The sequence below is a fragment of the Setaria italica genome, chromosome VI (genome assembly GCF_000263155.2).
Source record: "Setaria italica strain Yugu1 chromosome VI, Setaria_italica_v2.0, whole genome shotgun sequence".
Taxonomy (NCBI): domain Eukaryota; kingdom Viridiplantae; phylum Streptophyta; class Magnoliopsida; order Poales; family Poaceae; genus Setaria; species Setaria italica.
In genome coordinates, this window is record NC_028455.1 from 12,670,421 (window position 1) to 12,742,290 (window position 71,870).

At 48.4% G+C, this 71,870-nt stretch overlaps 2 protein-coding genes and 1 long non-coding RNA gene across 3 annotated transcripts in view; all 3 read left to right on the plus strand.

Moving 5' to 3' along the window:
• The first annotated feature begins 7,501 nt into the window (after positions 1–7,501).
• On the plus strand, positions 7,502–10,917 carry LOC101772471 (putative receptor-like protein kinase At1g80870). Its single transcript, XM_004973082.3, has 2 exons — positions 7,502–9,505; positions 9,912–10,917. The coding sequence occupies exon 1, from the start codon at positions 7,587–7,589 to the stop codon at positions 9,501–9,503; it is 1,917 nt and encodes a 638-aa protein (XP_004973139.1). The 5' UTR covers positions 7,502–7,586; the 3' UTR covers positions 9,504–9,505; positions 9,912–10,917.
• Positions 10,918–12,911: 1,994 nt separating this feature from the next.
• On the plus strand, positions 12,912–14,112 carry LOC105914635. Its single transcript, XR_001164304.2, has 2 exons — positions 12,912–13,715; positions 13,830–14,112. It is a non-coding gene; the product is annotated as an uncharacterized LOC105914635 (long non-coding RNA).
• A 56,744-nt stretch (positions 14,113–70,856) lies between these two features.
• The window catches only part of LOC101773422, a 1,367-nt gene continuing 353 nt past the window's right edge, over positions 70,857–71,870 (plus strand). Inside the window, exons 1-3 of the mRNA XM_004974509.2 lie at positions 70,857–70,986; positions 71,227–71,590; positions 71,702–71,806. Coding sequence (XP_004974566.1) covers positions 71,269–71,590; positions 71,702–71,806 — 427 coding nt within the window. The 5' untranslated portion in view covers positions 70,857–70,986; positions 71,227–71,268. The remainder of the gene's footprint in view (positions 70,987–71,226; positions 71,591–71,701; positions 71,807–71,870) is intronic.

Sequence of the window (71,870 nt, forward strand, 5' to 3'; positions counted from 1 at the left end):
CGCGGCCCCTAGCAAATGTTTCCCAAGAGGGACATGGTTTCCCCTGGATAGTGCTTCAGCTAAGGCCTGGGTATTGGTTGTCGGGCCGGCGGCTCTTCCGCAAAAGAAGTGCTTTTCTAGCCACATCATCAGGAAAGCTGTGTGCCCCCTATTCTCAACAGTCCCGGTCCTCTTATTACTTCTGATGAAACCCTTCCACCCGCCGATTCCCCTTGTGTCCAGCCGATGTGACGTTGTGGTTAAAAGGTGATAGGGTGTGTCCGGGGAGGATATGTCGAGGCCGGTCAACAGGACCACATCGGCCAGTGTTGGGGTCATAGGACCGTGCCCAAATAAGAAGGCATTAAGTGCATCAGACCAAAAATAAGAAGCCACCATTACTAACGGCTCATTTTTCTCCATCTGGGATAAGGAAAGGTTGATGCACTGGCCGATTTTGAGCTCTTCCCATGAGACGCTCTTTGATGCGGCCACCCGTTGGTACCACTCCCTCCAACCGGGGGTTTCATTCGGCCAGGATCTAAAAGTGCCCAGCCAGTGATCTAAATTCATATCAGACAGTTTGAAGGGTATCCGGTCAGTTTCCAAATTTATGAGATCTATTGGGTCTGGGTTTCCCATGGGTCCGAGACAAACAAGGCCAGGATTTTCCGTAAGGTGAATGGTAATTCGATGCCTAACTGCCTAAAAAAGGAAAGGGGAGTGTAGAAAAGTAAGAAATAGATCTAAGGTAAATATGTTGCCGATAGAAGAAGGATTCGGTATTTACCTCTGGGATGAAGTTCTGGGTGATCGGCGTCGTCGCCGGTGCAGATGCGGACGATGGGGCCGCGATGGGGATCGCCATTGGGATCTCCGATGAAGCTCCTTCTTCTGAGGAAGGAGCAACCGCTGTCGCTACAACCGCCGGAGGTGCTACTTTCGGGACATCGCGCGCGGGAGAGCTGCCGGATGGAGCCGCCATTGGAAGGGAAGAGGAAAAAGTAGCAGGAAGTGGAGCTAGGAAGCTTTGGCGGCAAGGGAAAGATGCTGAAGGAGGAAGAAGGCGCGCGCGCTGGGAAAAGAGACGTGAGCTTGAAGATGAGGTGCGGGTGAAGCGCTATTTAAAGGATGCCTGAAGGGGGGTAAAAATGGAATTTTCACCGCGCCGGCGCTTCGAGTTTTTCGGGAGTAGTGGCTGTCGTGGGCGCCCGTTTCGAAAAATTGCAATGATCAGCTGGAAGACCGCGAAACGGAAGGATATTTTCACTGCGGCCGTTTCGGAGGGGAAGTTATAAAGAATTTCGAAGTAAAAGACTATGTTTTACTCCGAAACTGGGGGGCATGTGTTGACGCCAGATTTCGTCACTAGTAGAATCGGTGCTAAGAAGAGGAGGAATCGGAGAAGCACAGTTGGGAATCGGCCAAATGGTGCTACAGTGTGAGATTGGCCGGTGACTTCTGTCTCGCTTCGGGTCGAATATACCAGAGTCCCAATCGGTAATCTTTTGCCGATGAGGAATCGGCTGATTAGGAGGATGGGCTAATTGGGCCTGTATGGGCTTGGAATAGAAGGATGAGCTGGAAGTCAGCCCACGAAGCGTGGAGTAACTAACCTAGCACGAATCGTGCTTGTAGATATTCGTTTTCTGTTTGAATTAGGGATAGAATTCTAGTCGGTTAAGAAGATATCTGTACGGGGCTATAAATAGCTACCTTTGTAAATCTGTAATGATGAACCAATCAATACAACAAGCTACTTTTTCTTCGTACTTACTTTCAAGCAGGCGACTTCGCCATTACTTTTCTCTTCTCACGAGTTCGTGCGGGTTGGCAGGGCTGCATCATCTTGATCTCCGGCCGATTCTGTAAGTTCCGTTTATCGAGTAATATCTAAGCTTTAACTTCGGGCGTATCGCTGTTGTTTCGTTTAGATTTATTCACTAGTTATCGATATTTGCTAGATCCATAGGTTTTACCTGTTTTTCTAGTCTTTATCACCAGTTATCCAGCTAGGAATCGGTAGTTTCGGCTCTTTCTATATTCTGCTATTAAATTCATCTATTGCCGATTAGATCTGTTCCTATTGTTGTTATCATAGCTTTGTATCGATTACTTTAGTAATTCCCTGTCTACAAGGCTACAGAGATCAGGCTGTCTTATAGCCGATTTCATTACTATAGTAAATCGGCCGATTCGCTGATAAACTCTCTCGAGATCGGAAACTTAGCTGATCGAGATTTCTGGACCTGACACGTATTCTTCCTTGCCAATCAAAAGGTCAGATTGGCTGGCACGCCGCGCGAACTGCACCAGGGCATTCACCCGAACAAGAGCTAAGCAGATTCTCCCGGGTCGTGTGTCGGTCGCTGGGATTCGGTTGACCGATTTCTAGCGCCAACAACAGCAGAACTTTTGAGGAGCATATTGCACATATCAGAATGGTGTTTGACCTATTACCCAAGGAGCAGTGGAAGATCAAACTATCTAAATGCTCTTTTGCCTAGTGCCAAATCAATTACTTGGGTCACATTATAAGTGAAGAAGGGGTAGCCACTGATCCTCAGAAGGTGTTAGTTGTCTCCAACTGGTGAACACCAACTTCTACTAAGGAACTTAGGAGTTTTCTGGGACTAGCTGGGTATTACAAGAAATTTGTGAGGTACTTTGGGGTGATCAGCAAGCCCCTGACTGACTTTCTGAAGAAGAGCTCCCTATTTATCTAGACAGTTGATCATGACAAGTCATTTGCTGCCCTTAAGCAAGCCCTGTGCCATTCACCAGTGCTAGCACTGCCTGATTTTGCTAAGCCTTTTGCTATTGAAACTAATGCAAGTGGAGTGGGTGTCGGTGTAGTTTTGATACAGGAGGGCCATCCATTAGCTTTCATTAGTAAAGCATTGGGTCCAAGATCTAGAGGATTGTCAGCTTATGAAAAGGAGTATTTAGCCATTCTAATGGTTGTTCGGCAGTGGAGATCCAACATGGAGAGTTCACTATTTTCACTAACCAACAAAGCTTGGTGCAACTTACAGAACAACGTCTCCACACTCAGTGGCAACAAAAGGTATTCTTTAAGTTGTTGGGATTATAATATCACATCATTTATAAGAAGGGTTATGACAATAGGGTGGCTGACACTCTCTCTCGCAAGCCGTCCTTTGATGCTCATTGTGCTGCAGTCACATCTGCTACTCCACAATGGCTGTTAGAATTGTTAGCTGGCTATGAGTTGGATGTTTCATCTTCTTCTATTTTGTCTAAATTGGCAATTGATCATGCTATTGTACCAAACTTTACTCTCCAGAATGGTCTGCTCTGCTATAGGAATAGGATTTGGATTGGTGCTAATCCATCCTTGCAGTCTAAGCTATTGAGGGCCTATCGTGATAGCCCGGTTGGAGGACATTCAGGGATTTTTGTTACTTATAGACGTATGAAACAGTTATTTTCATGGAGGGGCATGAAAACGGTAGTGCAACAGTTTGTGAAGTCCTGTGAAATCTGTCGGCGTGCTAAGCTGGATAGGAGCAGGCTACCAGGCTTCTACAACCTCTGCCAGTTCCTAATTCAGCTTGGCAGGTGATATCCCTTGACTTTGTAGAGGCTATACAGCTACACAAGAACATTGAGGCTTACATCAACGATGTGGTTGTCAAGACAAAGGACAAGGAAAGCTTCATAGCCGACCTCGAGGAGACCTTCAATAGCCTCTAGGCTTACTGACAAGTGGGCCCGCTTGACTAGGACGTGCGGGACAAGGACATGAAGTTACTTAAAGTACACGTCAAGGCAACAAGACAGACCAAATCTGCTCGAATATTGCAGAATGTGTATTGTAGTCCAACTCAGATTGCCTTCCATGTAACAACCAACTAAGTTAGATTCAAACCGACTTGTAACCCTAGGTCGTCAGCCTATATAAGGCGGCCAAGGGAGCCTCCCGAGGGCATCTAATCTCATACCAGCAATACAATCCAAACATATAGGACGTATAGTATTACTCTTTGGAGGCCCGAACCTTTCTAAAACCCTCATGTCCTCTTTGTCTTCTCGCGATCACCTTCGAGTTCTTAGTTTTGCAATTTCCCTCACCTACAAATCAACCACTTGGGTAACCCCCTAGTGGACTGCTTGGCTACTAAATCCAATAGGCTTGCCTACATGTGGGAATTTCAATTGTGTGCTAGTGGTGGTAGATTATTTCACCAAGTATGCTCACTTTATCCCTCTTCACCACCCATTTACTACTTCAGTGGTAGCTAAGAGTTTCATGAGCAATGTGTATAGACTATATGGTATGCCTGCGGTGATGGTCTCTAATAGAGATAAGGTTTTCACTAGCAATCTCTGGAAGGAGTTATTCTCTCTAGCAGGTGTGGAACTGCATATGAGTTCAAGTTACCATCCACAGTCTGATGGCCAGACAGAGGCTGAATCAAACCATGTTGGAGCCTATTGGTCTAGTTGGCTTTCTCTAGCAGAGTACTGGTACAATACTAGTCATCATTCAGCTATTGGAAGATCTCCCTTTGAAGCATTATATGGTTATGGCCCTTGACATTTTGGCATTACAACATCAAATTTGGTGGAAGCTCCTAAATTGTCAGTTTGGCTATAGGATAGGTCTGTCATGGATGATCTGATCCACCAACACTTGAACCGCTCTAGACAACATATGAAGAAGCAAGCTGATGCCAAGCGTTCTGAGCGGGTGTTCTAGGTGGGTGACGTGGTGTTCTTAAAGTTACAGCCATATGTGCAGTCTTCATTAGCTCCTCGTTCCAATCAGAAGCTCTCGTTCAAATATTTTTGTCCCTACCCGGTGTTGGAGCCTATTGGTCAAGTTGCTTACCGGCTACACCCGACCCAATTTGGTTAGCCCATTGTGGCCCATGAGCGCAGGTGCGCATGTTTAGTACCATCTTACTAGGTGACCAAGAGTGGAGCCAACTTATAAGCCTGTATAAACCAACCATAGCACCTTCAGATTAACCCTTTTACACGAAGTGATGATGAAAGTGTAAGTAGGGTGCTATGTGTATACGTGCTCGCCCCTCGGAAGGGCTGGGCGGTGCGACTTTCAAGGACGGGGTGTTACAAATGGTATTAGAGCCAACCCTCGCGGTTGCGCGTACGGGTCATTGTACGAGCATATGGCGCATGGCGCGTGTGGGCTCTGGATGGAACACACGGCATAGCATATGGCACCGACACTAGACGTATGGTCATGCGCTAACATTTGCCCAAGTGTGGGTGAGTTGGACCGACGAGAACGTTGGGGTTTTTTTTGGGGGGGTGTATATGAGACCCGTCCCAATTTGGTTGGCCCAGTGTGGCCCATGAGCACAGATGCGCATGTTTAGTACCACCTTGCTAGTTGAGTAAGGGTGGAGCCAACTTATAAGCCTTTGTCAACCAGCCATAGCACCTTCGGATTAATCCTTTTACACGAAGCGAGGATGAAAGTGTAAGCAGGGTGCTATGTGTACGCATGCCCGCCCCTCGGAAGGGCTGCACGGTACGGCTTTCGAGGACGGGGTGTTACAAGCTACCACCTTCTTCTTCCATCCACACGTTATTCCATGTTTCACAACTGAAGAAAGCTATCCTGAACACCAACTAGGTGCCGCCGATTCTCCCTGATGATATCTCTTCTTCGCGTGCTGGAGCAATTGCTACAGACAAGATTGGTGGATTGGGGATCTCATTCTGTACATCAATTGCTCGTCAAATGGTCTGGCTGGTCCGAAGATTTGGCAACCTGGGAAGATATGGAAGACCTGAAGCGAAGATTTCCGAGGGCTCCCGCTTGGGGTCAAGCAGCGTTTCAAGAAGAGGAGGATGTTAGCACCGTTGCTCCAGAAGATTTCCAAGGAGGGCCAGATGTTGGTGGTCGGCCCAGAAAGCCCAATCCGCACATATCTGGTTCGGAATGGGTGAATGTGCTCAATTGCATGAGTCAGGTGCAGTGTAATAGGCTTAGCTATATAGGGAGAGAATAGGAGAGGACAGATTATTGATGGCAATCAACTTCTTCCCCAAACAATCATTCCTCTGCCTTCCTCCCTGCTCTTGCTCCCTTTCTTGCTCTAATTCTTCCGATTTCTCCATCCCTTGCTGTGCTAAAAAAAATCCCATTTTGTTTTGCGCGACTGCATCCGCCACCTAAAGAGGAGCTCGGCCAAAGATACCCAAACCCGAAAAAATTAACAGGCTCGAATTAATTTTTTTTTATTATTTAAAAAACAACAAACATATGATCCAGCTTCAAAAATTTGTCCAATGCTTGTCCATGAACATATCTCGGAGCAAAAATTATGTTCGAAATAAATCTTACCGCACGATGTGCAAAATGCTAAGAGCCTGTTTGGTAGCTTAAGAGCTTTCCAGTTATAATTTCTTATGTAGAAGTATACGGATGACTTTTTGCCCCTAGAAAATGTTTGTTTGGGTAAAATGCTTCCAACCTCTCAACACGAACTCCCTCCCCCAGGAACTCACGTGACGCAGCCATGCGCTAACTCCTCCAAGAAGTTATGCAGCAAGATAAGACAATTTCAGTGTTGTCGTAGACTTGAACGACCACATCATGCTCAATGATCAGTTTGGGGGAAGCTTGGATGAAGGCAAACAAGCGTGAGCTCAGATCACATCTCAAAATTGTTTGATTAGGACATCAAATTTTCGATCTAAGCATCAAATTGGATCACAAAACTAGGAATTTCATATCAGCGCTCAAGCTAGAGCTCCAACGAGCCATACCAGAAAAGATCAATTTGCAAGTGGCAATGGAAGCAGAGATCGTTGCCGATAAACTCGTCAGGGCTTGCGAGATTCGTTTGTGCCGATGCGAGAGCGCCAACGGCGACGAGACGACCGAGACGGATGGGCGCAGGTCGCGCAGAAGTGCTTGCCTGAGAGGAAAGAGCATGGTAACGGAGGAGGACAACGGTGTGGGGGAGAAGGCAGCGGCAGCTCTGAGGATTTCATGAGCAGGGCTGTGACTAGCGATTGGCGAGCTCGAGCCCAATAGCTGTTGGGGAAAAAAATTGTGCCCTCTCGAAGGTGTTTATCTTTTCTGGCTAAACAAGGTCTAAATTTAGTGAACAGACCGGTTAACCAAACGCTATTTTTCAATCCGACTCCTGTAATTTTTCAGGTCTGTATTTTAGAATTTTGAGCTTAAAACAGTTATCCAAACATGCCCAAGTCTAAGACAAAACAGAGGAAGAGGAACGCTGAGAGTGGTTTGGCCGTAGGATGCGGATTCAACGGACCTCCTCGGCGATCGTCGACCCTGCCTCTCAGGCGGTTGTTTGATTAGCCGCTCCCGTTTCTTATTGTCAGACGGCTAAATGACGTACAGACACGAAAGATATCCGGGCTGTTCGCTTCAGCTTATTTAGTCGGCTTATCAGTCATCAAACAGTATTTTTCTCTCGCAATAAATCAACCGTTTCAGCTTTTCAACCGGCTTATAAGCTGAAACGAAGTATAAGCCGTTGCTAGACCAGTTCAATACATGCGACACCCATCAGTTCCTCTCACACGACACCACGCCGCGGCAGCCGCCCCGCGCGTCCACGCCACCTCCGTCCACTGCCATGCCTTCCCGCCTTCTCCTCCAGCAGCCACTCCCGCCGCCCGCGCCGCCGCCGCCTCCGCTTCCCGCCACGAACCACCACCTCCGCCGCGCCCTCCTCGCCGCTATCGCCGCCTCCGCCGCGGTCGCGGCGGCACTGCTGCTCCTGCTCGCCCTCGTCCTCCTCCTCCGGCGCCGGCGCCGGCGGCACCCCACGCTCCCCTTCTCCCCGCCGCCGGACCCGGCGCGCCCGCTCCGCCGCTACTCCCGCCGCGCTCTGCGCCGCGCCACGGGCGGGTTCCCCCCGTCCCGCCTCCTCGGCCGCGGCGCCGCCTCGCCGGTCTACCTCGCCACCTTCCCCGACGCCTCGCTCGCCGCCGTCAAGACCTGCGCGTCGCCGCACGAGCTCCACCTCCTCGCGTCGCTCCCGGACTCACCACGCCTCGTCTCGCTACTTGGCTACTCCCCCGGCTCAGGCTCCGGCTCCGGCGCCGGCGGCGCCGCGGCCGCCGAACGCCCGCTCCTCCTCGTCTTCGAGTACATGCCCCAGGGCTCCCTCCAGGGCGCGCTCTTCGGAGGCGGCGGCGACGCTGCCACCCGCGACGCGCAGTTCCTGGATTGGCCCAAGCGGCTCGCCGTCATCCGCGACGTGGCGCGCGCGCTCGCCTTCCTCCACGCCGAGTGCCAGCCGCCCGTCGTGCACGGCGACCTCAAGCCCAGCAACGTCCTCCTCGACGCTGATTTCCGCGCCAAGCTCGCCGACTTCGGCCTCGCGCGCTTCAAGACTCCCGACGCCGTCGCCGCTTCCGGCGCCGCCGGGGACGATTTCATGAGCCAGGAGCTCGGCGAGGCCGGCGACCACCTCTCCACCACCGCCTCCGCTGCCGGCGGTGCCAGAACGGATACCAAGGACGAGTCTGGCCCGGCTGGCGCCTGGGGAAAGGAGTGGTGGTGGAAGCAGGACGGCAGCGGCGAGCTTGACTCGAGGGATTACGTCGCCGAGTGGATTGGCAGCCAAATCTGCCCGGAGAGGAACCCGGATTGGGCCGACGAGAACGACGGCGACGCCAACGATCACAAGAACTCGCCCTCCGGCACGGACGAACAAGCCGTGTCAGCCTCGCCGGAGGACAAGAAGAACGCCGACGGCAACGGCAATGTCGTCGACGGCTCTAAGAAGGAGGCGACCAAGATGAGGGAGTGGTGGAAAGAGGAGTTCTTCGAGGAGATGAGCAAGAAGGGGCCCAGCTTCGACAAGCGCCGCGGCGGCGGCAAGCCGTGGCTCCGTTCGATCAGCATGAACACCGGCCACGGCCACGGCAACGGCGACAGCAATGTCGAGCCGAGCGCTCTGGACCTCAGCTTCCGTAGAGGCCGGAAGCGGAGCCGGCGGCGCGGCCGGTCAGTGGGCAGCGACATCCACAGCGGCTGCGGCGGGGACTTCCTCAGCCGGGAGCTGAGCAGCACGACGAGCATGCGCGGCACGGTGTGCTACGTCGCGCCGGAGTGCGGCGGCGGGCCGTGCGAGCACGGCAGCGAGCTGCTGGAAAAGGCCGACGTGTACAGCTTCGGCGTGCTCGTGCTGGTGATCCTGTCCGGCCGGCGGCCGCTGCACATCCTGTCGTCGCCGATGAAGCTGGAGAAGGCCAACCTGGTGAGCTGGTGCCGGCAGCTGGCGCGCGCCGGGAACGTGCTCGAGCTCATGGACGAGAGGCTGGACGGCGGATACGACAAGGACCAGGCCGCGCAGTGCGTGCAGCTCGCGCTGCTCTGCCTGCAGCGGCAGCCGGAGCTCCGGCCGGACAGCACTGACATTGTCAAGATCCTGGACGGCGAGATGGAGCTGCCGCCGGCGCCGGTGGAGTTCTCGCCGTCGCCCCGCGTGCGGCCGTTCCCGCGGTCGTCGCGCCGCGCGCCGCAGCCAGATGCTGCCGAGTGATGGTACCTCTGCTCCTTTGCGGATTTGCTTTTTCGTGATCAGCGAAAAATTGATAGAGAAATTCATGGTGCCGTGTTGATTGTTTTGTGTATATAGGAATTAGGAGCCATTCATCTTCCCCTAATCTAACACTGAATTCATTCTATGCCAATCCAAAAATTGATCTTGCATCTTGCAGAAATCAACATAATCCTCTAGGACCCAATTGTTTCATATCTTTGCCAAGACTTGGAACTTGTAGTGTCATGTTGATGACTTACTCCTGATTTTATAACAACGAATTCTTGTCTGTTGCTTGCGACATTTGGGAACAATTGGCAACAATATTTTAGCATTGCATTGATCTGGCACCTTTTTTCTTTTGAATGATGAGTGTTCTTTCATTTAAGAATAGTGGTTAAAATACAGATGAATCCTTAGAGAAACCAAAGGGCCAATGAAAGATGAACGATCATATCTTTCAAATGTACAAGAAGATAACCATGGCGGGGAGCAATGAAGTCAATCAGATACTTGAAGTATGTGCAGTGCAGCCAATAAGACGGAGCATTAAGTTACTTTCAGTGATGTTTGCTGATACCACAGAAATAGCAGCACATTGCGTAGCACTTGCGTAATCTGTCAGTACACCACAAAATTGGTCAAATATGATGCGTCTCTATCAATCTTTGGCAGAATATGATGTCCAGCACCAAGGTCAACTGTACATAATTGGATACAGAATAGAGTTCATCGGTTCGAAAAAATGAACACAAAAAATTGTGTTTGAGCTCAGTTCAACGAGTTTTCAACTGCCATGATCATTTCTGAACAACCACAGAGGAGGTTTTGCATCCGCTAAATTACTTTTGGTCATTTTTCTCCATGAATCAACCCCTTTGCTGCATCAAATGGATGTTTCTTTACAGCCTGACTCTTCAACAGTCATGGTGAGTTCATACAATAATTTTCAAAAGTATCAAAAGGACGAGTTCGTTAAAGAAGTTTCAGCACGCCACGGCGCCAGGCCCATAGTGCTAGTGCCCCACCACCATGGGTTGCTTGCTCCCCGGTGGAGTCAAACATTTTCACCAACCACGGCTGCATGGTTGGTTGGTGTTACCCCTTTTTCATGAGGCCACCAGGAGTATATCCACCAGGCACTACCACTGCACATGTGAAATACTATTCCACATGAAGTTAGTTGAACGAATCTCCTGCTCGGTACCAACTCTGATACTCTGGACTCCTGAAAACCTGAACATAGCAAAGAACCTTCCACATGGCTGGAATTTCTTCAGGGAAACTAAAACTCCTAACCTTTACTCTTGTTCCATTTTCCACAGATCTTTTATCAGAGATTTTATGTTGCGTAAAACTATATGATATTCTTTTCCAATCCATCAAACCCCATCGCTGCGAAGAAAATTCATTTATACACATATAGCCACCCCCTGCCTTTCGGGCTTCAATGCTTCATAGTTCATACTTGACACTCCATAGCTTCCACAAAGGCTAGTGGGGTGGTCCAAAACTCACAAAGTGCAACTGAGCCCTCCCAGGCCACCAAGATGACACCCAATTAGCAGCATGAACAATAGTTTAGTTTACTGTTGGAAATGTTGCTGCTGATTGGTGTGGCGACTTGTGGGTTTTGCACTCAAAGTGCTGTGCTGTGGCTGTGGCACACTGCCCTACCCATGATATGGCTTTGCTCTGTCCCACATGGCTTTCCAGCTCCCAGTGCTGTCCCTCTTCATTAGTTTATGGTTAGTGTTTTGTTTGATTGGGATTCAGGGTCGTGACATGTCTCTGCAATGGACAATTTGTGTGGATCGTGTATCTGCTGATGATCTTTCAGTTTGGTGAGGCAGCAAATCCTTTTGTTGGTTGTCATTTTGTTTTAGTGCGTGGTTGCTTTGCGTGAGATACTTGTCAGTTCTAGAAGTGAATTGACCCTCCTGATTTTTCACCACGAAATGAAAAAAAAACACCCATGGAGCATCAATAGAGTCTCACTTTTCTTCGGAAGAAAAAGAGCAAATCAAGCTCGCAAACTTGTGGTCTTTTCGTATGCATAGAGTATTATTTTGATTTCGTCGGCTCGAATTTGAGTGATTTTTTTCCCTGATAGAATAGAAAACTAACCAATGCCTTTTGATCAGTCTCGTCCTTTCAGAAAGACAGAAAGCTAAGGTTCAGGAATGCCGTGTACTGGTCAATGCTTCTAGGACAGTGTGAATCGACGGTAAGCCGGTCAAATTTTGTTAAAAGAGAAAGGCTCTAGAGGCAGAGCATATGTTCAGTCTAGGGGCGTGATGCACCTGGTTGACCTTTAAAGACTGTGAAAAGTACAATTTTGCAGTGAATTTTTGTTTCCCTAGCCATGAAAAGAAGGGAAAGCGCTTCATGGTCCCTAATCGACCGAGCCAGAGGATGTCTCAACTTTGAACCCGTGTGTCTGCATTTTATCAAAGGGAGAGCTTTTGCGGCGATCAGTTGTATAATTAGGGTACCCTTTCTAATGATGAAAAGTTCTGTTTGTTTATCTCTTGATCTTTTTGTATAAATATATGCATTCTTTTTCACCCTACAGTATAGCATTAACATATACTGTGTCCTACACAAAGAAAAAAAAAAGATGAGACTATTACTTAGAGAGCTAGTTAATTTTGTATTTAATAAAAATGACGCCGGATAAAAGGGAACTCAAGCATGAACTGTATACTTGTGCCTTACCAACTGAACTATCGTACCGTCCCTGACATTAAACTGCATATAGGTAAATGCCAGAGCTACGTTCTTGGGCTCTAAAGTCTGCAGCCCCGTACACGAGTCATCCTTTTCATGTCATTATTTAACCTAACCGTCTTAGTTCCATCACAAACACCATCCATGAGTTTTGTTGGTCCCTTTCAAGAGGGCGTTGTCTCTTGAGAGTTGAGAATGATATCCTTCGTCCTTATCCAGTGCATTGATTTGACTTCTGTTTTCTTTAAGAAACAATATATAGTAGCTGCATCCAGGCTGCTTCTACGTGTCACATCGATCATCTCTTCGCTGCATCTGGAAGAATTAGGATGATTAGGAAGCAACATTTCAAAACTATTGTTTGCATTAAAATTGGAACACATGGTGGCCCAGCGTGAATGGCAATGTATCACGCAGGGCATTAGACATCAAAGACATGATCTGCAAGAGTATGTGCACCACGCGCCCAGTTCTCAAACGATTGAGCTCACTGGATCACAAGTATTCTAAATGTAGATATAACTAGAAAAGTTAAAACCACCTACGGATGGAGTACTTGTGTGCCTTAATGTTAAAGGCATTTCTGAATGACGAAGGGCACGTATTAGGCCACGTCGCCTGATTTAGTGATTTTAATGTCCGTCGGATCTCAGCAAGCGTACACTTTTAGCCGTTGATCTCGAGCCTTGTTTCTCGACGTTTCGCGACGGCGGCGCAGCGGCCGACTGCTTGCCTCCCACCTCGCGCAGCCTCTGCTGCTCACATGCTCCTCCTCCCGTTGGTGTTGCCATATCCCTTGCCCCGGCCGCCGCCTCGCGCTCCACCTCTGGCTGCGTCTGTCTGCTCCTCCTCTAGCGGCCCACCTCCGCCTGCCCCCGTCACCAGAGTTCGAGGAGAGCCCGCGCTTCTCCCGCGTTGTCCGTTCTCTTACACAACGGCGCGCACGGCTTGAGCGGTGGCGGAGCGCGGTCCCCCTCCTCATGTGGTCGTCGGGTGACATGGTGGCGGCCGAGCTTCCCCAGGCACGGCGGGTGAGGCCTCACCACGATGTCCCTCCCTGGGTAGATCCAGCCTCCTTCATCGGAGCTCGTTCATGATGGTGATGGCGTAGACACGCGCACCGCTATTGGCCTTTGCGGCTTTGCGTGGTTTCAACAGGTGGTGGACGGAGCTCCTCCTCGCGTCCGCTTGAGTGTTTGCATCGATTTTCATCTATTTTGTGCACAAAAAATTGGTTTGTCCCTATGCCTGTGAGTTTTGTTTCTAGCCAGATAAGCACCAGCACAGCATGTCGTCGCCATCCGCGTCGCACCGGTTGCAGCCATGGCGCACCTCGGTGGTGCAGCTTTTGGCCAGGTCACGGTGGGTGCTTCAAACCAGCTGGCGAGCCATGTCCGTGCAGGTAACCTGTATGATGAAATGCTACTGAAGAGTGCAAATGCAGCAGCTCTGTGGAGAGCACAGAGCACTAGAGCAGACAGTGTATGTCCAGTGTCCTAAAAAATTTCGATCTCAAATCAGTCAGTGTGATTTTTCCAATCTCAGCTCCCAATCTCTAATTCTTTGCTCCCGATGTCTGCTTGTTGTGATCCAAAGCTTCAATGCAGTGCTGCTGTACAGGGTATGGTTTTCGCTTGTTGCAGTGCTGCGGCTGGAGTTCCTTCAGCCTTCATCGTCGACCTCATCGTGATTTTTTCCATTCAGATTGATCCACCTCTAGAAAATTGACAAGATTCTATATTCCAACAATATGAGTTGTGAATTTGTGATCCTTTGTAACTTCTGATCAAATTTCTCATCAGTTACAGATAAACGGCTCATGTTTCCGGGGCATGTTTATTATTATATATCATTATGCAAAATGTCATTCTCCATATAATTATGCCCTCTCATATTAGCTCTCAGTGGTGCGACAAATACATATATAGTATTCTCGGGGAAAAACATGTATATGAATGTTTTTATGTTCTTTCAGGACTTAACTAACAGAAGAGTACATTCGAGAAGTTTAACCAAAAAAGGATTCTTGCTAGGAATACCTTTCTTTTGTAACTACTAAGGCAATAGATCTTTTGTTTCCTTATTTGTAGTTAATTTTAAATACTATTGTGAGTTAAAGGTTGTGCCTTACATATTTATACTTTAGTTTTAAGTTTAGAGAAATTGTTGCATACTTGGAGAGATTCTTGAGGTTTTCCTGTTTTTTTATATATGGGACCTTTAGATGCGAAGCACCATCATTGTATTTTTAGACTAAAAAGTTGGCAACTTCATGATGCCATGTCTCATGTGCATTACAGTGTAGCAGAATAGATGTTGCTGCCAGGCGGTGTTAATCAATGTTTTTGGCAAAAACATTCAAGCTCAGTTAGGCCTTGTTTAGTTACTAAAGTTGGGAGGTGCCAAATTACTGTTACAGCACTGTAGCACAATGTAGCGTTTCGTTTGTATTTGTGAATTATTGTCCAAACATTGACTAATTAGGCTCAAAAGATTTGAGGCTCAAAAGATTCGTCTCGCAAAGTACAACAAAACTGTGCAATTAGTTTTTAATTTCGTCTACATTTAGTACTCCATGCATGCACCGCAAGTTTGATGTGATGGGGAATTTTCTTTTTACATAGTGCCAAAGTTAGGAGTTGGGGGTGCAAGGGCTTACTTTCATCTGCTCATGCTTGTGTGAAGCTTTGAACTCGGTTCATGCATCCGTATGCAGGTCAGACCGTAAGAGGCAGGAGAGAGAAACTGACTACCCTAGATGTTATAGACAATTATTGTCCAATCCGAATGACAGGACCATTAGGGGCAGGAGTACAAGTCCATGCTGTATGTTGGGGCAGTCATGTGTTTAGCTTTAGGAGTGTTTGGACATGAGGTGTTAAATTTTAACAGTGTCATATCGGATGTTCGGATGCTAATTAGGAGAACTAAATATGAGCTAATTATAAAATTAATTGCAGAACCCTATGCTAATTCGCGAGATGAATCTATTAAGTCTAATTAATCCATCATTAGCAAATGGTTACTGTAGCACCACATTATCAAATTATGGACTAATTAGGCTTAATAGATTCGTCTCGTGAATTACACTCCATCTGTGCAATTAGTTTTGTAATTAGCCTATGTTTAATACTTCTAATTAGCATCCAAATATCCGATGTGACGGGTGTTAAACTTTAACACCTTGTTGCCAAACAGGCCCTTAGTTCATCGTAATTTAAATCGCAAACTGAACCTAATTTTTACAGTCATGTTTAAATGAATTGCTACCACTTACGTTAGTAATCACTTTTTATAGTTTTATGATCACAATAGAGATGAATCACTACCACATGATTGGTTAATTCTGTTATTCTGGAATGGGGATGATTTGATTAGTTCACTAAAAACAATTCTTTTTCTTTAAGTTCAACCATTTTCTTACTCCGTGTGACCTCTGTTTTGCTTGACAGCAACACATATTCCAATAATTAATTGTGAGTAATCATTAATCAAGGATGCTTGTAAACATAATGCTATTTTTCATTGGTAAATTTTTATTGATAGTTCTAAAGCTTTTTTTTAAAAAAAATATACATGTAAGTTACCAGTGTGCAATTCATTTCTGTCTTGGTGTCCCCAACTTCCTTAGTTCTGATCTCCTTACAAGTCCTGCTGTTTTAATTTCATCACAGTAAAACTAGCAGTTTGTTCTACCTGCCGTTTTCTCAAAATACATACCAGTAAACAATGTGCAGTTCCTTTTGCGTTATTGTTCACCACTTGCTTAGTTCTGGCCTTCTTATAACGGACCATTTTTTTAGTTTCATCAAAGAAAACCAGCAGTTCTTTGGACTTTACCTTGCTCATTCATCATTTTGATAATTATATCGAAGGCGGAAATCGCGAAGCTGATTCTACAATCGCCCTGAACTTTCCTTCCCTCCGGTCGACGCCACTTCCTTCTCCTGTTCTTCTCCACATGGCGGGCCCCGCTATAACAGAAATAATTATCACCGTTTCAACTCAGCGCTCCATTCATCCTTTCCTTCTCTCTCCTTACCTTTTCCTCTCCTCTCGGTGCCGTCGCCAGCTACTTTCGATCCCGAGCAACGGCAGCAGCGGAGCGCGAGCCGGCGGTGGGGCCGGCGTCCCTGGCTCCGACGACGGCGGGCGAGGGGCGGCGCCGGGGCTGCTCGGTGGCCGGCGGGGTGCGGCGGCGCGGGGCAGCGGGGAGCCTCCTCCGCGGTGAGCGGCGGCGCGCGGTCCCGGGGGCGAGCTCTCCCGCCGGGGAGCGGCGGCGCCAGGGCGGGGTGCGCGGCGACACCGGGCAGCGGGGAGCCTCCTCGGCGGGAGCTCTCCCACCGAGGACGGCGGCGCGCGGGCATTCTCGACAAGGTCCCCCGCCGGGAGTGCCGAGGCGAGCTTGCCTGCCGGCGGCGGCGGCGCTAGGCTATTTTGTTTCTTTTTCTTGTTTTCCAATTTTTTTCTAAAATTTTCTTCTATATATTTTTCTCGAATCTTTTGCTCACAAATTTTTGTTTTCGTTTTCTTTTGTTTTCTCAAAGTTTTCTGTCCAAAAGATTCCCCGCTATTATTTTCACGAAAGTTTGATCACAAACTTTTTTGCACGCAAATAATTTTATATGAATTTTTGGTCGTATAAATTTCTGCGTAAAAATTTTGCACATAATCTTTATCGCATATATTTGTTCAATTTGGGACTACTTTCTTTTTAATTCACTACGTTGGTGGATACTGCTTTGAATATTGTTTTGATATTAATAGACCAATAACTTTGGTGGATCAAGAATGTATAAAAATTATTTTTTTCCTTTCTAAAATAGTTATTTACATGCGAATTAGTGAACCCATATAAACACACCCACAGACCTTTAGGGGACAATATTCTATATGAATAGACCAATAACTTTGGTGGATCAAAACACACCCACAGTCCTTTAGGGGACAATATTTGATATTAATAGACCAATAACTTTGATGGATCAAGAATGTATAAAATTTATTTTTTTCCTTTCTAAAATAGTCATTTACATGCGAACTAGTGAACACATTATTTTGTTACGAGCAATTTGCATATAAATACACCCACAGATCTTTAGGAGCATTACAGGTATTTTTTAAACAGCCTACAGTTCACATTAAACAGCCTACAGTTCACAGCCGCTCTAACCAAATAGTCTTCTACTTTTCCCACAACAACTTTCTCGCAGCTGCTTTTCCACAACTCATAGCTCACAGCAGCTTTTGCAAAAGTTACAGTCAACCAAACACAAGAGGATAGGGAAGGGGATGCACGTCGGACGAGCCAGACCGATAGGTGTGGGAAAATTGACCGGACACACGGAAGCGTCCGGTGGTCCGTAAATTAGATCCCAGCGGAAATAAACAATTTAATGATTTCATATCAAGCTGTACAACTCTTTCTTCATTCTTTGATTTTTTAGATAAAGTTATTCTTTATAATCCAGAGTTCGAACATTACTCACTATTAGAATCCTAATAATAGCTAACTGTTTTAAAACAGTCGGCCATCAACATATACAGTCGGAAAATCAAATAGTCAAGAGTATACGGTCGGTCATTTCCCGTCGGCCATCCATAGTCGGCCATTCGACCAATAGCAGATGGGGTGTTGGCCACCAAGTTCCCAAGGGAAAAGCCCGACGGTGCACTGTTAGCCATTTCATATAGCATATTCCGATAGCCATTCCACGGTCATTTCATAACCAGGCTAATAGCATATACGGATAAGGCTAATAGCATATACGGATAGGCATTCCATTTCATCCGGACATACTTAGGGACTGGTTGAATATGATAGGCTAAACTTTAATAGTGTCACATCGGATGTTCAGATGCTAATTAGGAGAACTAAATATGAGCTAATTATAAAACTAATTGCAGAACCCTATGTTAATTCGCGAGACGAATCTATTAAGCCTAATTAATCCATCATTAGCAAATGGTTACTGTAGCACCACATTGTCAAATCATGGACTAATTAGGCTTAATAGATTCGTCTCACGAATTACACTCCATCTGTGCAATTAGTTTTGCAATTAGTCTATATTTAATACTCCTAATTAGCATCCAAACATCCAATGTGATGGGTGTTAAATTTTAACACCCTGTTGCCAAACAGCCCCTTAGAAATAAGCCATATGAGAATTATGGATTACAGAATTGAAGTTAAACCTTTGCTATAGACATACTTTTTTTTGAGATTGCTAATAGACAGAATTATGGAGCCTCATGCTCTCTCTGTAGGCCCTTTATAGTTAAGAGTGTTCACACATAAGCCATCTGAAGGGCATGCAACACAACATGGCAGCGTGAGGTGCTTGATCATCTTCTTTAATCTTCTCCGCACCTCTCTCGCCGTCAGCGCGCACGTGACGCAGCCACCGAGGTTGAGCCGCTCGAGGCGCGGGTAGTGGTCGAGGAGGGCCGACAGCATGGTGTCGGGCAGGATCATGTGCGACAGCACGAGCTCCTCCAGTTGCGGGGAGGTTCATGATGACCCTGATCAGATGCACGCTGGGAACATAGATGTGAAAGTGCCGGGGCGGACCGACATGGAGCCTCCTTAGCGAGGGGGCGTCGGCAGCGATGCGGCACAGGAACCGGCCGGCATCGTGGCTGCTAAAGGCCTCGTAGTGCCCGGCGCTGCGCTCTAGGGCCACGTAGGCTGTCACGATCCAAAGTTGCTAAACAAGCTTAACATGTTAACATTAGCATCATTTGTGCATAATGGAGCATCAATGCATAAGCATTCATGAAATTGTTGTTTATCGTTGAAATTCTAACTTGTGAAGCAACTCAAATTTCTACTATGCAATTGTGCCTCCTATTATTTTATTTAGATAGTAGGTGCAATGTGATGATTTTACAGTAATTTTACTTAATTTTTCAATGATATTTTCCCATGTTAAAAAATTATTTAAGTTTCAGTTTTTAGTTGTTTTCTTTTATCAATTGTGTGCAAACCTTATCAATTCTGGATGTTATTCTTGTGGTATTATCTTCCTTGTGATTTTATCTTTCAAATGAGTATTTTTGGGTGCCTGTAGCTGGGTTGTTTGAAGTGGAGAAGTTGAACGGTTTGAAAATCGGCCAAGCCCACTCGTCAGCGCCTCCTTCCTCCTCTCCCGCGCCTCCTTCTCGCCGGTTGGGCAGCAGCAGCGGTGTCTGCTCAGCTGTCGCGATCGGACTGGCCACCGTGGCTTCGCCCACGCGAAATGCCTCCCTTTCCCTCGCTCCCCCTTGCCTTTTCAAGCCCGATGCCGGCCTCTCCGAAACCCAAGCTCCTCAACCTCCATTGCCGCTGCCACCACCTTCGAGCTCCCCTCCATTGCCGGCCCGATTCACTGCCGTTGGTGAGTCTCGGCTTGATTCCTCGCAGCCACAGCACCCCCTAGATCTTGCGCATCCATTTTGCCCCTCACCTTTCTTCCTCCTCGACCGTGCAGGGCGCTCGCCGGTGAGCTTCGTCCGTCGTTCCGCTACCGCCCCTAGAGCTCCGCGGTGCTGGCTCCTCTGTGCTGCGGGGTTGCTGCTGGTGAGCCCCCATGGCCTCAGGGCGCCGCGCCCTCGCATCCTTGCTACGTTGTGCCGCACTTCCCAGTTGCCGGCCAAGCCAAGGCCACGGCTGGCCCCACCGGCCATCGTGCCTATGTCTGTGGGTGTGTTTGGGTGAGAGAAGATAGAGAAGGAGAGGGGGGTATGGGGAAAGATCTAGGGACCCAAGTGCAAGCCACTAATAGATCTAAGGGCTTAGATGCAAATTAACCTCGATTTTGTTTATTTCCTAGAGTTAGATGGCTTAGAACTTTGGAAAAGCATAGAAATGTGTAAAAAGTGCTAAAAATGCAAAACTTATTTTGTTGTATTCCTGTTGATATCTAGTTTATTTTAAAATTGTGCATGCTACTGTTGTAGGTCTTGCTCTATGATTTATTTTGTTCTAGAATTGTTAAATGCTTTATAAATCATGTGATGATCCAAAAATGGTGGAACCAATTTTGTTAGCTTCCATTTATCATGTATGCTCCAGATCTGCAACTTTTTTAAGTAGAACCTATGGTTTTTGCACTGTATTAAATCTATTTCTTGCTTGCTATCTTAATCTTGTTATTTGTATAATAAATAGTAGAAAAATGATAAAATGTTGAAACCACTTCTGTTTGCCTGTGTTTTCTGTATAGAATCCAGGAAAAATGATATTTATGTTTTTCTTGTTGATTTACATGCCTTTTATGATTTAATGTGTTTAATAATATTTTATATTGTTTATTTTATACCTCATTAATGAAAATAGATTTTAAGGTGAATCCAACTCTCATGATCATGTTTTGTGATCCTCTATTAGTGTGATTTATTTCATAATTGTTGCTTAACCAATGATTTTAATCTTGCAAATCGTGCTTGTTAGTGGATTAATCATTTAAGGTGATCATTCCATTTAATCTTGATGATTGGTTACTGTTGTGGGTGTGATTGTTATGTTAACAATTCATTCCTTACTGTTTCTATTATTTTTCCATGCATTTCATGAGCATTTGCACTCATAGCATCATCTCTAATGCATGCGCACATTTGATTCATTTTAGAGAGCGACTTGCCGGAGAACGTGACCGTTGAGCCCGAAGCTGAGGCCGAAGTAGAGGTTGAGGTTGAACCCGAGGAAAACCAAGGCAAGTAGCTATGCATACTTATCCTACTTTTCTAAATAATTTGTTACTATGTATATATATGGGATGCATGTATATGGGATGCATGTGGGTTACCTATCTTATTGCATTGTTAGAACCTATGTCTTTGTTACTATGGCCTCCCTTGCTTTGTTATCATATATCTTGTTGCTCAAGTAGTATGGGTAATAATGAATTAATCTTGTTAATTGCTTATCCATGCTTAGACTAGAATGATCACTTTGGTAAGGGAATGGTTATAGGTTAATCAACACCAGTTCTAGTATGGATGTTTAATATTGTTGAGTAATTGAACGTGATGGTTAATTGGATACGAGATTTGAGCGGTGTGTAGGGTTACGAGAATGGAGTTGACATAGATCGCTTGAGTCTATTAAGGACTGTCTGTTGTTGACGTTGGTTTGAACTCCTTTTTCATGCTACCACATGTTCTCGAATGGGATGAATAAGCCTAATACCTTACTTGTCTCGCTCTATGAGGCATGGTCCTATATGTGTGGTCCTCGGACTATGTTGAGAAGCCTAGGAGTGTCCCCGGTGGACCTAGGTTGTCCTCCACACAAGCTAGGCGTGTTTTACTTATAGTTTGGGGTGGTTTGGAAAGGGTTGGTATGAGTACCCCCTTGCGCACCATTGATCGGGTGTGCGAGCTGCAAGGTCCTCGAGTCGTGTGGGTAAAGAGTACACCCTTGCAAGGATAAATCAATTCAAATTGCTACGCTCTCGGTTATGAGCAAGCTCAAGTCCCATGAATTCATCGTAGAGTCATCGGATGCTTATGTATACTTGTTCACATATTTATGCTCTATGTTACCATGTTGATGTAATTGTTTTAACTAAAATTTGAAGTAGGTTAGGGCAAGATTAATAAAACTTGCTAGCTGTCCATAGGGTGTTATTCACATGCTTATGGTAAAAAATTAAGGATAGGATGAGATAGGCTTTTGCAAATCTACTTAACCTTAAAGCCTTACTCATTGTTCACCCTTATGCATGCTCCTTGTTATATAATTGCGTAAGACTTGCGAGTACCTTTTGTACTCATGTTGCTATTGCTCACTAAAGTTGCAGGTGAATCGGAGGCCGTGTTCGGTCACTTTTACCCCTCCGATCTAAGGGTGGGTGATGATTGACTAGAGTGGTCATTGTTGCTTCGATGGTGTTCTTGGGCAACTACACCATCGTTTCTTTTGCGTTAATCTAACGTATCCACTGCGTAGATGTGTTCTCTTCATGACTTAGATATTAGGAAAACTTAAACCTTAATGTTTAATCTCATGTTGTTGTTGTCATCAGTCCAAGACTTATTTTTTTGAGCTCATTTATTTAATTTTTAGATTTGATCCATGTATGTCATGAACTTGTAATCCTAATTGTTAACTTGTATAATGTTTAAAATTTCTCTTTATGGTTCATGTGGTGATGTGCAATTTGTACGGCTGGGCGAGCCGAGTACTGCCGACAGTTTCAAACTGCCGGCTCTGATCGTGAAGATTGCCGCACTCAAGACAGAAGGTCTGACCGGCGTCGGTGAGGCCTTTAGCTTCACGAGGAGGTGAGTCCAGCCCCTACAGCTGAGCTGCACATGAGGCTACGACTACTCGGGTCCCAATGACCCATCACGGATGACGTAGCACGACTTGTTCATGGATGAAGTAATGACGCGGCTGAAGCGCTTTTTCAAGCATGTCAGGAGCATACCTACAGTCTTGAGAGAAGACTACGTGACCAACCCGCCAAACCCAGTAAGTACCCGTGGCTTGCAGCCCCAAATACTGATTTAGGTGTCTGTCAATGTATTTGACTTATTTTCTATTTGTAGCAAAAACTTCACTTGTACTGCTCCATCCCTCCTCCACCTGGAGCTGATGTTACTCCATGTGCGCAGTCCCTTGTGGCTGTGCAGAAGGCGATCAAATGGGAGGAGGAGGAGAAGGAAGAATTGGAGGACTGGTCCTCCTTCAGCAGCTTCGAGTCGAAGACTGCTAAAAAATTTGTTGTCAAGCCCCGCCTTTCCGACAAGGTGGGGTCGTCTTCCCAGACGACCAAGCATGAAGCTGAAAGAGTCCTGGAGTCTAGCTTGGCACCACCCACAAAGAAGGCACATACTGTCACTATCAAGTGGGTGGCCAAGAAGTCGTCCGCTGATGAAGTTCTTGTTGGAGGTATGCCCTAGAGGCAATCATAGAGATGATGATATTCCATTTGTATCCATGATTTGTATATTGTGTTCATTGAATATCCATTAAAGGCTACTTGAATTGATTTGCAATTATGTGAATTGTATGTGAAACTCTTTACTTGTATGGTTATTCTAAAGTTGTCCCTAGTCGGAGTTCATGTGAGGACACACATGAATATTAGACTAGCACATGTATTAGTTGATGACTATGTTTCACAAGTCATGGACATGGAGATGTTGAACTAATAATGTGGGCACATGTGGAGACATGTGCTAGGACTGACCCAGCACGAGAAGTAGTTCTCTCTTTAAACAACATATACGCTTTGTTCTTAGACCTGAGATTGTCGCATGTATTCAAGATGTGGATCGACCTACTTAGGGGCTATCAAACGCTACGCCATAACAGGGTAGTTATAAAGGTAGCTTTCGGGTTTGTCAAGAAGCATGCTATGAGACATGGTCAATCAAGATGGGATTTGCCCCTCTCTGATTGAGAGTGATATCTCTGGGCCCCTCGAGTGATCGGATCCGAAAATGCATGGTCATGCTACGTATGGTTAAGAGTTAACCTACAAAGGGATTCCGAATCACAGGATCGAGAAAGAGCGGTCGACTTGAAGCTAGACCAAATATCGTGAGGCAAAGGGAATAGCATGTATATTATGTTGTGATGGTTCATCTCATATGATCTTCGTGTGCGTATAGGAGTTGGCACGTCTTGCTAGAGGCCGCTACCGACTATTGGGCCGAGTAGGAGTACTCGGGCAATGTCTATACGTATCCGAACCCATAGGGTCACACACTCAAGGGGCTGGAAGCCCAATTCGGATCTGATCCGAGTTGGATTAGGTTTAGAAGTACTAATGGGCCTCTGACCAAGAGGCCCGTCAGGAACCTCTATAAATAGAGGGGTGGGGGCGCCCTAGGGTTGACACCTTTTGGCGAAACAAATCTGCCGCGCCTCCACGCCCTCGCCTGTTGCAACTCGCGGATCTAGCAGTCCGGCTTGCGACGCTTCCTCCCTGCACGTGTGGATACCTTGGAGGTGTTGCGCCTGCAGCACTCCGACGAGCCACGACGAGCCGCCGACGAGCCACGACGAGCCGACGATGAGCCGCGGCACGAGGGCGATCTTGCTGTACGTGGACGAGCTGCTGAGGAGCTGCTGGATGTTGACGTGATCGACTATGTACGACTACGTTGATCAACTACGTACGACTATGTTGATCGTCTTCGCTGCATCGACGCAAATCTACATCTTCCGCACCAGTAGTGCGTCGAGTGGTAATCCCGTGATCCTTATACGACAGGTCTTCCTGGTTTTACGCGGTAGAAAATTTGAATTACGCTAGTGTAGCCTACCTCGTATCCCTACAGTGGTATCAGAGCCGTAGCTGTTTAGTTTTAGATTCGGGATGTGTGCGTATGGAGATATGCGAGTTTTCATTTTGATCTATGTCCTGGTTTCGTGCTCTTGCTGCAATGGTAGTGTAACGACATAGTCCTACCGGTCGATTTCCGCCATCGGAGTTAAGTGATACACGTAATTCCAGTTGCAGTGAGCGAAGATCAATATGATTGGTCGAATCGAAATCCAGGGTCATACGCCAGACGCATTAGATGTGCAATAGTAGATGGGATCTACTACCGGGGTCGAGATTTTTACCGTATGCGTATGCTTCGGTAAATCAGCCGTAACTTTTCGGTACGATCTCGGATCGGGGTGAATTTTATATGAAAATTGATCTACAGAAAAAGTTACACATGAAATTCAATGGTTTTTCTGTTTTTGTCGAAATTAGATTTCCCAAATTCGGCTTGGAAGATGGAGTTTCGGGCCTCCGAAGTTTGGAACGTTAGGACGCTTAACTCTATTTTGCAGGATGTATGTATCTTGTGATCAGTATGGCCCTTTTGTGTATGTGATGCATGTGTGTAACTCATTCGTGACCTGCGTGTCGCGCGTACGGCAACACGGCAGGAGCCATATGTGTTGTCACGTTATTGTATTTAATGGTCTGCGTACCAATCTGTGATGATCCAAGCAACTATGTAATCTTCATTACTAGCTTCTTTACTAGCTATTAGGCGTAATAGCATGTTCTAGTTCTTGGAGGACTCATCACCAGGAGGATGGCGCACATGGAACATGGAGATGGAGATCACCATGGTGAACAGGTTCTATGGAGATGGAGATCACCATATGAAAACGGGCCATACTGTGTCACAACTATGTGAATGCTATTCTGTTTATATTTTACTTTCTGCATGCTGTGATGTTAGAAGTAGAATGATCCCTCACAAAGTTTAAGTTAGTATGCCCTCCCAACTAAAACTTGCACCGTCCCATGTCTTGTACAATTAGTGGTGGGTCTATGAAATTAGGGTGCCACCAGTTTTCCTTGATTAGACGGGCTTGTGTCGGACACTTACACGCATAAGGGTTGGTTTGCCTAACAAGGTTAACTTAACGGTTAAGGACCTTGGGGCATAAAGTTTGGGCGCCGAGACATGGAGATGTCACCCAACAATAGGAGTCATATGTGATATGATTAGCAAAAGTTGCTTACCGATCTACCTTGTTTGCTAGCGGTGATGCTAAAGCTCACTAGTAGACTTGTTAGTTGTGGATCCTGAATCACTAAGTTTCAATAGAGGGATATTGATTTTAGTGGGAGTAGATTCTGTTAAAATAGTTTAATGTGATTTGCTCTATCATGGATACGTTTGTCTTAGTGTATTTTGCATTACTTTTGTTGTAGATTAAATGGAACCTAGCAGCACTACACCATTTGCTTTGCGTTCGGTCCTTGAGAAGGACAAGTTGAATGGAACAAACTACTCGGATTGGATCCGCAACCTAAGAATTGTTCTCAGGGCTGAGAAAAAGGTAGATGTTCTAGACAACCCACTACCAGAAGAACCTGCTGATGATGCACCCGCTGCTGCTAAGAATGCTTACAAGAAAGCATGTGATGCTAACCTCGAAGTAAGCTGCCTTATGCTTGCTTGCATGGAACCCGAGCTGCAGATGCAGTTCGAAACAAACCATGAGGTGCACGATATGATCGTGGCGCTTAGAGACATGTTCCAAACACAGGCCAGGAGTGAAAGGTTCAATGTGTCTAAGGCCTTTGTGGAGAGCAAGCTAGTAGAAGGCGCAGCAGTAGGACCACACGTAATCAAGATGGTTGGTTACACTCAACGGTTGGAGAAGCTGGGTTTCCCACTGGGCCAAGAGTTGGCCACTGATTTCATTCTTTTGTCTCTTTCGCCTAGCTATGGGAACTTCATCTCGAACTACCATATGCATGGGACGGAGAAGGGTCTGAATGAGCTGTGTGGCATGCTTAAAACAGCAGAGGCTGACATCAAGAAAAGCGCTAGTACCAGCCATGTGATGGCTGTACAGAACAAGCCTAGCTTTAAGAAGAAGGGCAATTCTTGGAAGAAGAAGGGCAAGGCTAGAACGTCCAAGCCAAACCCAGCACCCAAGGTTAAAGCTGGACCTGGACCTGCTCCAGACAAAGAGTGCTTTTACTGTCATGAACTTGGTCACTGGAAGAGAAACTGCAAGCAATACCTAGCTTCGTTGAAGAATGGCAGAAGTAAGAGTACTTCTACCTCAGGTACGCTTGTTGTTAATGTTATAGACAATATTTTTCTCGCTGATACAATTATTAATTCTTGGGTATTTGATACCGGATCGGTTGCTCATATTTGCAATTCGATGCAGGGAATGATAAGAAGTAGAAGCGTGTAAACAGGAGAAGTTGATTTCCGCGTGGGCAATAATGCAAGAGTTGCTGCGTTGACCATCGGGACGATGCAACTCCACCTCCCGTCAGGATTTATTATGGAGTTGAATAATTGTTATTTCATTCCTAGTTTAAGTCGAAACATTTTGTCTCCTTCATGCTTGATGAAGGATGGTTATTCATTTGCGAGTGAAAACAATGGTTGTGTGATCTCTAAGAATGATATGTTTATGGCTTTTGCACCCATTGTGAATGGATTATTTGTTTTAAATCTTGATGGTTCACTTGTCTGTAACGTAAGTGCTAAAAGGCCTCAGCCTAATAATTTGAGTCCTACCTACTTGTGGCATTGTCGTTTGGGTCATATAAGTGAAAAGCGCATGAAGAAGCTTCATTTTGATGGACTTCTAACTTCGTTTGATTTTGAATCATACGAGACATGTGAGGCTTGCTTGCTAGGCAAGATGACCAAGACGCCTTTCACAGGATTTCCTGAGAGAGCAGTAGACTTGTTGGAACTCGTACATAGTGATGCATGCGGACCAATGAGCACGACGGCTAGAGGAGGATTCCAATACTTCATAACTTTCACTGATGATTTTAGTACATATGGCTATATCTACTTGATGAGGCACAAGTCTGAAACCTTTGAAAAGTTCAAGGAATTTCAGAATGAAGTTGAAAATTAGCGTGGTAAGAAAATTAAGGTCTTACGATCTGATCGTGGAGGCGAGTATTTGAGCCACGAGTTTAGCAATCATCTAAAGAGTTGCGGAATTGTTCCACAACTTACGCCGCCTGGAACACCTCAGAGAAACGGTGTATCCAAGCGACGTAATTGAACTTTGTTAGACATGGTTCGATCAATGATGAGCCAGTCGGACCTGCCGTTGTCATTTTGGGGATACGCTCTAGAAACAACAGCTTTCACACTTAATTGGGTACCATCTAAATCCGTAGTTAAGACACCATATGAGATATGGATTGGAAAGGTTCCTAGTTTGACTTTTCTAAAGATTTGGGGATGTGAAGTGTTTTTCAAGTGACTTCAGTCGGATAAGATCACACCCAAGTCGGATAAGTGCATTTTCGTGGGATATCCAAAGGAAACTTTGGGATATTATTTCTACAACCGATCAGAAGGGAAAGTGTTTGTCGCTCGGAACGGGGTTTTCCTAGAGAAAGAGTTTCTCAAAGGAGAAAAGAGTGGAAAGACAGTGCATCTTGAAGAAGTTCAAGATGAGCCGATCGGGCAAGAATCAATGAGTGATGCTAACGTAGCAGAACAAGTTGAGATACCCATGGCAAGAGAAGCACCGCCACAACCACGAAGGTCGGCAAGGCTCCGCGAAATGCGGGAAATATTATTGTTGGACACTGATGAGCCTGCGACATATGCAGAAGCAATGATGGACCCAGACTCCGAAAAATGGCAGAGTGCCATGCAATCGGAAATAGAGTCCATGGGAGACAATCAAGTTTGGAACTTGGTTGACCCGCCTGATGGTGTTAAAGCCATAGAGTGCAAATGGATCTATAAGAAGAAAAAGGACATGGATGGAAATGTTCACATCTATAAAGCACGACTTGTCGCAAAAGGTTTTCGACAAGTTCAAGGAGTTGACTATGACGAGACCTTCTTGCCCGTAGTGATGCTTAAGTCCATTCTGATTATTCTAGCTATAGCTGCATATTTCGATTATGAGATATGGCAGATGGATGTCAAGACATCTTTCCTGAATGGAAACCTAGCTGAGGACGTGTATATGATACAGCCCGAGAGTTTTGTCGATCCGAAAAATGCTGGAAAGGTATGCAAGCTTCAGAGATCCATTTATGGATTGAAGCAAGCATCTAGGAGTTGGAACATTCGTTTTGATGAAGTGGTCAAAGGGTTTGACTTCACCAAGAACGAAGAAGAGTCTTGTGTTTACAAGAAGGTTAGTGGGAGCTCTGTAGTATTTCTAATCTTATATGTGGATGACATATTGCTGATTGGAAATAACATTCCTATGCTTGAGTCCGTAAAGACTTCACTGAAAAACAATTTTTCGATGAAGGACTTAGGGGAAGCGGCATATATTCTGGGCATTAAGATCTATAGAGGTAGATCGAGAAGGCTTATAGGATTAAGCCAAGATACTTACATTGACAAAGTGTTGAAGCGGTTCAGCATGGAAGAGGCAAAGAAAGGGTTCTTGCCTATGTGACATGGCATACATCTCAGCAAGACTCAGTGTCCTTCAACTGCTTATGAGCGGGATCGCATGAGTAGAGTGCCATATGCCTCGGCTATTGGATCTATCATGTATGCAATGATAAGTACTCGCCCAGATGTTTCATATGCGCTAAGTATGACAAGCAGACACCAGTCTGATCCAGGTGAGAGTCACTGGACAGTGGTGAAAAACATTCTTAAGTACTTGAGAAGGACTAAAGATATGTTCCTCGTCTATGGAGGTGAGGAGGAGCTCGTTGTAACAGGTTACACCGATGCTAGTTTCCAAACCGACAGAGATGATTCAAAGTCACAATCAGGATTTGTGTTCACGCTAAATGGTGGTGCTGTTAGTTGGAAGAGTTCCAAGCAGGAGACGGTGGCCGATTCTACGACAGAAGCTAAGTACATCGTGGCTTCGGAAGCTGCGAAGGAGGGTGTTTGGATAAGGAATTTCCTCATTGAGCTTGGTGTGTTCCCGAATGCGTCTAGCCCATTGAATCTCAGGCAATTGTGCAAGCAAAGGAGCCAAGGAACCACCAGAAGAACAAACACTTAATGCGGCGATTTCATCTCATTCGAGACTTCGTTAACCGGGGTGAGATCAAGATATGCAAAATACACACGGATCTGAACATTTCTGATCCGTTCACAAAACCACTCCCGAAGGCTAAGCATGATGCGCATGTAAGAGCTATGGGTATTAGGTACCTTCTAGATTGACTCTAGTGCAAGTGGGAGACTGTTGGAGGTATGCCCTAGAGGCAATCATAGAGATGATGATATTCCATTTGTATCCATGATTTGTATATTGTGTACATTGAATATCCATTAAAGGCTACTTGAATTGATTTGCAATTATGTGAATTGTATGTGAAACTCTTTACTTGTATGGTTATTCTAAAGTTGTCCCTAGTCGGAGTTCATGTGATGACACACATGAATATTAGACTAGCACATGTATTAGTTGATGACTATGTTTCACAAGTCATGGACATGGAGATGTTGAACTAATAATGTGGGCACATGTGGAGACATGTGCTAGGACTGACCCAGCACGAGAAGTAGTTCTCTCTTTAAACAACATATACGCTTTGTCCTTAGACCTGAGATTGTCGCATGTATTCAAGATGTGGATCGACCTACTTAGGGGCTATCAAACGCTACGCCGTAACAGGGTAGTTATAAAGGTAGCTTTCGGATTTGTCAAGAAGCATGCTATGAGACATGGTCAATCAAGATGGGATTTTCCCCTCTCTGATTGAGAGTGATATCTCTAGGCCCCTCGAGTGATCGGATCCGAAAATGCATGGCCATGCTACGTACGGTTAAGAGTTAACTACAAAGGGATTTCGAATCACAGGATCGAGAAAGAGCGGTCGACTTGAAGCTAGACCAAATATCGTGAGGCAAAGGGAATAGCATGTATATTATGTTGTGATGGTTCGTCTCATATGATCTTCGTGTGCGTATAGGAGTTGGCACGTCTTGCTAGAGGCCGCTACCAACTATTGGGCCGAGTAGGAGTACTCGGGCCATGTCTATACGTATCCGAACCCATAGGGTCACACACTTAAGGGGCTGGAAGCCCAATTCGGATCTGATCCGAGTTGGATTAGGTTTAGAAGTATTAATGGGCCTCGGACCCAGAGGCCCGTCAGGAACCTCTATAAATAGAGGGGTGGGGGCGCCCTAGGGTTGACACCTTTTGGCGAAACACATCTGCCGTGCCTCCACGCCCTCGCCTGTTGCAACTCGCGGATCTAGCAGTCCGGCTTGCGACGCTTCCTCCCTGCACGTGTGGATACCTTGGAGGTGTTGCGCCTGCAGCACTCCGACGAGCCACGACGAGCCGCCGACGAGCCACGACGAGCCGACGACGAGCCGCGGCACGAGGGCGATCTTGCTGCACGTGGACGAGCTGCTGAGGAGCTGCTGGACGTTGACGTGATCGACTACGTACAACTACGTTGATCGACTATGTACGACTACGTTGATCGTCTTCGCTGCATCGACGCAAATCTACATCTTCCGCACCAGTAGTGCGTCGAGTGGTAATCCCGTGATCCTTATACGGCAGTTCTTCCTGGTTTTACGCAGTAGAAATTTTGAATTGCACTAGTGTAGCCTATCTCGTATCCCTACAGTTCTACATCTGGTAATTACATTTGAATACGGACAAGATCCTGAGGATTGAGTACCCATAAGTTGTTTGCTTTATCATCACGCCTAACTTTGAGTCTGACATGGATGATTGACAAAACCACTCCCGCAGGCTAAGCATGATGCGCATGTAAGAGCTATGGGTATTAGGTACCTTCTAGATTGACTCTAGTGCAAGTGGGAGACTGTTGGAGGTATGCCCTAGAGGCAATCATAGAGATGATGATATTCCATTTGTATCCATGATTTGTATATTGTGTTCATTGAATATCCATTAAAGGCTACTTGAATTGATTTGCAATTATGTGAATTGTATGTGAAACTCTTTACTTGTATGGTTATTCTAAAGTTGTCCCTGGTCGGAGTTCATGTGAGGAGACACATGAATATTAGACTAGCACATGTATTAGTTGATGACTATGTTTCACAAGTCATGGACATGGAGATGTTGAACTAATAATGTGGACACATGTGGAGACATGTGTTAGGACTGACCCAACACGAGAAGTAGTTCTCTCTTTAAACAACATATACGCTTTGTCCTTAGACCTGAGATTGTCGCATGTATTCTAGATGTGGATTGACCTACTTAGGGGCTATCAAACGCTACGCCGTAACAGGGTAGTTATAAAGGTAGCTTTCGGGTTTGTCAAGAAGCATGCTATGAGACATGGTCAATCAAGATGGGATTTGCCCCTCTCTGATTGAGAGTGATATCTCTGGGCCCCTCGAGTGATCGGATCAGAAAATGCATGGCCATGCTACGTACGGTTAAGAGTTAACCTACAAAGGGATTCCGAATCACAGGATCGAGAAAGAGCGGTCGGCTTGAAGCTAGACCAAATATCGTGAGGCAAAGGGAATAGCATGTATATTATGTTGTGATGGTTCGTCTGATATGATCTTCGTATGCGTATAGGAGTTGGCACGTCTTGCTAGAGGCCGCTACCGACTATTGGGCCGAGTAGGAGTACTCGGGCCATGTCTATACGTATCCGAACCCATAGGGTCGCACACTTAAGGGGCTGGAAGCCCAATTCGGATTTGATCCGAGTTGGATTAGGTTTAGGAGTGCTAATGGGCCTCGGATCCAGAGGCCCATCAGGAACCTCTATAAATAGAGGGGTGGGGGCGCCCTAGGGTTGACACCTTTTTGGCTGAACACACTTGCCGCGCCTCCCACGCCCTCGCCTGTTGCAACTCGCGGATCTAGCAATCCGGCTTGCGACGCTTCCTCCCTGCACGTGTGGATACCTTGGAGGTGTTGCACCTGCAGCACTTGGACGAGCCATCGACGAGCCGCCAACGAGCCACGACGAGCCGACGACGAGCCGCGGCACCGGAGGCGATCTTGCTGTGCACGTGGACGAGCTGCTGAGGAGCTGCTGGACGTGATCGACTACGTACGACTACGTTGATCGACTACGTACGACTACGTGATCGTCTTCACTGCACCGACGCATATCTACATCTTCCGCACCAGTAGTGCGTCGAGTGGTAATCCCGTGATCCTTATACGGCAGTTCTTCCTGGTTATACGCGGTAGAAATTTTGATTTGCGCTAGCGTAGCCTACCTCGTATCCCAACATGAGGATGATCGGGAGTCTCCTACCAGCAGGGCCAACCCTGTCCCGATGCCGACTACTCGGGCGGCAGAGACGATGACTAAGGCTGGCAAGGATCCATCTGCGACCCAAGGAGCCACGCCAAAGAAGTCGTCACCCACCATGAAGTCTCTGCGCCTGGGGGCCGGGCCCTCTATCAAGATTAAAAGGTCCACCAAGTAAGTATCTAAGTACTGATTTGAACTTGATGTTGCTTGTATAGTGTGCTTTGACACTTGTCTTATTTCAGGAAATCCGCCAGTGTGGATATTGGGGGCCCAAGCCTGAAGCCTGGTGCTGATGGCAGTAGCCGCTCAGCCCCAAAGCTCACCTTGAAGCCTACAGTTCCACCACTAGAGGAGCAGCCCGCCCTCAAAATTATTCGAGGTGCGGTATCTCTAGTCGTGGCTCTTATGCACGATGTCTTGGTATCACTTAACATTTTTGCAGTGCCAGCCCTCGAGCTGCTAGAGGTCGAACCCATCACGGAGAGTACTGCCATGGTGGTGATGGAGTTGGTGGCTCTCATGCTGAACCTCGAAGCCGAGCTGGAGCTAGACGCCGAGGTGGAGATGGCGGCCACTGAAGAAGTCGAGGCTGCTCTTGCAGGCCCCAAGCTAGAAGTTGATGTGAAGGTGGCGGGGGTGCTCCAAGTGCTGGCCGTTGTCCTGCCGTCCGAGGCGGGACCGTCGACTAGTCGTGGTGTGGCCTCCCTCCTGCCTTCGGAGTCTGGTCCATCGCCAAGCTGGGCGATGGTTCCTCTTGGTGCGCTGGTGGCCCTGGGGAAGACTGGATCGCTCCTAGGGTGGACCTGGAGAAGATCCAGTTGATAGCTGACCCTCTGGTCACCATTGAAATGGAGGACACGGTCATGGAGATGCACTGCCGTGTAGGCGAGTATACTGTGGTAAGTTTCACTTCTTGTAGTTGTCTTTGTCTTGAAATTGGTACTCGTAGCTTACACGTGTACTTGCTCTACTTTTGCAGAAACTGATCGAGCGCTCTTGGGAGAAGTCAAAGATGATCCAGGGGTATGGGAATACCATCATGCGGGCCCAAGTGCTGGAACAGAACTAGCCGAGGAGCGGTAGTACTCCTTCCAGCTACTCATGAAGTATGACAGGTAGGCAGCTGCTTACCGAAATCTTGTGCAGGAAACTGATGAAGAAAAAGACTGGCTCCGTAAGCTCAACAAAGGCCTGAGGAACCGAAATGAGGGTAAGTTGTTATCCTCCGTTGTCTCCGAGTACTCATTTGGCCTTGGCGATATTGACTTTTTTTGCCTTTTGTTCTTATAGAGCTCACCAAAGAGAAAAAAGATCTCCAAGGGTCGTGTTGTGGACTGGCAGAATTCATACTACCGAGTCACAAACTAGAACGACAAGTTGAATGCCATGTATAACGACCTGGAGCACAAGCTGGAGAAGGAGAAGAAGCTGCGCAAAGACGAAGAAGTCCAACTTGTAGATCTGATGACGAAACTCCGAGTGTAGGAGGCTGAGTTGGTGGCCAAAGATATTGCTCTCAAAGAGCTAACAGAAGCCCCTCAGCCCGTTGCTGATATGGTGGAGTCTCCGAAAGAAGGCATAGAGCCCCATCCTTTGGCGGAGTAACTCAAGGAAGTACCCAAAAAGATCACCGGCTCCGTCAAGAAGACGGCAGAGTCTGTCTCTAAATAGTTGTTGGCCATGGTGAAATCTTTCTACCCGCAGGTCGAATTGGCACCTGTGGCAGAAGGCATTGCCAAGGACTGCTCTGATGAGCAATTCCAACAGTATTTGGAGGAGATGGCTCCTGTTGCCAAGGAAGTAGCTGGTCAAATAGACCATAAGTACCTGCAAAAACAACCATTGTAATATAAACAACTCATGAATATGAAATGTAAATTATTTGAAGTCTTGTCACAATTTTTGCTTGCTTGTCAACTTGTTTGATTCTTTTAGTTTAGTACATCTCATGAACTACCCTGATGTTTGCTCGTGTGGTAGTCGTGAGTGTTTGCGCACAAGGCTACTCCTGTGAGCCTCTTCAGATATGCTATGTAGAGTACGTTTTAGGATGTAGCTCCTTTTGCGGAGTGCCAGTACTTGGGTATCTGAGTAGTCAAACTCTTCAAGCGAGTAGACTCTTCAGAACTTCATGAATGGGAGCGTACCTTTGCAACCTCTCTGGGTTGTTCGGGTGTTGTGCTCCGAAGGCTTGGAACTGCAAACTTGTTATTACAAGCCGCGACTAGACAGACTTGTCAAGATAAGAACTCAGGTAGTATAGATAATTCCCAAGTTGCTTGATGACTTCTTTTTGCGAAGGCCTTTGATGGACAGATTTGTCCAAGGAGCTGACAAGCTCGTGATTGTATGCATAGGCTTGCTTTGTGCAAGTTACTGCTATCCAACGAGTTGAATAACCTGAGAGATATGTGTGCAGACATGTGAATACAAGCCGCGAGTTGGGTAATAGTATCCGGAGGAGTTGAATAGCTCAGTCAACAATGCTTTTTGCAATCTACAAATAGGCAAAGACTAGTCTTTTGTGACAAAAAATAACTCTGCTTTATTGAATTGTAAATATACAACTAAGGCTGATGGCCAATTTACATGAGTATGTAAACTATGGGTAGAATCGACACAAGTGTTTAATGTTCCATGAGTTGTCGACTTCTTCGACAATGAGATTTTGGAGCCTATAAGATCCAAGTCCAGTGACCTTGGAAACAATGAAAAGACCCTCCCAAGGCGAGTTAAGCTTGTGCAGCCCCTTGGTGTCTTGGATACGCTTGAGGACCATGTCACCTGTGTTGAACGAACGTTCTTAGATGTTGCGATCATGATAGCGGCGAATTCCTTCAAGGTATATTGTTGACTGGACGAGTGCTGCTCAGCGAGCTTCTTCGAGGCTGTCTAAGTCCAGATGCCTTATTTCTTCAGCTGTGCCTTCCTCGTATTACTTGACTCTTGGAGATTTCCACATGACGTCGGCGGGGAGGACAGCTTCTAATCCATAGACCAGGAAGTACGATGAGTACCCTGTAGGCTTGCATGGCAGTGTGCGAAGCCCTCAGAGGATATTGGGTAGCTCCTTGAGCCATTTGCCTCCTTTGGTGTTGCTAATGTCATGTAGTCTCTTCTTGAGAGCTTCTAGTAACATCCCGTTGGCGTGCTCAACCTGGCCGTTGGCCCGCGGATGAGCGACAGAAATATACCGGACGTCAATCCAGCTATTCTCGCAGTACTCCTAGAACTCGTGATTGTTGAAATTCGAGCCCAGGTTAGTGATGATGTGAGTGGGGAAGCTGTAGCGATGGACGATTTTGTCGAGGAAGTCGAGTACTCCGTCTGCCTTGGGGCTGGTTACTGGCTTCACCTCGATCCATTTGGTGAACTTGTCAATCACTACTAGTACTCAGTTGAAGCCCCCGGGTGCCATAGGTAGAGGGCTGATCATGTCTAGCCCCTAGCATGCGAAGGGCCAAGAGGGCGGTATGGTGGTCAACTTGTAGGTAGGGACATGTTATTGCTTAGTGAAGAATTGACAACCTTGGCACCGGTGGACTAGTTCTTCGGCGTCAGCGAGTGCTGTAGGCCAATGGAATCCTGCTCTGAAAGCTTTGCCCATGATCATTCTTGATAATGCGTGGTTGCCATAGATGCCTTTGTGGATCTCCTCCGATATGTCCTTGCCATCTTGTCGTAAGACGCACTTCATGAGTACTCCTGATGATGCACCTCACCTGTAGAGCTTATCTCCAACTAGAACGTAGTTCTTACCTCGCCGCAAGACTTGCTCTGCTTCTATATTGTCGGGAGGCAACTTGTTCTCCTTGATGTAGTCGATGAAGGGGATTCTCCCTTCTACATTATCATCATAACCTCCTGTTCTGGCACATCATTGCTCCAATCGGTGGTTTTAGATGGTGCGAGCTCCACTATGGATGGATTGTGTAGTTCATGGATGAAGACCCCAGTCAGTACTTGAGCACGAGTAGATCCGATCTTGGACAATACATCTGCAGCTACGTTGTTGTCACGAGCCACATGATGGAACTCCAGACTGGAGAACTTGTTCTCAAGTTTGCGTACTTCTAGGCAGTACGCATCCATGTTGTTCTTGTGGTGATCCCACTCGTCATTGACTTGGTTGATGACTACTAGTGAGTCACCGTAGACCAACAACTGCTTGATTCCCAGCGAAACTGCCAGGCGAAGCCCGTGCAGAAGCGCTTTGATTTAGCTTCATTGTTGGATACTTCCCAGAAGATTTGCAACACATATTTGAGTTGTTCACCTTTGGGAGAGATTAAGAGTACTCCTGCGCTAGCGCCTTCGAGCTTGAGTGATCCATCAAAGTACATGACCCAATGCTCTAGGCGTTCTGCCGGTGTAGGTACTTGATTTTCCCGCCACTCTGCCAAGAAATCGACTAGTGCTTGTGACTTGATGGTAGTCCTCGACTTGAATTCCAGGGATAAGGCTACGAGTTCTACTGCCCACTTGGAGATTCTTCATGTTGCTTCTTTGTTGTAAAGGGTGTCTCCCAAGGGGAAGTCTGTGATGACGGAGATGTTGTGTTCTTGGAAGTAGTGTCGTAGCTTCCGTGAGGTGAGTAGTATTGCGTATAGCAATTTCTTAACTGGCGGGTACTTGGTTTTGGAGTTTGACAGCACCTCGCTGACGAAGTAGACGGGCCTCTCTACTTTGGATACATGGCCTAGTTCTGGTCTTTTGACCACGATTGGCATGCTGACGACATTAGTAGTCGTGGCGATGTAGAGCAGAAAGTCTTCATTGGGAGTAGCTGCTGTGAGGAACGGTGGCTTTGATAAAAAGTCCTTCAGTTGTTGAAGGGCTTGGTGTGACGACCAGCCCCAAATCTTCCCAGTTAATCTTAATCCTAGCCCCTGATCATCTGTCTAGTTTGCCGCGCCTAAAAGTTCAATCTTCCGATCGGTCCCGACCCCTGAGACCCGACCCTCCCCGCCTTGTTTCGGTTCCGACCCCGCCAAAACCAGCCCACCGTCGGATCTTCTAAGTCTTTCTCAAACGTCCGTTCTATCTGACCAGTGGACCCGCGAGATCTTTTTCCCCCAGATCTTCCGCGACAGGCGCACTCGAGTTGCATGCCCGCTTCAGAGTCTCCCCGCCGCGTGGCTCATCTTCTCTGACGCCCGCCCTCAGCCTCGTCTCTAACCTGCGACCGAATGGATTCTCGCGCCCCCTTCCCCAATGGCAGCGGAAGCCCCTCTGCAACCTTTCTGCAGCACCTCGCCTCCCGCGCCCATCATCACACCGCCAGATCCCGGCCGCAGAGCCCGATGTCGCCCGTCTTTTTCGTCACTTCGAACACAGTCGCGCCGCCTGGTCTTCGCTACCCGACGATTCCTCCTTCGCCAACCCTGACCACGGCAGCGACAGCTCCTTTTCCCCGCCCTGTCAGAAGCCGCCTGACAATCTGTTGCTCCGCGCTCGCCCGCGCGCCCGCGGCTGCCTGTCTTCTCATCTGTGCGCCCTCGATTCTAGCGCCGTTAACCCGGTCGCGTCCGTCAAATCCACCGCACGGCGACGCCCGCCTCCGCCAAATCTCAACCACCGGCATGATCGCTCCTGCGCCGCCCTGACGCCAGAACCCAGTGACCGCTGGCGTCATCCCCGAAGTCCTGCACCACCGCCCTCGTCGCTCAATCGCCGCCCCGGCAGAGCACTCCATTGCTTCTCCCCAGCCTTCGCGCCACTCCTCTTCTCGCTCCTGCGCCGCTTCCCTTTCCCCGTCCCAGCTGCTATAAAAAGGGAATGCGCGAGCCCGCCGGAGTTCCCTCCGCCATTGCTGCCTTCCGCCATTTCTCTTGCTCCCTGCTCAAGCTCCTAGCACCACACCTAAGTTCCTGAGGAACTCTCCTCTCAGCTCCCCTCCGTTTTCCCCAAGCCACCCCAGCCACTTGCTCCTCCGTGCCGCGTAAGAGCTCACTTGTGATCCACAAGAAGCACCGCCGCCGCCGGAGCACAGCCGGACTTAGCCGTTGTTCAAAACCTTAGTCCCTCCGCCCAAGTCTGCTTCTTCCCGACCCCAAGCCTTCCTTGTAGGAAGAAGGTAAGCTGCCGACCCCAGTCCGCTTCGCCCGACCCCTCTTATCCGCCCGACCCCGGTTCCGTCTCTCCCGACCCTATCTATTTCGCCGACCCCTCTCCGCCTCGCCCGAGGGCTCGACTGTGATCTTTTTCTTCAACCCGAGGGTGTATGTGTAAAACTTAGAAACCCTTCAGCGCTTGCGTCTGAGGATCCCTAGTATACCAGATCCTCTAGTTCAAGGATCAAATCATAAGTTCCTTTCCGACCCTTACCTCTTGATCTTCACCAGCTCTCTTGAACCTCCCCACCCTCCTGCTCTTTGTCGCGAGTTTCTGGGCTCAGGCGAGCAAGTGTTGCTGTTGAAATAACCGTCTATGCTAACTCTTGCATTGCATTCGTGTAGAGCTGCGCCTCGCCGACAGCTTCTACGAGCTACACCCGGTGCCAGAAGACGAAGCTGTAGCTGAGCTCCTACCCCCAGAAGCCGAAGCCGCCCCCGAAGTCGAGCAATTCTCCTCCTCTTTGCTCGAAGGCAAGCCCCGGTTGCATGAAGACCCTGTGTTGTTTTTTCCAAACTTGCGCATGCCTTCCTTAAAACATGCTTGTGCATTTACGTATAGGAGTTGTTTGAAACCCTAGCTGCATGACCTAGTTTCCTATGATCTGAACACTAGCTGTTGGACCGAATAGTTGCCTTGCTTAACTAGGAGACGGTAAAAGCCGAGTGATTTCCCTGTCACTCGCGAGTTGTAGGAGTTGGATGTCTACCCTTCTGTTACAACTATAAGGACGATGGACGGGGCAGGGTTTTGGGTAACTTTTTGGTGGTCGGATGGTCGCCCCGTCTGTCTATGAATCTTGCTAAGGCCCGACAGTAGTGGTGTTCGTGATCAAGTGTTTGAAAGTACTATCCTCATACTTAGTATGGGATGAGGAAGCCTAGTACCGGATTGAACCTAGACGTGAGCGGTCGGCCCCTTGTTCTTGGAACGGAGTTTCCCCTGCTGGTTGTCGCACGTGGTGGCAAGCGTGGTCACAGAACGGCAGAGGCCGGGTCTGTGGAACCTTGCACCAAAGGAAATGGGCCCAACACGGGTTAGGGGATTGATGGGGAAGGCCGACACAGGAAGCGACCTCCGGGTGCGCGGATGTCGTGAGGTTAGGTTCACCATGCATGGTTAAAGAACTCGAATCGATTCGTCTGCCTCTCATAGTTTGAGACTACTTGATCGCTATGTCACCCTAAGTAAATGAGGAATCCGATGATGACATGGTTTTGTTGATATATACATACCTTGTTTTGGTTCTATGATTGCTTAGAATAGGTTGCAACACCTAGACTGGCTAATGAACTTAGAACCGGAGCTAAAACTTGAAAATAGGGTTTAACTTAGTGCTTTTTGCAAACAAACCCCTCAGCCAAAAGACCCTGCATGTCTAGAAGTGTGGAGTAGTTTTACTCCTGTCGGTTAAGTCTTGTTGAGCTTAGTAGCTCAGCCTTGTTGTGGCTCCTGTTTTTCAGGTGAAGTTGCTGCTCCCGACCCTTCTCCTGCTGGCACTTGGCCGCCCCAGCTCCCTCCGGGTTGGATGGTCGAGTGGGATCCCTCCTCGGACGGCGAGGAAAGGGATCAGTGATGTCCCGGCTGGCCTCACCAGGACGTCCGACCCCCGACAATTGCTTCCGCTAGTGTTTTACCTTCTGTTGTTTTCTGGAAATCCTGTAAAACTCTGATGTTGTTTTCGTAACTAAACTAAGTGGTAAATTTGTTAACTCGGTGGACTTGTTGTACTCTCTGGAACCGCTCACCTTCGTGTGAGTCTGCTAAAATGGTCCTGTTCAAGTGGTTAAATCGGAGGAAAATCCGACGGCACTTCGTATTTACTCGGCTTAGGCATGAGTGTCGCGTATTAGGCGGCTAAATCATGTTTAACTAAGTAGATCTGAAGTGGATCCGCCACACTTGGCCTACCTCCTTGGTCCATTGGAATTTATCTTGCCACTTGAGTAGTTTGAAAAAGTGTAGTCCCCGTTCTGCAAGTCTTGAGATGAATCTATTGAGGGCCACCATGCATCCAGTCAGCTTCTAGACGTCCTTGATGCACGATGAGGCATGCAAATTTGTAATGGCAGTGATCTTCTCGGGATTAGCCTCGATTCCTCAATGACTGATGATGAACCCGAGTAGTTTTCCGAAGGGTACCCCAAACACGCATTTTGTAGGGTTCAGTTTCCACCAGTATGCTTGCAAGCTTGCGATGGTTTCTTCTAAATACGCAATCAAGTCATTGGGATTTCTGGTCTTTATGACCACGTCATCCATGTATGTTTCTACGTTGCGGTGTAGTTGCTTCTTGAAGAACTCCTAGATGGCGTGTTGATATGTGGCTCCTGAGTTCTTCAACCCGAATGACATTGTTGTATAGCAGAAAGCTCCATACGGGGTGATGAACGCAGTCTTAATTTTGTCTTCTTCCTTGAGGGCTATCTGGTATACGCCGAGTAGCAGTAAGGAAAGCAGAGTAGAGAACATCTAGCCATCAAGTCGATGACTTGATCAATCCTAGGGAGCTTGAAGGGATCCTTTGGACAGTGCTTGTTGAGGTCCGTGTAGTTGACACACATCCTCCACTTGTTGTTGTTCTTCTTTTGTACCAAGACGGGGTTGGCCAGCCACTCTGGATGATAGAATTTTTTTATGAAGCCGGCCGCGAATAGTTTGGCCAACTCTTTTTTGATGGCTTCTCTCCTATCTTGGGCGAATTGACGTAGTCGTTGTCGCTTGGGCATAGTTTTGGGATCCACATTTAGTGAGTGTTCGATCAGCTCCCCTAGCATCCCCAGCATATCAGATGGCTTCCATGTGAAAATGTCTTGGTTAGGCTGGAGAAAGCTGACGAGCGCGTCTTCCTATTTGGGGCCAGCCTTGAGCCAATCGGGGTCGTCTTGGAGCTATCACCAGTCTCAAGATTAATGGCTTTGATGTCAACTTCACCTGCCGGCTTGACCTTGGTTGCTCCTAACTTCTTCTCTGGGATCTCAAGTTCTGTTGGGGACAGTTTTTTCAAAGCAGCAAAGACTTGCATCATTGAGTTTAGCACCTGAGTAGTTGCTGCTAACTCCACAGCTTCAGTGTCGCAGTCATATGACCTCTTCAAGTCTCCCCGCAGGAAAAGTACTCCCTTGGGTCCTAACATTTTGAGTACTAGGTACATGTAATGCAGGATGGCCATGAACTTGGCCAGTGCTGGTCTTCCGAGGATGGCGTGATATGATGTTTCGAAATCAGCCACCTCAAACTAGATGTACTCGGTTCGGTAGTGATCCTTGGTTCCAAAGGTAACTAGCAAGACCACCTAACCAAAGGGTATAGCCGCGTTGCATGGGACAATCTCGTAGAATGGAGAATTCGTCGGGGTGAGCATATCCGTTATGTCGAGGCCCATCTTCCTGAAAGTCTTGGTGAAGAGCATGTTGAGGCCAATGCTGCCATCGATGAGTACTTTCGTGAGTCTAGAGCCTACGACTACTGGATCCAAGATGAGAAGATAGCGTCCTAAGTTGGAGAAACTACTCCATTGATCCTTTCTTGACAAGGTGATTGGCACCTTGGACCACTTAAGGAATGTAGGCATTGCTGGTTCAATGGACATGATTTCCCGGAGGGCTAGTTTCTGGAACTGCTTGGTAGCAGTACCCGGTGTGCCGTCGAAGATAACGTTGATAGTGTCCTGTTGTCATCCTCATCTTTGTCTTCTTTGGCCTTGCCCTTGTCCTTAGCTGCAGAAGGTTCTTATAGATCTTTCATGACTCTACGAAGGCTATAGAAATCCATCACAGAGTGTTTGGAGTGTGGGTGCCATGGGCACTGTTTCTTAAGGAGCTCCTTGAACGGAGTCCTTTCTTGATTTCCGCCACTTTTCTTGGAGGACTGGGACATCGCCATGATAGTATTGTCTGGCTTCCTATTGCAGTTTTGACCACCCGAGTAGTTGCCTCAGTTGACATTGGGGCGATCGTTGTGATTCTTATCGTTGCGTTGGCTGTTGTTCTGGTTGTTATTGTTCTCGCCTCTATTACGACTAGACTTGAACCGCTCGATCTCTTTGTCTTCTTCATCTGCCCAGGCTTGTATCATGGTCTTGAGAGACTTGATATCTTTTGGGTGTCTTCTGCCAAAATCTTGGAACATCCTGCGATCATAGAGACTATTCTGGAAGCACTCTATGGTGTTCCACTTCGTGATGTCTACGACAGTGGCCTTCTTGTCGAATAAACAGTGTAGATAGCTACGCAGGGTCTCGCCTTGTTGCTGTTTGATTTTTTACAAGTCAATCCTATTTTCAGGATGTTGCATTGCCCTAGCAAAGTTATTTGTGAATGCCGCCTTCAATTGGCTCCACGTTTCGTTGGAGCCTCCTTCTAGGGATTCAAGCCATGTGAGTGGCCCTGCTTCCATTTTAATAAGTTGATGACTTTTGTGTCATCATTTCCTCTTGCCGCCTGGATTGACAACGAGTAGCACCGCAGCCATTGGATTGGGTCCTGCTTGCCGTCGTACCTGGTGATACCTAGAGGTTTAAACTTGTCGGGTAGAACCGTCTTGCATACTCATTTTGAGAAGGCGGGAAACCTGTAAGAGTCTTCACCCGAGTACTTGACTTTCTGCTCACGTTCGCGGTGGCACCCTTCGATGATGTCACAGGCATCGCAATTTTTGTTGATCTTCTAACGGAGGTCACGGGGTTGCTCAGGGTCTGATTGGGCCCACGGTGGCCACAGCCGCCCGAGGGTCCTGTACAACTACCTTCTGCCTTGTGCTGGCTTGTCATGGGGTTCTCAATTTTGAGAACCTTGTTCTGATTAGGTCTGGCGCTAGTGCCATGATGGGAGGAGGTGCGTCGGACAGAGCTAATCGGGTTCTATCGACAGAGTTGCTCGTACGCATGCTCCGCCAATAGAGTCAATTGCCTGGTTTACTTGTCTTATGTCATCGCTCAAGTAAGCAGGTCAATAGATGCGATGGTGGCGAGAGGAGTGTGATGATGACGCGATTGAACTGCTTCAAACATGTGTTCATGAATGGTAGGTCAGATGCAAGGCGGCGATGATGGTCTGCTCGTGCCACATTTCTTGCTCGCCGACGTGTCCTTTGACTTTCAGTCTCTTCTCCTTGGACGTTGGCGGAGAGTTCATCCACCGATACATCATCTGGATGGTGCTCATGTCGCGGATGCCTTGTACCCGACAAGGCGTGACTCGTTGTCCTTGGCAAGAGCAGATGGCTTCATGTCGGGATACTAGACTAATCTGCCTTAAGGAGTAGAAGTGATTAACAAGCCCTGCTGCGGACCTGATAAAGGTGTTTCTTCGTCCAGATCCGAGTAGTAGTCGAGGTCCTCGATCGAATCCGAGTTGGATTGAGATCTGGACAACTAAGCTTGATAGATAGCGCCCGGGTTTCAGAGTCCGAATAGGATTTGACTTGTATTGTAGACCTATTCACATGATGGCTCAAGCGCCAGCTCATGGGAACCAGTCCGACTGGTGGGTGAAGTTGAGTTGTACTCAGACTCGCCCTTGGAACCTTGGAAGTGGTTGAAAGTTTTGTTGAATTTTTCAACAAAATCCTTCAAAGCTTGGCGATGGAGATTGATGTCGTAGTGCTTCTCCTCCAGGGCTGGCGCGATGTGGCGATGGAAGTTTTTAGCACCATCCGTGACGCAGACCTAGGAGCCGAAGACGAATGTCGCGCCCATTTTGAACGCGACGGGGGACTTGATGATGATTTGAGCCATCGAGTTCGCAAGTGGATCTTTAGCGAGATCCCCTACCTGGCACGCCATGGCACGCTAGCTGTAAGTGTTTAGACCTGGCAACTTACTGAGGAGGTACCCGAGGTAGTGTTTTATGCGTGGGGCTCGCCAAAGACTAGAAACTCGAAGGTGAACTTGAACACATGGTTTAGACAGGTTTGGGCCGCTTATGTCGCGTAATACCCTACGTCCTGTGTGTTGGTTGGATTGTATTGATTGAAGTTATTTGGAGGGGGTCCCTACCTCGCCTTATATTGCCGGGCCAGGGTTACAGATCGGTTGTTTTACAAGAGTACTAGTCGGATTCGACTAGAGAGTTCTACTCTAATTGTTATGAGTAGTTTCCTAATCCTCAACTAGTCCTTGTCCTCCATGTAGACCACACCATCCTACACCGTAGTTTCCATGTCTAACACATCTCGATGTACAACCCCATATTGTAGGATTGTCCAAGCCTTCCGGTGGATCCATAGATATATGGTGGACAGAGCGGTCATTGTTGCTTCAATGGTTTTCTTGGGAAACTACATGTAACGACTTTGGCTAACCAGCCAAGATAATCTCAAGACTAATCCCGATCCGCAGTTTCCACCGGTCCGACCCCTAAAACCGCACAAAAACCGCACCAACCAGCAAACGACAGCTCTTCTCTAAGTCCCAAAGACAGTGTTCCTTCAAAATCTTAGAGCTGTGGGAGAGCCAAAGTCTGGTAGGTGGACCCACAACTAGATCCCCCGGTTCTCTCAAGTCAACTGCGCCAGAACAGCGTGCGCTCTGCTTCAGAGTTTCCCCGTCGCGTGGCTCAACTTCTCCGACGCGTGCCGCCTCGCCCAGTCACCGGCCGCGACAAGATAGATCAGCGCGCCTCCCTCCAAATCACGCGTGGAAGCCCCTGCAGCCCTTTCTGCCTCGCCTCGTCTCGCTCGCACCCTCGCCAGCCGCGCCAAGGCGCCCTGTCGCCGTCGTGGCAGAGGTTTTTCCGCTGCCGCGCCAGACCACCTCGCATCCTGCACCCATCACCTCGCCCGAATCCTCGGCCGCGTGCCCCGATGTCTTCCGGCTTTTCTGCCTCTCCACAGTCACGCCGCCCATGTACGCACTCCACAATGATACCGCTCTCGCCAACCATGACTCTGGCAGAGATAGCTCCTTTTTTCGCCTCGCCAGTGATGTGCCCCGGCAAGCCGCTGTCTGCACTCACTCGTGACGCCGCTCGCCCTGTCACCTCACCTGCTGCGACCTCGCTTGCAGTGCATTCCTTCCTGTCACACGCCAGTCAAGTTGCCGCCCACAATCCGCCGCTTGACGCGACCAGATCCTGCTCCCCTCCGCCAACTCTTAATCCCGGGAAAACCACGCCTGCGCCGGTCTTGTCTCCAATGCCCAATGACCAAAGACTCTGTCCCCGAAGCTCTGCTTTGCCGCCCATTGCCGCTCAATCGCTGCCAAGGCAGAGCACTCCATCCTTTTCTTCCCGATCTTCACGCTGATCAAACTCTCTCTCTCTCTCTCTCTCTGTCTCTCTCTCTCTTCCGCGCAGCTATAAAATGGAGTACCACAGCCCCTACCGGAGTTTCCTTCGCCATCGCTGCTTCGCCGCACCATACTTTGCTCGCACTTGAGCACGACCGCTTAAGCTCTTGAGGAAGTTTCCCTCTCCGCTCAAACCCACTTCTCCCCAACCCACTAGCCACCTGTTCCTCCGCATGGTGCTAACCTTGCTTGTTGTCCACAAGAAGCCCCGCCACCGCTGGAGCACCGTCGAACCTCGCCGCCATCCAAGCCTTAGCGCCTTAGTCCTTTCACCTAAGTCTGTTCCTTCGCGACCCCAAGACTTCACCAGTAGACCTGAAGGTAAGCTGCTGACCCCTTCCCGGTTCGCCCGACCCCTTTTCCGTCTTGCCCGACCCTGTCTGTTTCGCCGACCCTTATCCGCCTCGCCCGAGGGCTCGGCTGTATCTTTTCTTGACCCGAGGGTACCTGTGTAAAATTTCGTGGACTTCTCTGTGTTAATTCTAAGGACCCCAGTACAGTTATTCCTTAAGCCTAAGGGTCAGATCATAAGTTTCTCCCAATCCAACCCTTTTATCCTGTTCTCCACCAACTGAAGTTGGACTCCTCCACCTTTCCTGTAGCTTTGCTGCAAGTTCTGGGCTAAAGCTTGCAAGTGTTGTTGAAATAACCGTCTAAGTGCTAACTCCTGCATTTGCATTCGTGTAGAGCTACATCTCGCCGACGACACCCACGAACTGCATCCGGCGCTAGAAGACGGAGCGGTAGCTGAAGCAGAACCCGCTGAGGACCAGTTTGCCTCAACCCCGCTCGAAGGCAAGCCCCGGAGCATGAACCCAACTTTCTAAACTTGCACATGCCTTCCTTCATATGTATGTGCATTTACGTTATAGGAGTTGTTTGAAACCATAGATGCATGACTTAGTTCCCTTGATCTGAACACTAGTCTGTTGAGTCCGAGTAGTTGCAATGCTTAATAGGGCTTGGCAGAAGTCGAGTGATTTTCTGTCACTCGCGAGTTATATAGGAGTTGGTTGTTTGTGGTGGATCCACTTCGGATTTGCTTGGTTAAACATGATTAAGCCGCATGATACGCGACACTCACGCCTAAACCAAGTGAATACGAAGTGCCGTCGGATTTCATCCGATTTAACCACTTGAACAAGACCGAATAGCAAACCCACACGAAGGTGAGCGGTTCCAGAGAATACAACAAGTCCACCGAGTTAACAAATTAACCATTTAGTTTGGCCATAAAACAACATCAGAGTTTACAAGGTTCATAAGAAAACAACAGAAGGTAAAACAACTAGTGGAAGCTAACTCGTCGGGGTCGGACATCCCTGGTGAGGCCAACCGGGACATCAGTGATCCCGCTCCTCGCCGTCCGAGGAGGGATCCCACTCAACCGTCCAACCCGGAGGGAGTTGGGGCGGCCAAGTGCCAACAGAGGGAGGCTCAGAGGCAGCAACTTCACCTGAAAAAGAAGAGCCACAATAAGGCTGAGCTACTAAGCTCAACAAGACTTAACCGACAGGGAGTACACTAGTCCACCACTTCTAGACATGCAAGGCTTTTTGGTTGAGGGGTTTGTTTGCCAAAAGCGCTAGGCGTATCCCTACTTTCAAGTTTTAGCTCCGGTTCTAAGTTCATTATCCAGTCTAAGTTAGCAACTTATTCTAAGCAACCATAGAACCAACCAAGGGTATAAACATATCATCACAAACCATGTCATCATCAGATTCCTTTATTACTCAGGGTGACATAGCGATCAAGCAATCTCAAACTGTGAGAGGCAGACGAATCGATTCGAGTTTCTTAACCATGCATGGCGAACCTAATCTCACGACATCCGCGCACCACAAGGGTCGCTTCCTATGTCGGCCGTCCCCATCAATTCCTAGGCGCGTGTCAGGTCCAAACTTCCCTTGGCATGCAATGCTCCACAGTCCCGGTCTCTACCGTACTGTGACCGCACTTGCACCCACATGATGCACCATGGGAACCTCGTTCCAGGGACAGCAGGGGTATAAGCCACGCTCTAGTTCAATCAGGTACTAGGCTTCCCCATCCCATACTAGGTATGAGATTAGTACTTTCAAACACTTGATCATGAACACCACCACCATCGAGCCTTAGCAAGTTTCATAGATAGACGGGGCGATCAACCGACCACCAAAGAGTTACCCAAAACCCTGCCCCGTCCATCGTCCTTATAGTTGTAACAGGAGGGAAAGCAACCAACTCCTACAACTCGTGAGTGATAGGAAATCACTCGGCTTTTACCGTTTCCTATTTAGCAGAGCATCTACTCGGTCCAACAGCTAGTGATCAGATCAAGGGAACTAAGTTAAGCATCTATGGTTCCAAACAACTCCTATACGTAAATGCACAAGCATGTTAAAGAAGGCATGCGCAAGTTTGGTAAAACATAGGGGATTCATGCATCCGGGGCTTGCCTTCGAGCAAGGAGGAGGGAAACTGCTCGTCTGCTTGGGCAGCTTCGGCTTCTGGAGGCAGGAGCTCGGCTACACTTTCTTCTTCTGGCGCCGAGTGCAGCTCGTAGAAGCCGTCGGCGAGACGCAGCTCTACACGAATGCAATGCATTGGTTAGCATTTAGACGGTTATTTCAATAGCAACACTTGCAAGTTTGAGCCTAGAAACTTGCGGCAAGTTACAGGAGGGTGGGGAGGTTCCATGGAGTCGATGGAGATCAAGGTATAAGGGTCGGATGGGGAGGAACTTATGATCTGACCCTTAATCTAGAGGAATAGACGTGTTAGGGGTCCTCAGACGTAACGCTGAAAAGTCCCCAAGTTTTATACCTACACCCTCGGTTCAAGGAAAAAGATACAGCCGAGCCCTCGGGCGAGGTGGAGAAGGGTCGGCGGAACAGACAGGGTCGGGCGAGACGGAACCGGGGTCGGGCGGATAGGAGGGGTCGGACTAGGCGAACAAGGGTCAGTAGCTTACCTTCGTCTTACAGATGAGGCTTGGGGTCGGGAAAGAACAGGCTTGGGTGGAAAGACTAAGGCTTGGGACAGCGGTGAGGATGTCCGATGGTATGCCGGCGGCAGCGGTGCTTCTTGTGGATCACAAGCAAATTCTTGTGCAGCACGGGGAGCAGTGGCTGGTGGATTGGGGAAAGGTGGTGTTTGCGCGGAGAGGAGAGCTCCTTAGACTTAGGTGGTGGTGCTGTGAGCACGAATAGGGAGCAAGTGAGAGGGCAGCGATGGCAAAGGGGAACTCCAGTGGGGCTCCGGCATTCCATTTTATAGCTGCGTGGAAGAGGGAAAGGGGGAGCGGCGCGAAGGCCAGGGAAGAAACGATGGAGTGCTCTGCCGGGGTGGCGATTGAGCGACGAGGGCGGTGGAGCAGGATTTCGGGGATGACACTGGTGGTCATTGGGCACCGATGTCAGGGCGGCGCAGGCGCGGGTTTGCCGGTGGTTGAGATTTGGCGGAGGTGGGCGTCGTCGTGCGGTGGATTTGATGGACGTGACCGGGGAAATGGTGCTAGGAACGAGGGCGCACAGGTGAGAAGACAGGTGGCTGTAGTCGCGCGGGCGAGCACGGAGCAACAGATTGTCGGGGCGAGGCTTCTGACAAGGCGGAAAAGGAGCTGTCGCTGCCGCGGTCTGGGTTGGCGGAGGAGGAATCGTCGCGTAGCGAGGGCCGGGGCAGCGCGACTGTGGGGAGGTGACGGAAAAGACGGGCGGCATCGGGCTCTGCAGCCAGGGTCTAGCGATGTGATGATGGGCGCGGGCCGCGAGGTGCTGCAGAAAGGGTAGCAGGGGAGCTTCCGCCGCGATTGGGGAAGGGGGCACGAGAATCCATCCGGTCGTGGCCGGCGACGAGGCGGAGCGGCGGGCGTCGGAGGAGTTGAGCCACGCGGCTTGGGAACTCTGAAGCGGGCATGCAACTCGAGTGCGCCTGTCGCGGGATATATGGGAGAAAGATCTCGTGGGTCCACCGGTCAGTTTCGGTGGTCCACGGCTCGAATTGAAAGGGCGGCGTTGTGGGAAGACTTAGAAAGATCCGACGGTGGGTTGGGGGTCGGCGGGGTCGGAACTAGGGAAAACACGGCGAGGGGTCGGATCGAAGGGGTCGGAAGATCTGGAGGTTGAGCAAACCGGCTTGGTAAACTGAGACAGGTGATCAGGGACTTGGATTAAGATTAACGCGAAGGATTTTTATCCGAGGCCGTTACAGCCTACCCCCCTTAAGAAGAATCTCGTCCCGAGATTCGGATGTAGAAGTACCCGGTGGGGGTGTGTAGTCCTTACCTCCTTGGCTGGAAAGAAAACCGGGGAAGTGCTTGTTCAAGTACTCTTCTGTTTCCCACGTTGCTTCATCCTCCGTGTGGTTTCTCCAGAGGATCTTGTACATTTTGACCACTTGGCGTCGGGTGCGCCTCTCCTTCTGGTCAAGGACCTTGACCGGGTACTCTGCATAGGTTAGGTCAGGCTCGATTTGAAGCTGCTCCTGTTCTAAGATCTCGGTTGGGACTTGGACACATTTCTTCAGCTGAGACACATGGAAAACATCGTGTATGGCCGGTAGCTGTTCTGGGAGTTGGATCCATCGGCAACGGGTCCACAAATTTCCACAACTTCATAGGGGCCAATGTAACGGGGAGCCAATTTCCCTTTCACTCCAAACCGTTGCACTCCTTTGGTTGGGGAAACTCGAAGATACACATGATCACCAATGTCAAACTGTAGGGGCCTTCTTCGCCTGTCAGAGTAACTCTTCTTTCAAGATTGGGCAGCCTTGAGATTTGCTTGAATTACCTTCACTTGCTCTTCGGCTTCCACCACTAAGTCAGGGCCATAAACTGGTCTCTCTCCCGCTTGGGACCAGTTCAATGGTGTCCGGCATCTCCGTCCGTACAATGCTTCAAATGGTGCCATCTTCAAACTGGCTTGGTAGCTGTTGTTGTAGGAGAACTGCGCCAATGGCAGGCACTTGTCCCAATTTCTGTCATAGTGGATGACACAAGCTCTTAACATGTCTTCAAGGATCTAATTGACTCTTTCAACTTGACCGTCGGTTTGAGGATGATAGGTTGAGCTACGGATGAGTTTGGTGCCCATGGATGCTTGTAGCTGTTCCCAAAAGCATGCTACAAACTGAACTCCTCAATCAGAGATGATGGTCTTAGGCACACCGTGTAGGGAAACTATGTGATCGAGGTACAACTCTGCATACTGCTTGACCGTGTGGGTGGTGTGGATAGGAAGGAAGTGGGCGGTCTTGGTCAGATGGTCCACTATAACCCAAATCGAATCATGTCGCTGCGATGAAAGAGGCAGTCCAACAATGAAATCCATGCTGACGTCTTCCCATTTCCAAAAGGGAATAGGTAGGGGCTGTAAAGTACCTGCTACCTTTAGATGACTGGCCTTGACGCGTTGGCAGGTGTCACACTCTGAAACGTACCAGGCAATTTCCTGTTTCATTCCGCTCCACCAGAAAGTTTGGCGTAGATCATGGTACATCTTATTGCTGCCTGGGTGGATTGAGAACTTGGAGAGGTGAGCTTCATCTAGGATCTGCTTCCTCAAGTTGGAGTCGGCCGGTACAACCAGTCGGTTTCTATAATACACTTTTCCAGTTTCATTCTGTCGAAACTGCTTATACCCTTCATCCTTCAAGGAAATCTTCTTGGTGATCCGCTTCACTTCCTCATCCTCCACTTGTGCTGACCTTATTTGGTCTTCCAAAACAGATTCAAGGGTGATGTGGCCGAGGGTTCCATGGGAAACAATTTCCAACTGAGTTTTCCCATCTCATCACACAAAGTCTTAGTGGAGTTTGTTGCCAACAAGCAGTTGCAACAGGGCTTGCGGCTAAGAGCATCGGCCACCACATTGACCTTGCCGGGGTGATAGTGTACTTCCAAATCATAGTCCTTTATCAACTCTAACCATCTTCTTTGGTGCATGTTGAGGTCGGCTTGGGTGAAGATATACCTGAGGCTCTTGTGGTCGGTGTAGATGTTGCAGCGGGTGCCCATCAGATAATGCCTCCATATCTTTAAGGCATGGATCACTGCTGCCAACTCAAGATCATGGGTCGGGTAGTTCAGCTCGTGAGGTCGTAACGCCCGTGAGGCATGCAATGACTCGGTTGTATTGTATAAGAACACACCTAAGTCCAGTGCCAGAGGCGTCACAGTACACGTCAAACAACCTAGAGGGTTCGGGTTGGGCCAAAACTGGGGCTGTGGTCAGCAAGCGCTTTAAGGTTTTGAAGGCTTCTTCACATTTGTCGCTCCACACAAATCTGACCTCTTTCTTCAGCAACTCTATCATCGGCTTAGCTATCTTGGAGAAGTCCGGTATGAAACGCCGATAGTAGCCTGCCAGTCCAAGGAAACTTCGGATCTGGTGCACTGAGGCAGGAGGCGTCCAGTCCATGACTTCCTGTACCTTGCTGGGGTCGACGGCTATGCCATTCTTAGAGATAGTGTGTCCCAAGAACTTGACACTATCCAACCAGAATTCACATTTGGAGAACTTGGCATAGAGCTGATGGTCTCTCAGCTGTTGGAGAACTACGTGAAGATGGTTGGCATGTTCTTCTTCGCTCTTCGAGTACACCAGGATATCATCAATGAACACCACTACAAACTTGTCCAACTCGGGCATGAACATCGAGTTCATGAGGTACATGAAGTATGCGGGTGCATTGGTGAGTTCAAAGGACATGACCAGGTACTCGTAGAGTCCATATCTTGTGGAGAAGGCAGTCTTAGGGATGTCACATGGTCGGATCTTGATTTGGTGATAACCTGAACAAAGATCAATCTTGGAGAACACTCTAGCTCCAGCTAACTGATCAAACTAGACATCAATGCGTTGGAGTGGGTACTTGTTCTTGATAGTCACTGCATTGAGAGGTCTGTAGTCTACACACATGCGTAGACTGCCATCCTTCTTCTTTACAAACAAGGCCGGGCAACCCCAGGGTGATGCACTGGGTCGGATGAAACCTTTTTCCAACAGATCATGCAACTGGGTCTTCAACTCGGCCAGCTCAGTTGGTGGCATCCGATAGGGTCTTTTGGAGATGGGGGCGGTGCCAGGGATCAACTCTATGGAAAACTCCACGTCTCTATCGGGTGGCATGCCGGGCAAGTCCTCTGGGAACACATCAGGGTACTCAGAGACAACAGGGAGGCTTTCCAGCCGGGCTTGCGATAGAGGGTACGCACAGGGAAGTGCGGACTCAGGATGTTTCAAGAGCAGGGTAGAACTGCCATGAAAGGGTGAGTTGATGTGGAGGGTTCGGGCGGCTGGGTCTAGAACCACTTGGTGCCTGGTCATCCAATCCATTCCAAGAATGATATCTATTCCTTCCAGGGCAAGGATGATAAGATTTTCCTTAAAAAGGTTTTGGCCTAGCTGAATAGGTACATTGACACTCATCCTATCAGATGTGATTATTCCACCCGGGGTGGATATTCTAAAAGACCCTCTAGTTTGGCATTCTTGTAACCCACACTTGTCACGGGTCTTTCTCCCGATAAAACTATGTGAAGCTCCTGAGTCAAACAAAACCAAAGCTGAAAAACTGTGAATCAGAAAGGTACCCGTCATTATCGGCGCACCTTCAGGAAACTCTGCTGCGGGGGTGAAGTTCAGTCGACCCTGGCGAACTTGCAACTTGGGCCTCTTCCCTTTGTTGAGCGTTGCATTGTTCTGCCCTGGGCGCGGGCTCTGATTTCTGGGGCAGTCCTTGGCGAAATGCCCCACATCGCCGCAGGCAAAACAGCGGTTACCCGTTGTAGGGCGTGGGGGTGGCGGCAGGGTTGGCCGGGGCGCCTGTGGTTGGAAACCAGGAAAACGGGGCGCCGCTGCTGGCGGGGGTCGGGCAATCCACCTTCCTGACTGCTGGGGTCGGCTGGGCGCCTGGGGTGGAGCCATTCTGAAATGCTGCGCAGGTGGGCTGGGCGTTGGCAGTGGGGCTTTCCTTTTCCTCTCGGTTGCCAGAGCCTTCATGCAGTCCTCTTGTGAGATGGCCAGGTTAACCAACTCATTGTACGTGTCCACCCTTATCGGGTTTAACCTTTCTCTAAGCTTCAAGCTTAGCCCTCTGCGGAATCGGTCCCGCCTCTTCTCGTCGGTGTCCGCGTGATATCCGGCATAGAGACATAGATCATTGAAGGCTTGAGCGTAGTGTAACACATCTCGGTTTCCCTGGTGAAGAGCCAAGAATTCATTGAGCTTGCGCTCCAGAAGACCCTCCGGAATGTGGTGTGCTCTGAACGCGGTCTTGAACTCGTTCCAGCTGATGACATGGTCTGCTGGCAACATGGCGTGGTAGTGATCCCACCATAGCCGGGCGGAACCCCGTAACTGCTGGGCTGCAAACCGGGCCTTATTGTGGTCGGGGCACTGGGCGGTGAGAAGCTCGAACTTGGATTCGATGGTGCGAACCCAGGCGTCTGCATCGAGCGGGTCTTGGGTCTTCTGGAACAATGGGGCTGCATCCCCAAGAAGTCTTCATAACGAGCAACATGAGGTTGTTGCTGAGCCCTTCCACCATGGGGCTGCTGCTGTTGTTGCCCTTGTACCAGATGTCTCAGCAGCTCGGTCTGAGCCGCTAAGATTGCCTCTAGTGGAGACGGGGGTGGGGGTGGGGGAAGATCCTGTCTTTGCTCGCTACTGCCAGGCACAGAGCCAGATCTGGTGCGATGCGCCATCTGCAAGAGTTAACGTTCCATTAAATTCATAATCTTAGAAGTACTCCAACAGATGGGAACGCACAAGTTAAATTCTCCAATGCAACTCTTGCCGATAATGCAACACTCGGCCTCATAAGGGAGATACACTCTTCCCATTGAAATCTTTAGTTAGCATTTATCTTAGCCCTGTACACGACTTCGGGCGAACCATACCCAGACTCCAGGAATTCCTTACATCTGAACTTAAGCCAAGGGGTCGGGCTAGGCAAGCATCCCAAGAAAAGGGGTCGGCAAAACGATCCGCACAAAAGGGGTCGGGCGAGGCGGAGAACTGCCTCGAGTGGTCGGGCGCATCCGATCTCGCGACCCGGGGTCGGCCAAACTTGAATAGACCCATAGAAAACGGCGTGTGTGGTCACAGCACAAACTCACATGGTCTAACATTCCAATGTTTTGCAAAGAGCCAAAGGTCAAACTCAGGATCTGATTTCACTGGGATCTTTTTTTTACAAGGTGTTCTAAAACACGAGGAGTACTCAACTCAAGGCTAACCTATTACAGGACCATCCAAAATTTAGGCTGCCGAGGAGTACAACAAAAGAATGGGTTCCCTGCAACTCTCCATCTACGAGGGAACACTGTGAGTGGGAGAAGGGGCATCGTCCTCTTCAATGTCCATACTGGACGCTTCCTCAACCTCCTCAGGATCTTCTTGATCTTCCAGCTGCATCTGGAGGGCATGCATGTCATCGAGCTCGGCGTGATGCTCGTCCAGATGAGCATTAGCAACCGCCAGCTCCATTTCCACTTCCATCTTTTCCTCTGATAGCTCGATCATGCCGTCCACCAAGTCGGCTACTTCTCCCTCAAGCTCAGAGATTCGGTCCTGCATGTCGTGGACTTGAATGCCTCATTGGATGAGCTGATATGTTTGGACCACCATGTCTCTTCTGGCGGCCTGGAGGTGTCCTTGGGTATCCGTGGCGATCCGAGCAAGGATAGTCATGGCTCGTCCTTGGAGCTCAATCAGCCGATATAGGGCTGACATGCACCGGATATTGGTGGAGATGGTGACCATTGAGTAGGAGGTGGCCAACACCTCGATATAGCTGACGCGGTCGAGCCACGCTGGGTCCAACCGGTTCCTGGCAGGGAACAGGCCGATGGGGTCTAGGGTGACCTCCAGCGGGTGTAGCTAACAGAATTGAGTAAGGAGTTGAAGAGCAGCTGACTCCCAGGTGTCTTCCAGTGTAAGGCCGTATGCTAAGATTCCAAACGGGGGCCAGTCGGGCTGCACAGGAGGGGGAGGTACTACCGCCTGCACGTTGCATGTTTGGACGCCTTGCTCCAGGTACAACCGTCCCGCATACAAAGGTGGAGACTGGTACCCGAACCACTTCAAGGTGTCCCACAAGATAGCGGGAAAACCCTCGAAGTGTAGACACGTCGAATGGGAGGTGCCATCTGCGCCATACAGGACATGTCCGGGGGCGGCCATCTGGAACCAAGAACCAAAACAACGTGAGATGAACTCTACAGGTCAGGGGTCGGACAGAAAAAAGCATCCGGATTTCAACCGAAAACAAGCTGGAAGAAACTAGAAATCCTTAGAACCGAAGAAGAGCTTTTCCGAGCAAGGTTGCTTTTGAGGAGGGTGACTTTACAGATTCTTAGCTTATGTCGCATGCACAGCCTACCTCGTTCTTAACCAAAACAACTGCCAAAGCTTGGTCTTACGCAGTTAGTGCCAGTGGCAAGGCAACCAGTACGTCTCTCCCTATAATAACTAGTCGGTTCTAGCAACGTTTCCTAAGCGATCGCGGTTAGCGTACCTGCAGAAAACACAACCATATGAACCTTTCGTGCCAGCACCCACGAAAGCGTTCCCAAATATTACCGTTCACTATAGGAACGGCACCCATGCGTTCAAGGCTGCATGGACAGCACTCAACCGTGGAAATAGGTCCCCTTGGAATGGAACCGTATAACCCTTCGCATACTCGTGATGCGGAATTAGCACACGCATAATAGACGTGGTGAACAACCGTGATGATAGGCTTATTGGAATCGAATCATACCAACCTTCGTATGGATTACATACGGAACCTGCGCACGTATGATACACGTGTGCGAAACAACCGCGATGATAGGGTCCTTTGAATAGAACTCCCTATCAACCCTCGCATACTCGTGATGCGGAACTCGGCACACGTATGATAAATGTGGCGAAGTGCTGGAAGGGTTAGCAAGATAACCAATTAGATATTAGCCACCTAAAAACAACCCCAAAATCCCCTAGGGCCTCTCGTACTAAAGTCATCCTTAACGATCGTACGAGATTTTTCAAAGGGTTTCTCGCAACTTTTATCTTTTTAAAGAAGTGATTCGGGCCTATTGTGTTCTCTATCTTGCTAAACCGGCTCTGATACCAGTTGTGGCGGATCCACTTCGGATTTGCTTGGTTAAACATGATTAAGCCGCATGATACGCGACACTCACGCCTAAACCAAGTGAATACGAAGTGCCGTCGGATTTCATCCGATTTAACCACTCAAACAGGACCGAATAGCAAACCCACACGAAGGTGAGCGGTTCCAGAGAATACAACAAGTCCACCGAGTTAACAAATTAACCATTTAGTTTGGCCATAAAACAACATCAGAGTTTACAAGGTTCATAAGAAAACAACAGAAGGTAAAACAACTAGCGGAAGCTAACTCGTCGGGGTCGGACATCCCTGGTGAGGCCAACCGGGACATCAGTGATCCCACTCCTCGCCGTCCGAGGAGGGATCCCACTCAACCGTCCAACCCGGAGGGAGTTGGGGCGGCCAAGTGCCAACAGAGGGAGGCTCAGAGGCAGCAACTTCACCTAAAAAAGAAGAGCCACAACAAGGCTGAGCTACTAAGCTCAACAAGACTTAACCGACAGGGAGTACACTACTCCACCACTTCTAGACATGCAAGGCTTTTTGGCTGAGGGGTTTGTTTGCCAAAAGCGCTAGGCGTATCCCTACTTTCAAGTTTTAGCTCCGGTTCTAAGTTCATTATCCAGTCTAAGTTAGCAACTTATTCTATGCAACCATAGAACCAACCAAGGGTATAAACATATCATCACAAACCATGTCATCATCAGATTCCTTTATTACTCAGGGTGACATAGCGATCAAGCAATCTCAAACTGTGAGAGGCAGACGAATCGATTCGAGTTTCTTAACCATGCATGGCGAACCTAATCTCACGACATCCGCGCACCACAAGGGTCGCTTCCTGTGTTGGCCGTCCCCATCAATTCCCAGGCGCTTGTTAGGTCCAAACTTCCCTTGGCATGCAATGCTCCACAGTCCCGGTCTCTACCGTACTGTGACCGCACTTGCACCCACATGATGCACCATGGGAACCTCATTCCAGGGACAGCAGGGGTATAAGCCACGCCCTAGTTCAATCAGGTACTAGGCTTCCCCATCCCATACTAGGTATGAGATTAGTACTTTCAAACACTTGATCACGAACACCACCACTGTCGGGCCTTAGCAAGTTTCATAGATAGACGGGGCGATCAACCGACCACCAAAGAGTTACCCAAAACCCTGCCCCGTCCATCGTCCTTATAGTTGTAACAGGAGGGAAAGCAACCAACTCCTACAACTCGCGAGTGACAGGAAATCACTCAGCTTTTACCGTTTCCTATTTAGCAGAGCATCTACTCGGTCCAACAGCTAGTAATCAGATCAAGGGATCTAAGTTAAGCATCTATGGTTCCAAACAACTCCTATACGTAAATGCACAAGTATGTTAAAGAAGGCATGCGCAAGTTTGGTAAAACATAGGGGATTCATGCATCCGGGGCTTGCCTTCGAGCAAGGAGGAGGGAAACTGCTCATCTGCTTGGGCAGCTTCGGCTTCTGGAGGCAGGAGCTCGGCTACACTTTCTTCTTCTGGCACCGGGTGCAGCTTGTAGAAGCCGTCGTCGAGACGCAGCTCTACACAAATGCAATGCATCGGTTAGCATTTAGACGGTTATTTCAACAGCAACACTTGCAAGTTTGAGCCCAGAAACTTGCGGCAAGTTACAGGAGGGTGGGAAGGTTCCATGGAGTCGATGGAGATCAAGGTATAAGGGTCGGATGGGGAGGAACTTATGATCTGACCCTTAATCTAGAGGAATAGACGTGTTAGGGGTCCTCAGACGTAACGCTGAAAAGTCCCCAAGTTTCATACCTACACCCTTGGTTCAAGGAAAAAGATACAGCCGAGCCCTCGGGTGAGGCGGAGAAGGGTCGGCGGAACAGATAGGGTCGGGCGAGACGGAACTGGGGTCGGGCGGATAGGAGGGGTCGGACGAGGCGAACAAGGGTCGGTAGCTTACCTTCGTCTTACAGATGAGGCTTGGGGTGGGGAAAGAACAGGCTTGGGTGGAAAGACTAAGGCTTGGGACAGCGGTGAGGATGTCCGGTGGTATGCCGGCGGCGGCGGTGCTTCTTGTGGATCACAAGCAAATTCTTGTGCAGCACGGGGAGCAGTGGCTGGTGGATTGGGGAAAGGTGGTGTTTGCATGGAGAGGAGAGCTCCTCAAACTTAGGTGGTGGTGCTGTGAGCACGAACAGGGAGCAAGCGAGAGGGAAGCGATGGCAAAGGGGAACTCCGGCATTCCATTTTATAGCTGCGCGGAAGAGGGAATGGGGGAGCGGCGCGAAGGCCGGGGAAGAAATTATGGAGTGCTCTGCCGGGACAGCGATTGAGCGATGAGGGCAGGGGAGCAGGATTTCGGGGATGACACCGGCGGTCATTGGGCACCGATGTTAGGGCGGCGCAGGCGCGGGTTTGCCGGTGGTTGAGATTTGGCGGAGGTGGGCGTCGTCGTGCGGTGGATCTGATGGATGTCACCAGGGAAATGGCGCTAGGAACGAGGGCACACAGGTGAGAAGACAGGCGGCTGCGGTCGCGCGGGCGAGCGCGGAGCAACAGATTGTCAGGGCAGGGCTTCTGACAAGGCGGAAAAGGAGCTATCGCTGCCGCGGTCTGGGGTGGCGGAGGAGGAATCGTCGCGGAGCGAGGGCCGGGGCGGCCCGACTATGGAGAGGTGACGGAAAAGATGGGCAGCACCGGGCTCTGCAGCCGGGGTCTGGCGATGTGATGATGGGCGCGAGCGGCGAGGTGCTGCATAAAGGGTAGCAGGGGAGCTTCCGCCGCGATTGGGGAAGGGGGCGCGAGAATCCATCCGGTCGTGGCCAGCGACGAGGTGGAGCGGTGGGCGTCGGAGGAGTTGAACCACGCGGCTGGGGAACTCTGAAGCGGGCATGCAACTCGAGTGCGCCTATCGCGGGAGATCTGGGAGAAAGATCTCATGGGTCCACCGGTCAGTTTCGGTGGTCCACGGCTCAAACTAAAAGGGCGGCATTGTGGGAAGACTTAGAAAGATCCGACGGTGGGTTGGGGGTCAGCGGGGTCGGAACTGGGAAAAACACGGCAAGGGGTCAGATCGAAGGGGTCAGAAGATCTGGAGGTTGAGCAAACCGGCTTGGTAAACTGAGACAGGTGATCAGGGACTCGGATTAAGATTAACGCGAAGGATTTTTATCCGAGGCCATTACATTGTTCTCCTTCTGGTTACAATTATAAGGACGATGGACGGGGCAGGGCGTGGTGAACTCTTTTGGTGGTCGGCTGATCGCCCCGTCTGTTTAGTTGAATCTGTTTAAGGTCTGACAGTGGTGGTGTTCGTGATCAAGTGTTTGAAAGTACTAATCTCATACCCATTATTGGATGGAGAAGCCTAGTACCTGATTGAACCTGGACCTGAGCGGTTCGATCCACTGCCTCTGGAACAGAGGTTCCCCTGCGGCCGCATGTGGTGGCAAGTGTGGTCACGGAACGGCAGAGGCCGGGTTTGTGGAACCTTGCACCAAGAGAAGTGGGCCCGACACGGGTCAGGGGATTGATGGGGACGGCCGACACAGAAGTGACCCTCGGTGGTGCGCGGGTGTCGTGAGGTTAGGTTCGCCATGCATGGTTAAGGAACTCGAATCGATTCGTCTGCCTCTCACAGTTTGAGACTGCTTGATCGCTATGCTACACTGAGTAAAAATGGAACATGATGATGAGATGAACTTGATGTTGAGCTTATATACCTTATGTTTGGATCTATGCTTGTTTAGCACAAGTTGCCAATGTAGACTGGTTAATGAACTTAGAATTTGAGCTAAAATTTTGAAAGTAAGGACCTAACATAGTTGCTTTTGGCAAACAAAACCCCTGAGCCAAAGAGCCTTGCATGTCTATAACTGGTGGAGTAGTTTTCCCACCGGTCGGTTAAGTCTTGTTGAGCTTAGAAGCTCAGTCTTGTTTGTGGCATCTCTTTTCAGGTGAAGTTGAAATTTCTGAGTTCACTGCTGTTGGCACTTGGCCACCGCAGCTTCCTCCTCGGTGGACGGTCGAGTGGGATCCCTCCTCGGACGGCGAGGAGTGGGATCACTGATGTCCTGATTGGCCTCACTAGGGACATCCGACCCCGGCACTTGATTTTCTTCCGTTGCTTTTGAACCTTGTAAAACTCTGATTTCGAACCAGTGTGTAATGAATCGTTGGACTAATTACTTGATCTGTTGTATTCTCTAGAACCACTTACCTTCATGTGAGCTATGCTAACTCGGTCCTGTTTAAGTGGTTAAATCGGATGAAATCCGACGGATCGTCAAGTTAACTTGATTAAAGCATGAGATTCGCATGTTAGGTGACTTAACCGTCCTTTAGCTAAGTTAATCCGAGGTGTTCCGCCACACTACATCATCTTTTCTTTCGCGTTAATCTAATGTATCTACTGCGTAGATGTGTTCTCTTCATGAGTTAGATGTTGGGAAAACTTAAACGTTAATGTTTAATCTCATGTTGTTGTTGTCATGAGTCCAAGACTTGTTTTTTGAGCTCATTTATTTAAATTTCAGATTTGATCCATGTATGTCATGAACTTGTAATCCTAATTGTTAACCCGTATAATGTTTAAAATTGCTCTTTATGGTTCATGTGGTGATACGCAATTTGTACGGTTGGTGTTGCTCCATCTTGGGCTTGTTGTGAAACACCTACCGGGACTACCGGTTTTGTCTCTTATTATGTTGATTTGCACCGAGTCTTGTATCTCTAGGCATGAGTTATCACTCGACACGTCGCGAGACAAGTATGTGTTGGCTCTCATCCTATTGGCATGACTGTCAATTCACTTAATTCGAGTTCAAATTGGGCGGTTCTCACACAGGACATGAAGCGTCCCCACATAAGTAGAGACTAAATGTGTTGCCAATATTAGTCCCAGGAGGCTGATAGCACATTTGTTCAACAGATAATTCAGTTACTGTACAACTCCCGAGGGAGTGGGCATGAAAGCCACGCAGAGATAAGAAGCAAATAAATAACAGCGGCTAACCAAGTGACTGTCAAAAGATAGCACTCGGGACTACACGGCAGTAGAAGCATCTTGTGAAGGCCAACACCACAGGCAGCGTTGGGTGCGGACACAACCTCTTACTCAAACTCCTCGGCGATGAAGTCCGGGTCTTCCTCTGTAGCAATGAAGTAAGGGTGAGTACAAAAGTACTCAACAAGTCCAACCCCATCCACGGAGGGGGATACAATCAAGTATATGCACAGGATATAACAAGGATAGGCTAAGGTTCTTTTGCAATAAAGCTAGATTTTCAACACATGCACGGGTTCATTTTCCAAAAGAGTTTTTGTAAAGTTTTTCTTCAGTAACCGAAACATTGAGTGGGGTTGATCCTACACAAAGGATCCAAATTTTATTGCTATCGGACTCCCCATCCGCCATAGCTCATGACACAACTGCCGAACACTTCCAAAATCCAACACACACACACCATGAAACCATCCATTCCCAAGTGCTAGTTATGTGACCAAGCCATAACTCGTCCAATGTCGTGGACACGGCTACCCGGATAGGTTTTAACTCTGCAAAGGTTGTACACTTTTCCCACAAGTAGGGTACCGCAGCACGATCACCTTAGTGCCGGTGCGGATCCTAACAAAGCCATTACCCACCTTAGCTAAGGCTGACTAGTACACACGGAAGCACCCAAGTGGTTAACGGCTTATCCACGAGGCTGTAACCGGGACCTAAGTCACCAAGATCTTACTCCCTTTTCCATGGGCTCTCGTTGCTCACCAGCACACCTGAAGACTAACAGTTCAGCTAGTGGGATTTATGCTAAGCCGTTGCCCATACAACGGTCGAGTGGTTGCACGATGGTTGAATTAGGCAAGATGACATATCAACTCGGTCCTTAGTCATGACAAGATGGATATCTCCCAACTTTGCTCAACCACTAAGGTACGAGCACAACATTCTGGCATTTCACAAAAGAAACACCCATCCATCTCATCTACACATTCCTTGCCTTTGAACCCGAAAACCCATTTTCCCATTTGAACACACTCACGCATTTATTCTCCAAATAAACCAGTGTAATCATGATTGAAGTTGAGTAACGAATTCCTAAGCATTCTAGCAGTAGTTATCATCTAAACAGAGCAAGTCATATTTAGAGATAAACATAGGATAACAAGGAATATTCATAACAATCAAGGGGTGGCTATCCAACCATGTCTTGCAATAAAACAATATGCATTTCATAAAATAGGCCAATAGGTTGTGTTTGAAAAACTAGGAATTGAATATGTATTAAAGGGTGAGATTGGACTTGCCGTCCTCAAAGCCTTTCGGGAGTTCTGGTTCGTGCTGCTGGTCCTCGAGCTCGGGCTCGCGGTCAAACTCCTCCTCGTGCTCCTCCTCAGGTACTCCGCGATCTACGGCACACACAAACGGACACACAAATAAAGAAAAGAAAATAGGATTTTCCCCGTTGACCTCCGAACAGAGAATGCGAACGGAAAATAGGTAGAATGAGTATTTTTGGGAAATTTGGATATGGATCGGCGGAAGTAAACTAGAGGATGACGTGGTCGAATTTGGGATTAATTGGAGGAAGTTTGGCGCATGAAATGACGAGTTAAACATGGATTAGGGGCTTAAAAAAGAGGTTTAGGACTGATTTGTGAGGAACCAGGGACCTATTTGTAAATACTTTTGGGAGGGGAGGGCAGATCTGCGAAAAGGGGTATGAGAGTGGTGGAAGGGCTTATTTGTAATTTGGGGAAAGGTGGGGGTTAGATTGAAATTTTGGGGAATTTTCCCCTTCTTCTCCTAGGAACAGAGAGAGAGAGGGAGTGGGGGAGTTGGCCGGCGGTGGCCGGCCAGCCGGGCTCACCGGCGGCGAGCCGTGGGCGGAGGGGGGTGGAGGAAGTGGAGGGGACTCCATTTTGCCCCTTTACCGTGGGTGGCGGCACCGGGGAAGGGCGGCCGGTGGTGGACTTTGGGCGGCGGCGGCAATTTGGCGCGAGGGAGGCGAGAGCTTAGGCGGCGCTGGTGGTGGAGGATGGGGCGAGGTGGGGTGTCGCCTCCTGCCCTTTTATAGGCCGACGGGGGTGACCGGTGGCGTTGGGACCGGGGCAGCACGCGACGTGTCGGTAGGGGCCTACGGCGGAGGAGCCGACGGCGTGCGACAAGGGAGGGTTGTTGGAGGTATGCCCTGGAGGCAATCATAGAGATGATGATATTCCATTTGTATCCATGATTTGTATGTTGTGTTCATTGAATATCCATTGAAGGCTACTTGAATTGATTTGCAATTATGTGAATTGTATGTGAAACTCTTTACTTGTTTGGTTATTCTAAAGTTGTCCCTAGTCGGAGTTCATGTGAGGACACACATGAATATTAGACTAGCACATGTATTAGTTGATGACTATGTTTCACAAGTCATGGACATGGAGATGTTGAACTAATAATGTGGACACATGTGGAGACACGTGCTAGGACTGACCCAACACGAGAAGTAGTTCTCTCTTTAAACAACATATACGCTTTGTCCTTAGACCTGAGATTTTCGCATGTATTCTAGATGTGGATCGACCTACTTAGGGGCTATCAAACACTACGCCGTAACAGCGTAGTTATAAAGGTAGCTTTCGGGTTTGTCAAGAAGCATGCTATGAGACATGGTCAATCAAGATGGGATTTGCCCCTCTCTGATTGAGAGTGATATCTCTAGGCCCCTCGAGTGATCGGATCCGAAAATGCATGGCCATGCTACGTACGGTTAAGAGTTAACCTACAAAGGGATTCCGAATCACAGGATCGAGAAAGAGCAGTCGGCTTGAAGCTAGACCAAATATCGTGAGGCAAAGGGAATAGCATGTATATTATGTTGTGATGGTTCGTCTGATATGATCTTCGTGTGCGTATAGGAGTTGGCACATCTTGCTAGAGGCCGCTACCGACTATTGGGCCGAGTAGGAGTATTCGGGTCATGTCTATACGTATCCGAACCCATAGGGTCACACACTTAAGGGGCTGGAAGCCCAATTCGGATCTGATCCAAGTTGGATTAGGTTTAGAAGTACTAATGGGCCTCGGACCCAGAGGCCCGTTAGGAACCTCTATAAATAGAGGGGTGGGGGCGCCCTAGGGTTCACACCTTTTTGGCGAAACACACCTGCCGCGCCTCCCACGCCCTCGCCTGTTGCAACTCGCGGATCTAGCAGTTCGGCTTGCGACACTTCCTCCCTGCACGTGTGGATACCTTGGAGGTGTTGCGCCTGCAGCACTTGGACGAGCCGCCGACGAGCCGCCGACGAGCCGCCGACGAGCCGCGGCACCGGGGGCGATCTTGCTGCACGTGGACGAGCTGCTAAGGAGTTGCTGGACGTTGACGTGATCGACTATGTACGACTACGTTGATCGACTACGTACGACTACGTGATCGTCTTCACTGCATCGACACATATCTACATCTTCCGCACCAGTAGTGCGTCGAGTGGTAATCCCGTGATCCTTATACGGCAGTTATTCCTGGTTTTACGCGATAGAAATTTTGATTTGCGCTAGCGTAGCCTACCTCGTATCCCAACAAGGGTCTGGGCAGGCGTGGGATGGGGCTGGCGTGGGCAGCGCGGGTGGCAAGAGGGCCGGAGGCGGGGGCTGGGCCCGCGGCGGCGTAGGGGCCCGGCATGGCCGTCCGCTGCGAAGGTGTGCGCGCGCGGCCTGAGTTGCACCGGCGAGGCACGCGCATGGGGCCGGGCCAGCGAGGCACCGGGCGGCGCGCCAGGCAGTAAATGCATGGGAGGGGGCCGGTTGGGCACCGCCCAAAGGGAGGGGCCAGCTGGGGTCCGGTCAGGGTATGGTGCCAGGAAGAAGAAAGGAGGAGGAGAGAGAAGAAGGAAGGAGGAAGAAGAAAGAAGAAGAAGGAAGAAGAAAGAGAAGGAGAAAAGGAAAAAGAAAAGAGAGGGGAAAAAGAGAAAAAGAAAAGGGAAACCGGCGGCGATTGCGGCACGCGGTCGGAGCACGCGCGGCGGTCTGTCAACCGGCACGCGGCGAAAATTATGGGAGGGGATAAAATGATGGTGTCGGTTTGGGTGCCGGGACGGCAAAATCGCCGGGAAGATTTTAGATTTCCGGGAGCTCAGTGATAAAAAGATTTTGAAAGTGATTTTTAACGGGTGATTTTAGTTGGTGATTTTGCGAATGTTACAGGCCATCGCCTTCCGTTGTTGGCGCTTGTTCCTCCAGGCATCGCCGTCGCAGGTGGTCAAGTCGATGCGCTGCCGCAGGGTGCACTCATCGATGGAGAAGCGCCGCCAGGCAGTGCACACCTGGTCGGCTCCGCAGAGGATGTCGGCGGTCTACAGCCGCTGGAACACCTCCCACAGGATGTTGGAAGGCAGCGTTGCCCAGTCCTTGGACTCTGGTGGTGAAGGGGAAGAGTTCCTGTGGCCTCCCGAATGGCGGCGTTTGCGGCGGTGAACGGAGGAAGGCATGATTAGATTAGGGTGACTCATGGGATATTCGTGAGATTATCTAGGTCAGAACTGTGATGCGAATATTATATAGCCATATATCTTTTAAATAGAAAAGGAAAAGTACTAAAGAACGGCCTAATTCGAGCCGAATTTTCTCCAATCAGGTTGTTGACACCAATTTTTGGTTCATCATTAAAAAAGAATTGTTGTTGAGCCCCAACACATTTAAACCATGGCTCGTGTTATGTATTTCGTTTTGACTTTTCTAGATGCATAACTTTTGCTATGGATTTAGATATATATATATATATATATATATATATATATAGGATTATACTATACAATACCCTGGGTACGGAATATTATTCCGTACCCGAGCTCATCCGCCGATGCACCATCCCCCGCTGGTTTTTTTTTCTCTTCCCGCTCCCCCGTTTTTTTTCTGTCTTTTTTTTCCCGACCGTGGGTCTTCCGTCGTGGGAGGTCCCTTCAGTTCCCGTCCCGTTCTCCTGCTGCTCTCCCTTCGCTCACGCCATAGCTCGCCAACTGCCGCCGCCGGCGCATGCCGGTGCTTTTTCCGCTCCAGTTCCTTATTCCATTCTCGCCGCCGCCCGCCTTCCGCAGCCGCCGCCGCCACTCCCCATCCATAGCCGTCGCCGCCAGTCGCCATTCGCTTCCGCCTCCGCCACTCGCCAACCGCATCCGCCGCCGCCCGCCTTCCGCAACCGCCGCCGCCGCCAATCGCCATTCGCTTCCACCTCCGCCACTCGCCAACCGCATCCGCCGCCGCCCGCCTTCCGCAACCGCCGCTGCCACTCCCCATCCGTAGCCTCCGCCGCCAATCGCCACTCGCCATCCGCATCCGCCGCCGCCGCTCGCCCGCAGCTGCCGCACCGCTCCTCTCCTCCTCCGCATCGACGCTGCGCCGCCCCTCGCGTCGATCCCGTGCCGCCTCTCTCCTCCGCATCGACACCTCGCGCCCCTCGCGTTGACCCCTCGCCGCCCCTCTCCTCCTCCGCATCGACGCCGCGCCGCCCCTCACGTCGACCCCGCGGCGCCCCTATCCTCCTCCGCATCGACGCCGCGCCGGACGCCGCAATAGCCCGCCGGAGCTAGGTTCAATCCCCTCGACCGCCCGATGCCGCCGGTGAGCTCACGCCTAGCTGGTGGTGGTATTAGGTGAAATGCCGTGACTTCGTCAGCCGTGCTACTGGCTTGCGCACATGCTGGGGCAATACAGACTGGAAAGCGCATTCATAATCAGGTGAATTACTTGCTCCTTGTCTACATGTAGATGTTGATTGACCACTTGAATTAATTCTTAGGATCAAACACTATGACTATGTCACCATTAAAACATCAGTCTACATTATTTTGTTGAACAAAGGGAGCTTATTACAACTGTTAGAGGTCCTACAGTAGCTGTCAAGGGCATGGCTTCCAATTCTATCCTTGAAGAAAGTCTGACCTCACGAGCCATCTTTTGAGTGAGATGTCTTTACAGTACCAACTATACCTATATGCATTATCCTGGATAACCATTGCTTACTAATTGCTTTGGTTTTGGAGATCTTTAGCATGTTCTTCAAAATTTGTTTATCAACAAATTTTTGAGTTTTCGATAAACAGTATTCATGACGCCATGATGGTGAGCAATTTTTCAGTTCCAATAGATTGGATTTGGACGAATTGTACACTTCTGTGTTTGAGAATTTTGATTAAATTGTTTGTCACTATGTTTAAGCCTTACCAATAAGTTATTTGTTTTTATGGATCTAGAAATCATTTGATACTATGTCATTTACATTAATTTACTAGTCAAATTATTCTAAGCTCAAGCAACTTTCTTCTGGTGTTGTAGGAAGGATATTGATCATTTGATTGAATCAATTGTTCACCTTTTTTTTCATAGTTTCCATGCCTTTTAATCATAGAATTGCGCTATGCAATTCCTTCTGTTCAGTGTTTATGAAATTGAAGTAGCTTCCTCTTAATTATATTTTTGAAATGTGGTACAAATGGGTTTAGAGGAGAATGTCTATGTTGGAACTTCTGTAGTTGATATGTACAGCTAGTGTTGGCGCTAGTTGACTACTCACTCCTGCTTTATTTTCTGCATTTAATACCTGATTTGGTATAACTTGCTTCCTCTCCTCTCAGTTTATCTCTCACCTGTATACAAGGAGCGGATGAGTGAGCTGGATTATGTCAGTTTACAGCGTGAGCTCCCATGAAGATTATTGCCAGAGGCCCAGAGCCATCATCAGCCATTAATGTCCATCATCTGAGGGTATGGGAGGTCCCTACGAGAATCTTTAGTGGCACCTCTACCAGTTGTTCATGGACCTCCACGAACTTGTCCATATAAATCAGAGTCTATTACTCCTGAAGGATGCATTTAGGGTGTCTTGACCCAACGTCCGCCAAACCCTGTCCACGTCCCTGTCTTTCCCTTTTCTGCTCATGTTTTTATCTAGTTCATCACACTCCGCATAAACTGTGGCGACGGGTGTGGGATGGAGAGGTGGAGTGAAGGTTCCCTGCCTAAAGAAAAACATAGAATGGTAATACGATGGATTGGATAAATCAGTAGAGTTGTTTTGGTGCCTGGACCTGAAGCTTTAGCTTGAAGTGTTTTTTATTATTTTGTATGAGCTGATAGTACCAGGCTAGCACCTTTGATGCTTGCACATGGATGTGTGCCTTTTGTATTCTTTAGGATATATGATAATGAATAGAGATCAAATAATTTATTTGAGAAGTGTGCAAACCTAATGGTGCTCTCAGTCAACAACAGTTCCAGATTTAGTGATGGCTAGATGCAGAAGCAATCAGACTAGCTTTGTTTTCTATGGCCAATAATATTTTAATATTTCAACAACCAGTTTAGATTGTTAGCTTTGTTTTCTAGGGTGTGTTTGCAGCAGGTTACCATGACTGGCGACCAACTGCAGGCATCACGTAAGCCACAATACTGAACTGAATCTTTTGTTTCACATGGTAGCAAAAGTATGAGCTCCCTACATAAGGCATGTTAATTTTCTTACGCCATTAGAATTGAAACTAGAATTATTGGGTTGTGTGAGTATTAGACTCAGAACCTTCTATTAGGATATTATATCTTCCATACGTACCCCTCAAAGTAGAGTTTTTATACCATTAATAAAGATGCTAGTTCATTCAGTGAAAGAATACGTACCCCTGTATAATGCACCTCTATAATTAACAACTCTTTTCCTCCCCCATGCCAGGCAGCTCTGCCATCATCCCTCCGAGCTGTGGTTTCCTTCATTTTCATACCTACTCATGAAGACTGTATCTGCTAAATCTTTAGAAAACGAGTAAAGAAAGAGTAGTTTTTGTAGTTCTCTCTAATTATTTTCTTCCATGTGTAGATACGGTTCCCTTACAGTCAGAAGGTGTTCAGCAAGGTTCTCCACGGATCTGCTCAACTAGAAGGTCTTATGTGACTCATTTTTGTCTGTGTTCTCATCTCTTCCGCTTTCCCATGCCTGTCATAACGTTTACATCATTTTATTCTTTTCAGTTTGTAAATATTCCATGTAAACAACTACAACATATTTGGATCCTAACCACTCATTGTATTCATTATTACTGACATAGAGTATGTTCAATTTGATTTGTCTCACAGGACAGATACTTGTCAGCGGTTGGTGAATAGGATGCCTATCAACCTGAAGCTAGCTGTATTTGAGAGCACACAGGAGAGGTATGCGCATGTTTATAATTTCACCGCCTATCCTGTAGTCCACTGCATTTTCATTGATTCATGGTCTATACTTTATACTTTCATTTTTCTCACTTCAGGTTCGAGGTTCTTCTTCGACCCGAGTTGCGATCATCTTATCCAGTGGGTGGTGGCCCTGGATCGTCTTTTCAACAGCTACCCAACCGAAATGTTCCTCGACACAGTTATGTTCCTGATGATCCTGGCGCAAATTTTATTGCGGATGACCATGATCCGGGGTGCAATAAATCTGTTCTCCGTATGAGGAATGCTTCTGATGATCGCACCGGGGTTGTAGATCGCCGTAGGAAGAAGTTTCGGTCCTCTCACCGCTCTTCAAAGGAAAAGAATAGTGCAGCTGATAATTCTAGGCGATTAACCGATTATTTCCTTGCCCAGGATGGCACAGAGGTATGTGCCAAATATTAAATTGAATTGTCATGTTACAAATACACACATAATATCTATGCACATATATATGCAGTAATTCCTGGTGTTGTATTATTCTTCTTGTTGTTCTGTGTACATTACTCACTTCTAAAACCTGACATATGTTCCATGTAGTTTCCTTATTTTTTACATGGTTTACTTTTAGTGTCATTTCCTCTTTCCTTGTATATACTCAATTTTACACATCATTATACAAGCCAGGCTCCACCAAGACCCAGGAACTTCAATGTTGGTTTGGATGACATGACTAACGTCCCTAAGATTCGTATTCCACGTTTGCGTGATCTCTTATCCCGTCCATTGGGTTGTCTCACTGGTCACCCCTTGCAAGCATTTAATGAATTGTTCGACCAGTTTGACCAAACCTTATCTGAGAACACTTGTGCCATCCAAGCTTCTCTATGCAACATTGCTAGAGCTCCTTATCGTCTAGCTGAAAAGTGCGGACCGGTAATAGAGGAGCTTATTGCTGCCCAGAGGTCGGCTTCTGATCATAACAATATTGGGGAGACTTCACGGAGGAACAACTCAGGCACCGAAGAGGACTTTGTCGATCCTCACAACGGTGGCACACATCGATCCCCACAATCCATTCTGATTATGTACTTTTTTTCAATTCCTAATCAAATTGCTCTTGAAAGTTTCAACTTATTTTTCTGTACATTACTTTCTGTAGATCAACTATTCGAGCATGGAAACGGCGGTGTTTTCAGGACCCCAAGTTCTTGCTACAGAGATGACGTATTAAGGGATGGCAACGGCCAAAACTCATACACCACAGGTGCTGCCTATCGCATACTACAACCAGCAAAATGCTCGGTAATGACCCTTTACCATAAAAGCTT

Bases quoted from the DNA above. Each gene is read 5' to 3' on its own strand.
- LOC101772471 (XM_004973082.3), top strand. From the start codon at position 7,587: ATGCCTTCCCGCCTTCTCCTCCAGCAGCCACTCCCGCCGCCCGCGCCG.